Genomic DNA, 70,215 nt, shown 5'->3' on the forward strand with positions numbered 1-70,215 from the left:
ACATGGGATGAATTACCCCAAAGCTAAGTAAAAGCCTAGAAACTGTCCTGCAGATTTTGATTAGAATTCTGTCCAGTGAATAAACACCCGTTTGTTCAACAGTAAAAATGAAGATTTTTTTCCTGTGCAACAATGTTTCTGAGGAAGGATCTGGCTGGCTGTCTATATATCTAGCAACTGCTTCTCCAGCTCAGCAGCTAGGTGGTCAAGGTACAGAACGGGAATATTCGCAGAAGTCAGAGCAGCAGCGTTTCCATGCCGTGATCCGTGTAGGTATGTTCGGTTTCAGGATGGCAGACAGAAGTTACTTAGGAGAGGCTCTCTCTTTCCAGACATTCTTGGTTAGTTGGGATTTGAGTCCAGTTTTGGTGAATAAAGCAAACAAAGCTTGTTCAGCAAACCCAGTTATTTATTTATTTGTTTAAAGAAGCATATTTTACAGTCATGCCATGGAGAGAACACCACAACAGATTTTATTTGATGGGCTGAAAGAGAGCGTTCATGTGCATGTGAGTTGAGATGACATCAACCTGTCTAAGGAAATCTCCGGCTCGGACTGTTGAGCTGAGTGTGCAAATCATGTTGGTCAAAGGCAAAATGTTTCTAAATTCATAAATGAACCAGCTCTCTGGGAGTGGGAATTAGCATAATTCTGGAGCTGATTGAAAAAAGAAATTTGATTTATTTTTTAATACTTTCCTCCTAATTTTTCTAAGACAATTTAATTTTAAAATCACCCATACTGAAAAATCTTGGATTTTCTTAGTATGCATTTTAAACTTTCCTTTGCCTTTCTCCCTTTTTCTTCCCATTTTGCTATGAAAGAGGAAGAAAGAAGGGAAAAGGCCACAACAGAAAGAAGTTTGTCAGTTTTTCTAAAAAAACTGGAGAGTTCTATAAAATAGGTTGGTTGATTTGTTGCATGCGGTGTAGTTTTGAAAAAGTTGTGCTAATATTGCCATGAGTTACTGTAGGGAATCCAGTCAGTTAACAGAGCCTCTGTGTATAAAACCTTACTAATGCACTCTCTTTAATCCTTGTTGAGAACTGGATCGAGATGCTGCAGCAGGAGGGAGGAAGGAGTCGTTTATGAATTAGCAAGCTGAGGTTCACGAAAGGGTTACTGATTATTGCTGCTAAAAAGTGGAAAGGAAAAATGGTTCTGCTTACATGCAATGCCATGGCACAAACAAAGTAACTTCTCTCACAGGCTAGCTGGGGCTAGAGAACAGTGAGATCCGATCTTTCAGCTGGGAGGCTTTCAGGAATCGTCTGAACATGATCCATAAACAACTCAAAGGATGACTTTTAAGAACCTCTTTCTCTCTCTGCTTGGTATGCTGGTCGTTTATCATTGTGCTGAAATGGAATCCCCTTTAAAAGATATAACGGCTCCTTGTTTACTTAAACGCAAAGTGGATGATGGGCTGAAAGGTTTTGCTGCCAGCAGAGCAGTCACAGTGAGCTTGGTACAGCTCAGGAGCTGAAACAACTGTGCAGCTCCCACGTTCTGCACTGAGCCAAAGCAGCCGCAAAGCGGATGGGGTGAAGGGAGAGTTTAGGTGTCCTCAGGCTGGAGTCGAGTCCTCAGCGGGTGCCACGAGCTGCCAGCTCTTTGTGGGAGAGGACCAGGACGGCCGGGCATGGGCAGGCGACCCGTGAGAGCGAGCGGGGAGCCCTCCCACAGGCATCCCTGCCGGCTCGCTCTGCCCTCCAGAACCAGAGCAGAGAGGGTGGTGCAGAAGCACACGCAGTGGAGATGGTATTTGCCAGGTTTAGCTTTGGGTGAGCTTTTTGCTGCTCATCTCCTTACCAGGGGAGCCAGGAGCTTTAGCAGTGCATCACTGATCTGCCCCGGGCACATCTCTGGGAGCCACCACACCTCCCCTGGCTCTGTCCCTCAGGACCAGAGGGCTTTTGCTGAAATCTAGAGGAATTAAATGTCTGCACATATTTATATCCAGGAAGCACATTTTAAAATACAAAGGAAACTGAGCAGTATGCCACCTCGTGAGGCTGCTAGAGGTAAAGCTCTCCACGCAGAGAAGGCAGCATTCACGTGCACCCTGCACGAGTCTCGCCAGGTCTCTGTCCCGCACAGTCCTCGTCCTGGTTCCTCTGCCCAGGTGTTGGCTCTTGCAGAGCAGGAGTGCTTTTGCTGAATCCAGGGAATTCCAGTCGGTGGCACACAGACCAGTAGTTTCTACCAAACTTTAAAAGTTTGCTTCTCTTCCACAGAGCCCGAACTCTGCCTTCCCCCTCCCGCCTGCCTTCCCTCCTGCTACGCGCCTGGGTGGTGTCCGGACGGATAGACGAGCGTGTCCCCAGCCTGGGATGGAGTCCCGCAGCTATGACTGTACAAGCGGAGACGCGATATTTCGGCAACCTGCGGTTTGTTGTAACCTCTCATTTTCTCAGTCTGCTGTATGTTAACTGGATCCTTCAGTGGGAAATTCCTTAGGGGCTCCGCGGAGCACAGCTGGGGTCCTGCAAATGCAGGATGGCTGATTTGCGGCTGCAGTGCAGCTGGCAGCATTTTCTGGGATTTTCTTAAAGCTTTGGTGAGTTTCCCTTCTACAAGTGAGTCTCTGTCCTGTGGGACACCAGCCTCCATAGGGGCCAAGGCATGAACCACACACTCAGGAAGCTGGTTGTCATTTTGTTTTTTGTTTTTGTTTTTTTAATTTGAAATAACTCTTTGAAGCAGATTCAGGGCAGATACCACTGACCTCTTACCACAAATGTTTAACATGTATTCGCAATGATAAAGTCATACAGCTTAAAACACAAAATAAAGGGTGGGGGGAAGAGAAAGAGGCCATGCCTTTGTGTGAGTCTGGGTCCCGGCTTGGGGAGAGCAGCTGTGTGGGGCCAGTCTCGTCCCTCTGGGTACGACCGTGCTGTGCTGAGGCCACGGGCCTGGTCTTGAGTTGAGGCCTTTGGTCATGAAGTCTCACATCTGGGTCCTTCGCTGGCTCATACTCCACCTTTCCTCCCTGCAGCATCCCCCGCGGAGCCCTGGGGAGGTGGGCTTCCCTCCACGTCCACTCCCACTCCTCGGCAGCTTCTTTCTGCAGTCCTGGGTGCTGTGTGTGTGTGCAGCCTCCCTAAGTATCATGTATGTGGTTTCTCTCGGGTCTGTGGGTCAGTCTGGGAGTATATGTCTGTCTTTTCTGGACATGTGTACGAGTTGTGTAGCAGTGCTCTGGTTCGATAAAGCTTTCATATACATAGCAGCAATGAAGTCTTGCCATCAGGTGACGTAAAGGGGCAGCTACTGGGCAGGGCTAGCGGACGTTGTGGGGACCGCGGCCCCTCTCTGTTTGCTCTTCCTCTTCTTGGTGCCAGACTTCGCGTCTTTGGTGTCTTTCCGATTTCTGTTCCCATTTGCATTATCTTGCTTGCCTTGTTCTTCCTTTTTCTTCCTTTTCCCTGCAGTAAAGCAAAGGGGCACTGTGAGGCTCTCCAGCTGCGCGAGCTGGCCTGCGGCCCACCGCCCCCCACGCGCAGAGGTGCCCGAGAGCCGCCCTCGCTATGCTTTGCATTGCGAGCTGTTGCCTAAACATCAACGGGGAAGAAGGATCAAATCTGGATTTAGCTTTGTAATTGTCAGTCTCCAGCAGAAGCGTTAACACTTGCACTTCTCTGCGGCCGCACACCAAGCCCCTTAGCTAACGCGCGCTGCTGTGTGCATCAGAGGAACAGATCGGCTGTGCCTGCCTCCCCCTGCCCGCTGTGTAACCCCTGTGGTGATAGCCACCCCTCCAAACCCGTTTCCTTCCAAACACTCGAACTCAGCTGCAATCCTTGTCCATCCCGTAAGAGGACAACCAAACGACCATTCATCCTGAAGACACTGTAATTCCTGGGGAAAACACAGACCTAAGCGTTCCGGTAGAGAGAACGACTGCCATCACCACAGCGCACAGGCATGCACTTTGGCTGCTCGGCTGCCTTGCTGCTGTCTGGCCACAGAAGAAGCTAAAATATCTGAAAGCCTGTGGGACATGTGGGAAGCCGTGCTGAGCATCACCCACCCAGGACTCTGTGCTGGTTCCACCCTGAGGTCTTTCTGGCTGCTGTCACGTTGTGTTCCCTGTACCGCAGAGCGGTAGTGAGATGTGCAGCACATTTATGATACTGGACCATTGGCTGAATACTTGTGCCTGACAAAGAAAGGGTGCCAGGGTGGGGTGGTGAAATATTCCGTATCAGCTCACCTTCGGGGCACTGGTTCTTCTGCACGGTGCATCGCCGCACCTCCGTGGTGGCAGGACACAGGGAGACGTCTCCAGAGGGAGCCTGCAGAATCCGCCGCGTTCGGTCTTCATTGCCCTTCTTGAAGCCACAGAGCTTCCTCTTCTTGGAGCAGGGCCCCCAGGGCCCCCACTCACTCATTTCACATTGTGCTGCCGGATAACAAGAGAGGCCAGAAGTAATTCTCATTATTCTCATTTCTCCATCACTGCCTCAGGACCTCCCGGAGCCCTTGTGCACCATCGCACCTCTCCCCCACTTTAGGTTTGAAGGGCACATGTGTTCCCCAGCAGCTTCCTAAGTTTTCAGGGCACCCCCCTCCTGCCGTACCACACAAACCATGAGTCACGCTTCACAGACATGCAGCAGCAATGCTGGGGTGCTGCTCCCCATCTAGGCTGGATTCCAGAGGCCTCTGCCCTCTGAAGGGCTGGGTCTAGCCTGTACTGTCACCCACTCAACACGGGTATGATGAGCCATCGTCTCTGAGGGGTTTGTTTCATCATATAAAGCAAACTGTAGCAATACATGCAACTGGACCAGACAAAAAGCTCAGTGAAAGGCCCTGAGCATCGCTTACCAGGACTGCTGCATTCCATGGTGCCGTTGGCAGCAGAGTAGCCTTCGGGGCATGTGACATAACATCTCCCTTTGTGCAAATACAAACCTTCCTTACATTTTGTGCAAAAGTTTCGACTGAAACAGGACTCACAGTTCTCAATTTTGCATTCTGGGGAAAAAAGACACAAAGCTGTCACGTAGTCTGATGTGAGGAAAGGACTCGGGAAGATCTTGACTGCTAACTGGAGTTCACTGCTGGCTCCAAGGGGTCTGCCAACAGCCAAGGCAAGTCTCTGAATGTCCTGCCAGGCCTGGTTGTGCTACTTAGAAGTCAGTTTTCTTTGCACTGTCCCCTGGTACAGGACAGAGCCACTGTGCTGCAGCTCTCTTAGCCAACAGCAGCTGCTGCCAGTTCGAAATCAAGCAGGGTGGAAAAGGCTTGGGCTGGTGTTCAGCTTAAGCATCAGTCAGCCAAAGTGGGACAGTGCAAAGAATAAAGTCTTGTGTCAATTGCTCCAGCTGCAGCTACAGTGTGGGCTGCAAAGAAACGGAGTTAGACGGAAATCTGGCCATGATGGCGGTTTGCATGAAACTGCCAGGGAAGTGATCACACTTTTCCATGCCGGCTTCTCTCTGGTGCTCTGGCTGAAAGATGCAGCCCCAGGCCAAGGATCTCATTCAGAGAGCTGCTTGGCCATGGTGAACAGGCAGAGGCAAGAAGAAAAGGTACTTGTGCGAGCAGTACATTAAAACCCGAGAGGATCTCCCTCCTCCTCCTTTCTCCCAAAGCAAAAGGGTGCCAGTCTGGCAGCCCAGGTAACAGAGCTTCCCAAATGTCCTGCAAGAAGCCACCTCCACAGCATATTATGCGGCGCTGAGCATGCTGTGACAGGGTAACACAGCCCTGAAGGCTTTACTGGTGGCCCTCTGCTCTAATGGACCATTGGTCCATCACTACCACCTGCCTGCAGCACGGAGAGACCCACGGAGGCTCTCAAAGACCAGGAAGGCCAAAACTCAAGTCAAAATCTGCATGGAAGGGCTGATGTGGGGGTGGGGGATGCCTACCTGCCTTCTAGGGGCACTATTCGGGCAGTATCTAGCGGCTGCGCAAAGGGAAGGAGCATAGCCTGGCTGCACGCTGACCCAGCTGCAGGGGGGAAGCATCTAGGCACTTGAGGCCCATTAGCCATCATCAGCATAAATTGCGGGGTTATTCCATGGGTAGATCGCTGCCCTGCTCAGCACAGCCTTCTCCCCTCTGATACAGCCCCAGCATCTTCTCTCACCTGACCAGAGGCAGCGTGATCCCCTGCAAAGCACTGCCACCCTCCCATGTCTTGCCCCTTCCCTCCCACCCCCATACTCACTGATGCACTTGTTCATGTCTGTATTGCGAAGGCCAAAGTATCCCAGTGGACAAGATGGTAGGCAAATCCCAATTTGCCGGATATCATTCCTCTCCAGAAGGATGAAGAGTTTGGGGGAACATCTCAGGCACCCATTGAACTCTGAGCACAGGTCGCAGCCTCTGGCACAGCCCTGACTCAGCTCGGTGCTAACTGGAAGAGCAAGAGAGAAGCAGCGGTTAGTGCAGCCCGCAGGGCTGGGCTCTGCACGCTCCGGCTTCAGCCCCCAAATCCAGCACCAGCGGCAGGCAGGGCAGGGACCGGGGCAGACCGAGGGCTGGGCTCCTGCTGCACCCATGTCCTCGCCGTGGCTACCGGCACCGCTCTGGCCGGGTGTCACAGCCCCTTGCCCGATGCTCGCAGGTGCCAGTGCTGTGCCGAGCGCAGGCGCGAGGGTCGTGACAGTGGCAGCAGTGATGAGCAGGACCCAGAAGCAGATGCCAACTTATACAGAGTCCCAGTGCTGTCCCCCCACCATTCCCCTGCCTCCCAGCTCTGTCCATCAGCCCCGCTGCCAACGCTGGGCAGGCACCCATGAGGGACACGCGCCCGAGTGGGCCAGCACTTCCCCACCGAGTCCCCTCTCGGAGCTGGCAGTGCCACCCCGCAGAGCTTACAGGCACGCTGAAGATGAGCAGGAACCAGAGCCATGCGGTGCTGGAGTGAAACCGTCTGACTAATTCTGCACTGCACTTGGAGCCAGGCTGCGTCCCAGGCTAGATCTCGCTCTGACCCTGCTTATGTTAACTATAACTGGCAGTGCAGGAGATTTCACTGCCCCCAAAATAGAGATGTGTTCTCAGCTCCTAGATTCAGTCCAAGAAAAATACTCAATCCCATGTCTTGAGAGTTTTCTGCTTTTAATTATCGTATAAAATGATGCTTGTTTTGAAACCAATAGCATTCTTTGCAGGCTAGAATGCAGGTTATTTTTATTAGTTTATTATGCAAGCAGCATCCTTGTTTATAGAAAAGCTGTGTATTTTAAAAATGTATTCTTTTAAATGCTGTGTTTACTACACTTCAAAAGCAAGCGTGAAGGACCACAATGTTCACATGCCAGACCGAGAGGTAAGAAAACTTCCCTCTCCCCTCGCAGTGACCCCAGACCCCAGCAGCTCCCCTGCTGCCGGTCCCAGCCTCATCGCTGGGTCTGCGGGTGCGGAGGCTGCCGGAGTCTCGAGAAATGAAACAGAAGGCAGAGGGGGTCCCCAGCCCTGAGGACCCTCAGTGCCCGGCTGCCAGGAGGGTTTGCTGGGTCTGGACTGGGACCTCCCCTCAGCATTTTGGGCCCTGAAACCCCAAGCGCAGGGACCCCCAGGTGATCCAGCCCCATCTCTCCTGCAGCGCCGAGCCGCGGTGCCAAGGCCTGCCTCTATGGCAAAGGTATAAACCGGGCCCTCGCTGGAAATTGCACTTTATAGCATTAGCCATGACATCAGGTTTTCCTTGTTCTCACAGGGCTCAGCAGTCCCAGTTTTAATATAAAATCATTTTTATATAATTTAATTTAAAACAGTTTTAATGTAAAACAGTTCTAAAACTAGCTTACATAAATGAAGGCAAACCCCTGTGGCTGCTCTTGCACCAATTCAGCCGAGCTGCCCTGCCTGAGCCCCGCGCTGGGACCGGCCAAGGACCATCCAGGCTGGAGGGAGAATTAAACCCCTGTGCACCTCAGGTCGCCCCGCGGCCAGACATCCCTGCAGCAGCTGAGTGGGCACCCGTGCATGGTGCATGGCCAGGCAGAGCTGCCGGGGGCTCTGGGTGGGACAGGGCAGCCGGGGGGAAAGGCTGGGGTGGGGTGGGAGCCCGCCAGCACAGCAGGGCTGCGGACACGGATGGGGAGCGATGCGCGGCTCCTGCTCCCTTCCTTTCCTTCTGCTGCGCCTGTCTCCCAGGCGGGCACCTGACCATGAGGTGGTGGGGGACCCGGAGGCTGCCAGCCTTGGCAGGGTGCAGGGTGGGCTGCCCGCTGCTGCCTGCCCGCTCAGCACCTGCCACAGCAAAGGTGGGCTGTAGGAAGGGGGGAGGCTCACCCCATCCTGCTCTGCAGAGCAAATTCCTCCAGCCTTGAGTGCTCTGTGGGCACCAGTGTGCCTGAGGGCTGCAGCCCTGGGGAGCAGTGCTGGCAGTTCCCTGCCCCGAGCTGCAGGCTGTGGGGCTGCTCATCCCCGTCCCTGCCCGGCAATGCCTGCGGGGTTAGAGGGGGCTGCTGCCGCGGGCTCAGGGCTGCGGCAGGTCCAGTGGGATGGGGTAGCACATATCTCTGCATGGGACTGGGACCCGGGGAGCTCCCAGGGGCACCCCAGGCTCTGCCCAGCTCCCTGGGTTGGTAAACACATTCACCATCTACATGAACCATACAGCATCACAAGAAGAAGTAGAGAAGAAAAGCGTTTCATACATACTTCGTCTTTGTCTCTTGCCCTTCACCACTTTGCTGCTGCCTGTTAGATCCATCGAGCTTAGAAAAACCACCACCACAAACAGTCCAAGCTGCATAGTAACACTCCAGCGCTGCAGCCCCTCCGTTGCAGGGTGATCGGAGGAGCCTGCTCCACAGCTGGGGATCTCTCTGCTGCTGCTAAAACGTCTCAGGCGGGATCAGAGCTGAGAGTCTGTGCACGAAGCCTGGTACAGGACCATATCCACAAACTACACCAGCAACAGCGAGCTTAGGTAGCAGGTAACATGGCTCTACCTTCATCCCCGTAAGGAGCGCAGGCGCTTGGCTCTAGTCCCATCTGGGGGCTCTGGCAGTGAGCATTAGCTGCTTGCAGTTTCCCAGTGCGCTCGCAGGAACTGCAAAGGAAGAGGAGGACAGATTAACTCAGCAGCCAGCATTGCTTCAAATGACGGCTGGGCTCGGCACTGAGGTGGGAGAGCGTGGAAGCCGTGGGGCAAACTGGGGGAGCGATGCACAAGGGGTGCGGGCAGTGGGGCAAACTGGGGGAGCAGTGCACAAGGGGTGCGGGCAGATGGTGGCACCCGGAGTGGTGTGGGGTAAATCACCCTCCAACCTCATCCACAAGTCAGTGTTGCTTAATAAGTTAGCACACAGAGAAACGCCTAACCCAGCTTTGCCATCTGCCGATGCTGCATACAGTTATAGCTGTAACTTGTTTAAAATAGTGCCAGTCCCCCTCGGCCGCCCCTCCTCGAGTAGCAGATGGCCTCTGCGGACTGCCAAGCGCACAAGATGTTTCCCATCAAGTGGGCACCTCTGGGGCTGGTAGTCGAGCCGAGCAGAAAGCGAGCCTGCAGTCCCAAGCCAGAGACAGGGCTGTCTGGGGACGGGGTGGGATCGTCCCACGAGCTGCCTGAAGTGCCGCGTTTCTGCTTGGAGGGAATTTCCAAACCTCCCAGCTCCCATTCCCCCGGAGCGGCAGGGAAGGGTCAGCACTGCCTGCGCAGGCAGAGGCAGGGCCGAGCACAGGAGCTGCTCTGCCCAGGGCTCACTGGCTCTCGCACGGCCGTGCCAGCGGAGGAAGCCCAGTGTTTGGCAGCGAGCGTGGCTCTAAGTGCTTGTGCTGCCCTCGCCAAGCGGCAGCAATGAGTTGCCCGACATGCGTGGCAGGACGGGGTGATGAGACAGCAATGCCGGGAGGACAGGCTGGGCAACAAACCAATTGCTCTGCATGAACTTCTTGGAGAGCAAAGGGAAGCCCGGTGCAGCAGGAGATTGCCGGGTGGCAGCCAGGCGCAGCCAGTCCGGGAGCTGCTGTGTGGCCTGTCCTCACCCTGGAGCATCTGAGACCTTGCTCCTGCTGGCTGCCTGCCTGACTCTGGGGGACAGACAGCGCAGGCAGGGCTGCTGCAGAGCAGCGTGCTGCTCCTCCGAGAAATGACCTGGGAGGTGGTTTTCTGTGTGCCCTGTGGCTGGTGTGCAGGAAAGGCAACCTCTGAGCTGCACCAAGAGCTCTGGCACTGCCAGGCAGAGCCACGCTCCTCTCTGCAGCTGGCAAAGCCCTGCCAACGGCTGCCATTGTGTGGGAATAAAGGCGACAACATTCACTCTGTGAAGTCAAATGAAACAGAAAATGGTTTTAATCCTTTTATAATAACTGCGCAATCACCGATGCCCCAAATGGCCAGTGGTGATGGTGCTGGAATGAAGCCTGGCTGCACCCTGCACGCTGCCTGCAGGACGGACATGGGCCCCAGGGTGCCAGCCCCCTCCCGTGCCCACCATGGGGTGGGGGACCTGCCAAGGGGCCACCAGCTGGTGCAGCTCCCCCACTCCAGCCCAGCTATAGTGTAGTTATGACTACAGCAGCAAAATACCTGAATGGAGAGGGCTGCCCACAGCAGCGGTAGCGGGCTGGCAGCATCTTCAGTCAGCTGCTGCCTGGAGATGTGACTCGGGCACCGCCAGGTCTTGTAGCAGCACATGACTCAACACCGAGAGGTGCCCCGGGAGCAGGCACCTCGTGGTGGCTTTGGCTCACATGTGCTGGCAAGGCATGGAGGCCATCGGGTGCTGCAGAGCACTACTGCCATCCTCCCACCCCGATGGCTTTGAACTTTTCACCATGTCCCTGCTGCGACTCTGCGGAGCACTGCTGGGGCAGGAGCACAGGGCTCCCTCCCCATGTGCTTGTCGTTACAGCCCACAGCTCATCCACAGGATTTTCAAATAAATAATTAGTCACTTGTGTAAACACCAACTTGTTCTGCACTTCCAAGTCTGTTTGCTGCAAGCTGCTTTATAAACACTGTCAAGTGCTTAAGCTGGGCTGTTGGGAGTGTTTACCCGAGTGGAGAGCCCTACAGAGGGGGGATCCCACCCCAGCCCCACAGCCTCCCTCCGCACTGCACTCATGTGCAGGGACCTGGGCACGGTGCAGGGCTCCCATGTGCAGGGGTGAGGCAGCATGGGCAGCCGGGTGAGGAAGGACCCTCCGGCCAGATGGCATGGCACACTATGGCAATGCCTGGCAGGGCACAGGCAGAGGACCCCGGGGATGCTAGCTGGTGTGAGCAGGGCAGCGTCAGAACAGCAAGCCCAAACTCTCCCCAAATTAGTGCTGAGCGCCAGCTGCTCTGGAGGGAGCATGGTGTCGCCACCCCGATCCAGCTGCCCCTTGTTTTTAATTACAGCAGCTTTGCAGGTGAAGCGCATTTGCAGGAAGTACACACTGAACCCGCTCCGCGTCCTGCAGTGTTTACACAACACTCACAGTTTAGGCAAAGTCTCCTCAGTGTGGGGACAGCAGGGATATTCTCAGGGAGCAAATACAGCCCCGGCGTGCCAAGAGCCAGCGTGAAGCTCATGCTGCCGCCGCATACCCCATCTCTCAGGGTTTGTTCAGTACAAGGGCAGGGAAGTGCCATGGGAAACCTTGAGGGCACAATGCAAACCGGACAAGCACATGCTTTTTCTCCTTGTATCCTTGTTTTCTAGCCCAAAGGGAGCTTGGGCCTCTGGCCAGAGCTGCCCACTCAGCACAGAAAAGCTACTGGCATCCTGGATGCTGAAAAGCCAGTGCCAAGGTGGTCACTACCTTGGCGTCACTACCACCATCTCCATGTTTCAAAAGCTCCCTGCGAGCCCACAGTGCCTGTGGTGTGCCCGCCGGCGGAGGCTGCAGCAGAAGGGCTGGGCTCCCAGCTCTTCCCACCCTCATCTCAGGACACAAATTATGATTCTTTCTGCTATTGCAGCCATCGGTCAAGCTCAGGTTGCTGCAAACAATTTCCAGTCTAAACTTTAGCAGGATTTATGCCATTATCCCATCGACAGGAAGAATTTGGGGTAACCTGAATCGTTCTGAATTCATTTGTGGAGAGACCTGGCCCCTGCATCTGAGATGACAGTAAGCCTTGTTTGCAATTCAATCAGGATAAATTGGTCCTTGGGAGCTCCGATACAAACCAGAAAATGTAAACCATCCAGATAACTTACCATTAGTCCTCCTACACACAAGGTGAGAAAGACCAACATTATATCCCTGGGATATTTGAGACCTAATCCAGAATAACTAAATTGCTGATATATTGCCTCTTGCTGAATGTATCAGGCTATCTGTAATGTAAACGGGCTCTCCAAAGGTTTACTGAGCCTGGGAGAGAAGGACCAGATGCTTGTTTGAGGGCTGGAGGCAGGACAAAGTCCGACTACAGCAGCAGCATTAATGCACCCCCAGGAACTGCCAGGTCAGCTGCCAACAGCCAGCTGGACATCAGCGATGGATGCAGGGGAACTTGGGTTTCCAGGTCCTGGAGCCAGCTAGAGAACTCAAATTTCACCTTGGCAGCCTGTTTAGGGGGTGCAAATACACGAGAACAGGTTTCAGAAGCATCTTTGCCTGCAGGAGGAGTCACAGTTTTGCAGGGTTTCACCCAGGTTCCTTTGGTCCCAACCGTCTCCCAGCCCTGCACTCGGCAGGCTCGAGCCTGGGCGATGGCCGGCACCCAGGGCAAATTGCCTCAAGCCCTTCGCAGCCCCGGGGCAGGCAGAGTCTGGCTCCAGGGAGGTTGTTTGTGGCAGCAGCCAGCTCCACGCTGCCGGCAGATTCCCCAACCTGCCTTTACGTAAACTTTCAACAAGCCCATCCAATAACGATAATGGCACCCAGATATCAGATGTACTGGGAGGAGAGCAGGAGGAGGAAGAGGAGGAGGAAATGAGGGCAGGCTGCTAAGGAGAGCAGGGCCACATGCGAGGATGGGGTCTGTGGGGCACGTGGCGGTCCTCGCTACCAGCACGATGAGCTGCTGCCTGGCATCGGAGCCAGCCAGAGCAGGGCTGCAGGGAGACAAATGCCAGCGGGTACCAGAGGGGAGATAAAGGAGGCTACACAGGGGCAGGAGGTGCCTCTGCAGACCGGCACCAGGACCGGCCATCCCATCCAAGGGTGGCACAGCTCCCCAGTGCCCACCAAAACCCCTAGGCCGGCGTCAAGCAGCAGTAGGATGGAGCGATGGTGGTGCAGCACCCTGCACCCTGCGTCAGGAGACACTGCTGCCACCATGAGCTCCCCGCAGCCTCCCCAGTCCGGCCCGGCCCTGCCCTGGAGAGCGGCCGAGCTGCTTTTGCAGCACGGCTGAACCTCAGCAGGTGGGATATAGCCAGCGGGAGAGGAGGCGTCTTTCCAACGAGCAGAAGCCCACACACGCGTTTATCTCACTGCGTGCCTTGCCCTCCCCTGGCAAAAGTCTCCGGCAGGCAAAGCTTCCCCAAGACATCTAAAGCTCGCAGCCCCAGGTGTGGCGGTGCAGCTCCCCAGCCCGGCGAGGGAGCTGAGCCAGCAGGCTCCGCAGCACACACCTTCCCTTGCTCCCCTGCGCCTGCCAGGAGACGCGGGTGTCAGGAGCCAGCCCCGGGGAGGTGAGTGCCGGCTGCCTCGGCACAGAGCCCCTTGGGGCAGGAGGCAGCAGCAGTGGGTGAAGGCTGCACAGGCGCTGCAAGCTGGCGTGCTGCAGGACCAGCGGCAGCAACACCCATCTGCCTGGGTGCCCCAGGCAGCTCCTTCAGCCCTGTGGCACCATTACTCCTATTTTACAGGCACACAGAGATGTGTCCACGGTGCCGGTGCTCCCCAAATCCCATGTCTCTGCTCTGCCTGCACCATCCTGCCTGCGTGGGGTGACCCTGCATGGCTGGAGCTCCCGGTCTGCTCTGGCAGCCCTGGAGCAGCAGGAAGGCAGTGGCTGCTGCAGGTAGCAGGCTTGGGGACCCTCATTCTCTTTGGGAAAGTCTCTCTCCCCCACTGCCTTTCCGAGGGGTGTTTCCCTGTCAGCAAAGCAGAGATGGTGCTGAGGCTACAGGAGCAGCACTGTGAAACCCTCCACGGAAGAAGGTCCCACACACACACGGCTCAGTCATCGCGACTGCCACAGGGTGTCTCACACGCCTTCAGACGGCAAACATCTCTGCACATGCACATGCAGAGCCACTTTGTTCTGCTTAATCCTTGAAGCAATAAAAGAAGGCTGCATTAAGTCAAATTTCCGAACCAGAAGGTCTTCATTTGATATTATATCTGAGTGCCAAGTTCTGCAAAATCCCTAACCCATAAACTTCACTGAAAAAAATAAAATAATAAAACCAATCTGGCAGCAGAGTTCTCCACAGCATTGTTGAGGTCTGACTCCTTCCACCAGCTTCTGCACTGCATTCCCCAGATCTGCGGAGCCATGCTGTGACCCACTAATGGGGAATACGTCGAGGAGAGGCTCCTGCCCGCGGCTGCCCCCCTGTCCCAGCCTGGCGGCGGGGAGTCGCTCCAGGGCTCTGCCGCAGCAGCCCCCCAGCCTCCCCACCGGCTCCAGCCCCCCGCTCAGCACCAGCTCCTCACCCGCCTTGTGCAGCACCCGGCACAGTAGCTGCTCCAAGTAATGCTGCGATTAATAGTGCCACAGGCCTCTCTCTGGGAGCGCTTGCGCTTCAGCATTGTAAAACATCAGGAAATTTTTTACTGGGGGATTTCCATTACCCTCTTGCTAGCACAAGAGAGGCAGCATATTGGTCTGGAGGAGAAGGAAGCAGCAAAGCCTCGAAGCAGGCTGCAGGCTCAGTGTGTGCTGGTTCACAAAAACAGAGCAACGTCTGAAAAAGCACTGGCGTTGTCCTGGCAGGCACAGCTGTGTATTGCAGACGGGGAAGCTGCAGTCACCGAAAAAGCAAACCTATTTCTAGTAGGTACAACTTCAGGTAGGTTCAAGCCTCCTACAATTCAATTAATCACCAGATGCCAACCAGGGACAAAATGCACTACGACAGCAGCAATCAAAACAAATTTCAGACCGGGAACTGCAAAACAGTCCATTTCAGAGCAATGCAGACCAGGGCACTGAAAATCTCGCTCTTCCATCAAAAGGGCTCTTCAACAACCCTAAAGGCCCTATCCCCATGCAAGTACATGCTCAGCAGATTCCCCGGGAGGTGCAGAGTGGACACACACCATGTTAGCCCACAGCCCCAGCTCATGGAGACCCTGAGTGTGGGGGGAGCAGGGGAGTCTAATGCAAAACAGGAAGCATAGCCAGGGCTGCTGTGCACACATCCAGCTCAATACCCAATTCCCCTCTTATTTCACTGCTAATGTGTCTAAAAAAAGGGCTTACAGCAGCTTCCCACATCTTACTCTAAATGCAGGCTGTTTAAAAGCAAATTTCCAGGGCTTGCAGGAGCCCAGTGAGTCACAAGCCGCTGTGCTAATCAGACGAAGCCTGGGGCAAAGACCCTAAATGGCACCTGGGGCTTTCTGCTTGGCCATGTGCAAAGGAAGCATCTGCCAAGTGTGAGCTTCCTGCAGGGATTCCCAGTGCACTGGCTCTCCCACCGAAACGTCACTGCTTGGGAAACCTGAGCCCTGCAGAGCCAGGAGCAGCACCGATTTCAGCAGCAGAAGAAAACACAATTGGGAAAAATAACAGGAACCTCAGCTGTGGGCACTGGGAGGACAGGGCATTCGGCTGGTAGGAGCGAGTGAGCAGAGCAGCCTCAGCTTTTTCCAGACCAGCCATTGCTGCAAGGCTGGCTCAAGCACGTGTGAGTTCTGCCCTTCAGAGGGGTGAAAGCAACCTGCACCACCAGGACAGGGGGAACGGGCATTGCTCGGGGTGGTTTGCAACAAAAGACATCCTGCAGTTGGCCCCCATCAGTTGGCCCCCAAGCGTGTGGGGAAGCTGAAATCCCAGAGGACCATCCTGGGAGGCAGGTTGGTGGTGGGCACAGCTGGAAGGGTGTCTCCATGTTTGCCAGGTTCTCAGGCAGAGACAGGCACTTCTGTCCTCAAGGACATGACTGGTTGCCCTCACGCAGCCCTGGGGAAGGTGTCTGCTGGCCGGTCCCCACCTCTCTTGGCTGCGTGGTCCCCACTGTCCCACTCTGGGGCCATCCACACAGGCCAGGGAAGGCTGACCTGGCCCCCAGCTCTGGCGCTCACTGCAGTGTCACGGCCCCGTAATGCAGGCAGGGAGCTACTCTGCCAGCTCACATCTAGCTCAGGTGATGGAAAAGTGGGGTTTATGCACCGTTCTGCTGCTGCCTGTGCACGCCAGTGTGGGCAACTTGTTTCAGCTGTGCTCAGTGGGTCACATCCGTGGCCCCGCACCCCTGGCTCACTCCCTGCTGTGTCCCTCAGGGTGGTGCTGCTGCTCTCGCAGCGGCCATGCTGGGGCCAGGGAGCTGATCCAGCTGAAACGAGCCTTTTTTCCAGGGTGGTTTCCAGGCATGTCGCCGCACCGGCGTTCCCAGGCCTGTGGTGCTGCCACCATCCACCCACCCAGCCTCCACAGCCCTGGCCCTGGAGCGCAGATGGGGTGATCGGCAGTCAGCAGCTCACCTGCTCCAGGGTCACGGGTGGACTTCAGACAAAATCGTTCAAACTGGAGAACACTCCAGGCAGGTGTTTCAGTGCAAGTGCTGGGTCCCTGTGGGATCTCAACATAAACCCAGCCATCACAAAAAGCACCATAAGCACTGCCCCAACTTCACGGACCTTCAGGTACCAGGATTTTTTGCACCGATACACACTGACCACTGTGCAGGAGAGTGAAGGCTCCATGCCTGCCATGCCATGCAACACTTGCTTCCGCCAGCATTACCTTATTCTTTTGCCTTTCAGCATAAGACACCGCTTCAAACCCAAACCGCATCACCTGAACCGCCCCTCATCCATCTCCAGGGCCATTCAAGGAAACGCACACGCCTGAGCCTACGAGAAACGCCAGAAGTCCAGGGACGATCATTCCCTAGTCACCCACACCCACGTCTCGCAGCGCCCGGGCTCAGTCGGTGCGGAAGACCAGGAGGAAGGAGGCTGAAACGTCACCTTGACCCGAGCCCTTGTTGGGGAGCCACGTCCCCGCCTGGCTGCAGGAGCATGCTGCAGTGAGCCCCAAGCCCTCACTAACCCACGGGCTCGGCAGCCCAGCACCGAGATCCAGCAGCGCTTCCCCTGCACATCAGCATGGGGTGTTAACATGGACGTCTAATTATTACCATGATCGCTGTTAACCATTTCCCCACTGATCCCCCATCCAAACACCCAGGGAGTACGTACTTACCCCGCACTCTCCGGGTGCCTGCCGCGCCCCCATGGGTGCTGTCCTCTGCAGGAGGCTGAATTAGGTGCAGCCACAACAATACTGAGACAGCAACTGCTTAACTGCCTTGTCCCCTCATTGCTCAGCTCGGACACGCTCCTGTCTCTGGAAGTCAGTGGGAAAGCAGGCAGGGCACTGCAGCCTGCTGCGTAGCACTCAGCCTCTGCACTGCGGCCGGCGGGACCCTGGGCTGATCCAGTATCAGCAACGAACTCCAGCGAACTTATCAATATTGCGACCAGCTCTCCGTGTCCCCTTCCCCGGTCTGGGAAGGTAAGAGTGGCAGGGGACAGCGCACAGCAGCCCAGCTTCCCTGCAAAGCCCCACGCACCTTGGGGGTGGGGGAGACGGGGATCCCAACAGATCGTGCTGTGATTTCTCACAGCTTTCATTGTCTGAACTCATTATCCACATTGCACAAGGCAAACCCGCAAGTCGGATGCTGACAAGGCTTGCGTTCCTCATTAGCAGCCCACATTGCAAAAGCTTCATCTAAACAAACATGCATTCTGAAACCCTTACCTCTGACTTGTCACTCCCTCATCACTGCTGAAAAGACTCTACTGGTTTCTCAGTTTTAAAACACTACAAGACCAACTACAAAAATCCTCGGTTCCTCCAGAGAAAGTTACATGCACGTTTCTGTCAAAAAAAATGAAAAATATATTCATGGCGAATTCATGGAGAAGTCTGGTGCGTTTGGGTCTGGGTACTTTGTTCACTTGTTTTTTAGAGCAGGTTTCAAACAGCTTCCCAGGTTTTGCGCAGAGAAACAAACCCTTCTGTGATGTGCAGGATTTCAGCTCGTAAAGATCGCCCAGGCTAGTTCATACTCCATCAGCCCACGCTGCTCCCTGCGTATGCAAAGCAGAAAGTATGTGATCATATCAGAGCAATTTGCACATTAATAAATCCTGGTCTCAATGCCGTAGACTCCATCCCCATCCACCGGGTAGGGGCTTTTTATTATTATTATTATTACCAGAGTATCCAGCTTTGTAAAGGCATCTAGTGCAAACTCCTGCATGAGGGAATTCCACCCCACTAGTACCACCTCCTAAGACAATATCCAGCCAAAATATTGTGACTGTTGCAAAACCCGGACTGGAGCTCCACAAAGGACCTTCCCAGCGTTGCAATCCAGAGCCAACGGGGTCTCAGTAAATTACTGCAGAGTGACACACCATCTAGTTGTCTTTGTAGTCTTTTTTATTTATGACAGTTAATTCGGAGTTATTACTAACATTTCAGTGGTAACTGGCATATGAAGTCATCAGCTGTCACAACTGCATCTGTTAATAAACATGTCAAATATTAAAAGCAGCTTATTATCCTCTGGAGGGGGGAAGGCGCTAAGGCAAAGAGCTTGAAAGCCTGCTTGTTTTTCAATCTCTGGCTGTGCAGCAGGAGGAAACGCTCACGCTCAGGAAGGCAGCGTGACTGCAGTGAGGCTGTGCTGGATACGTGCCCTCCATCACACCTGAGCAGCCCAGGAGCTGTGCTCCCTGTGCCATCACCAGCTCCCCTTCCCTTCCCTGCCTTAACTGGGGTGCCCAGGAGAGACACAGGACAGATCCCTGCTTCGTGTGGGTGCACTGGGGAACATCAAGGCTTGGGCACGCTCCCTGAGATGCACTGCACCTGGCAAGCTGAGCAGGATCAGGCCTCGGCAGCATCTGGCAACTTGCCCTTGCAATGCCCTTGCGACTCCCCTATGGAGGAGGCAGAAGTGCCCCAGCCCCGGGGAGCCCGGGGGGAGGTGCAGGGAGCCCCTATCCCTGCGCATGCCCCTGGCAGCAGGAGCTCAGGTGGGGAGTCGGTGCTCCCGGGGCACACGGCCATGGAGCCATGCTGGGATCTGCATGGCATCTCTCTTTCCGAGCGGCCAGCAGTGCCGTGTGGCCAGCAGCAGCAGGTGCCTGTGCTTGACTGACCCTCATCCCTGGCTCTCGTGGCACTGATGCTCGGTGCCCCAGCCGGTGGTCCCAAGGGCATGGCTGTGTGGCAAACCCCTTGGCACACTGTGTCCTGCAGACCGTGGCAGTCTCCTGAGGAGGGTTGATGCTTCTCTTTGGTGTCTCTGAGAACTGGGGGAGCGCGGACAGTCCTCATGTTCCTGCTTTGCAGGGTCACGGCCCACCCCCACTCCAGGGTGGGCTTAGGAGGACACAAGGGTGTGGTGGGAGGGATGGCAAGGTCTGCTCCATCCTCCCTTATCATTTAAGGCCATCACCCTCAGTACATGAGGATGTAGTACGTCTTCTCCCTGCTTTGCTAAGCTACCCATGCTCTCGGCCTCTGCAGCTGGGGAGGGGGCTGCTGCTTCTTCACGTTCACCTTCCCTCTCTTGGGAATCTCACACAGAAAGCTTGCCCTTCTCTAACTCTTTCCTTGTCCAATTGCCTCTGGCTTTCTCTGGCTGAAGGTAATTTGCAGGCTGTGCTTTTTGAGGAGTGATGCAAAAACCAGTGCCAATATCTTCTAAACTCTCTACATGAAAGTTATTTGCTCATAACACAAGGTACTTTCCTTAAAGCCCAAACCAATGACCTTTACCTTCCCCCTGTTGTGGGTCCACTTCTTTAACCGTCTGGACATGTTTCAGCATTTATTTTAGGTGGAAGATCCACTCAAGGAGATACCATTCTGTAATGGGTAAAATTCTGTCCTAGCTTCTGAGAGTTCCTAGGGACATTGCAGGACAACGTGCTGGTGGGTGAGAGACCTGTGCAAGCAGGGTGACTCACCCTGCAGTGCTTACAAAAGTCTTGAAGCAATGAGAAGCATTATCTTCACTTGATACTCCCCAAGCTTGCAGGGCTCCTAGCTGGAGGCCGGAGGGCACAGGCTCTTTCAAAGGCTGTGAGGGGCCCTACAGTGGCTCCTGAATCCCCTCAGGTCCTTCGCTGGGGGACAGAGCAGGTCCCTTTTGATACTCCGCTGCCCATGGGCCCCTCCTGAAGATGTCTGTGAGCATCCCCAGCAGTCACTGGCATGACCCCTGGAGCACGTTGTGGGGCTCGGTATGGAACTGGCAGCCCCGAGGAAAAGGAGGGATGGGGGATGGGACATGGCATAGAGCAGCCCCCCAGACACACTGGGGCTTGGAGAGTCTCATGGATCTGTGTTCTTCACACACTTGCAATCATCTCTGCTTTGCACAGCACTTATGTGGGGGCAGGTATGAACACAAAGATGCAAAATAACCCAAAACAGGCAAGAAGGAAGATTCACCCCTTACACAGCTTTTCCTTTGCATTGCATTCGGGTTAATGCATGTGTGTATGGAAGTTTTATTCATCCTGAATTTTCTCTGGCACCTCGTTAAATATCCCTAGTTTCCTACTTGTAAACAATATCTTCTGAGATCATTGCTATCTCACAGGAGCATTTGTGAATGTGTTTTGAATATTGGGCAGATGCTAAGCCGTCACTGTTGCAAGTCTCCTTATTAAAGACCTTTTCTATTTATATTTGGAGCTTTTTTACTTTCTATTTTAGGAAATTCTGAAGTACCATCAAATGTTGCGCTGAGACAAAATCACCTAGCTGACTGTAAGAGTAAAAAAATCCAATGAACCGAAGATCTTGTATTTTATGCTTGCATTGAATAGCCAAACTTTTTTCTTCCTAATCTCCCTCAGAGCACTGGAACTCCAGTTGACAGCTGTAGATCAAGTTTCAGTCTGGAGCAAATGTTTATAACTAAGCAATAAACCCTGAAGACAGAGCTCTGTAATGGACATGCTGACAAACCCAGCTGCAAGAACAGGGCTACCGGACACGTCAATAATTAGCGAACAGAGCAGTATATCTGACTGAAGGCAAAGGAGACGTGCTTGCCAGCTTCCTGGTGTTAGAAGGTATCATTGCAGAGGACAGTAAATCACACTAAATCCTGCCTTAACACCCTCCACAATAAATCCAGCATCAAGTCCCACATTTCTTCCCCTTCTGACAGGCAGCTAATTTACCGTTTGGGTTTTCTTTAGCTAATGGCTGTGGAGGCTGATCCTAAATTAATCCTAAACAGGTTGTTTCTTTCTTGTACAAAAGGACATGAAATTCCACATTTTAGCGGGGTAAAAACGCTGAGCGGCTCCAGATTGAAAGCAGAGCTGCTGAGCTGGGAGGTTTTCCCTGTCACCCACAGAAGTCCTGGCCGAGCAGGTGCCCAGCAGCCAGGGCTCCTCCGGCCGGGCCATGCGGGTGCAGCACCACGGCAGGCGGTGGTGGCAGTCCCAGCTTCCAGTGCTGGAGAGCAGCACCCACAGCCTGCAGCATGCCCATGGGTATGCCCTGTGCGGAAAAACGGGCAGACAAAGCAGGCAAAGACCACCTGAATTCACCAGTTTCAGTTGCATTAGGTGGAAAAGCAAGAGACAGGTCTAATCCTGCGCTACAGGTATCACCCAGCTTGGGCGACCCTGCCCATTTGGTTCCAGCCTTTCCCTGGCCGGGCTCCATGACCTGCTGTGCACGAAGCCAAGGGGAGAGCCTCACTCACCCATTTCAGCAGCGTGAGTGCTGACTCCCCCCACATCCCCCAGTCTGCTGTTCAAGCACGTGGTTCCCCTCCCCATTAAAAACCTGCCATTTTCTTGTCTTAGCTCATCCCTCTCCGGTTCCTGCCCTGCGTCTCCCTCTGCTTCTCTCAGCCAGGGAAAAGCCTCTTCTCCATGGAAAGCCCACCCTGTCCGGGAACCGTGGGGACTTCCAGGCTGGGGCTGAGCTGAGTCCTATCAGGAGCCATGTCCCTCAGCCTCTGGGTGCTGCTGAAGGGCCCTGGGGTGCAGGCAGCGGGTCTGCACCCAGCAGATCCGGCACTGAGCACCACAGCTTCTGTCAGACCCAGGGCTCTGTGCCCTTGACATTAACCCTGTGTGCAGAGGCAGGTACCAGTGCCTACAAGTTCTCAGCTGGCACAGAGGGTGCATTACTCATCCTTGGTGCCTCATCAGCCTTTGATAATATCTCAGCATAAGCAAAAAGCAAAAAAGACGCTCGCCGAGAAAGCAGAAGGAAAGCAAGAACGTCCTGAAGTTGTCTGTGGTGCTCCTAGACTCAGCCTACGGTGTGCTGCTTCTCTGCACCCTGCTTCGACACAGAGGGCTGCTTCTCAGAAGGCTTATCTCCTGCAGAATGATTGATAGCCTGGGCAATTGTTTTTAATAATATCTGAACACCTGTGGTCCTCAGTCCCCGGTAATACAGTTATCCCAATTGCCTAACTTACTGCATAAACAACTGCTCTGGTTGCAAAGACGACTATCAGGTTCCTGACACAGGCTGCACAAGCCGCACTGGGGGGTCAGGCATGGGGGCACGCAGGATCATGCCTTCCACGGGGCGATGTGGGAGCGAGAGGAAAGGGAGCTGACTTTCTGATAGGATCACCCAGGCATGCCTCTTCTTCCCGGGCAGAGCAAGCAAGCCTGGGCTTTCAGCCGGGCAGCACTGCTCGCTGGCCTTGCTTGACGGAGGCGGTGCTGGCAGCCTAGCAGAGCCAGTGCCAAGAAGTGTGTCTGCACCCGGGAGTGTCCCCGGAGAGGTCACCCCAGTTTTGTGATGAGCAGCCATGAGCTGCAGAGCCATGACAATGACTTCTGCATAAAACTCTTTGTGGGCAAAGGAAGAGCAAGATCTGCATGCCCCATCCCACCCCAGGTGTGGTGTGGGCAGCGTGCCAGGTGCCTGCCTGCACCCCCCATGCCCCTGTGGACAGGTCAAGAGGCATCTGGCAGGACTGGCTCTCTTTGTGCTCACCAGGCACAGGGCAGGGAGGCAGAGTTCGCGTGCGCGCCCCGGCGAGCTACCCTGCTTTTCAGGATCTCTCTTTCATGCCTGCCAGGTTTTCTGACACTGTGCCCCATGCAGGCTGGACATTTTGCCTCTTTCCAAGGAGCGACGCTATGTGCATGTTGGGAAATGCTCCTTTCTCATTTGCTTCGAAGGCCCTTTTCCCCTGTTGTTTGAGGAATGCTGTTTGAATTAGCTCCATGGATTGCAAACAGACCCTGTTGTTTTCCTTTCCCAATGCAGGGAGGCTTCTGTTCTCTTTGGCCTGCTGGATTAACCAGGGGGCCTTACACACTGACCCCTCTGCAGCTCAGGGAAGCTAATTTAATCCCAATATTGTTACAGATCACAGCAGGACGGATCTCACAGATTCCTTGAGGCAAACCAGCACGGAGCTCTGGCAGGGACAGCAGCACACTGTGTTTGTAGAGGCAGGAGCTGCTACAATTTTTTCTATAAAAAAAGTTTCTACAAAACTTCTGTGGCTGGGGAGGAGGGCAGTGCTGGTGGTATGGTGGGGGCACCCTGGGCATGGGGTCCCACAAAGAAGCTGCTCCACCTGCATCCCCCAGCATCCTTCAGCATCCCCTAGCTTTCCCCCGCATCCCCTGGCATGCAGGAGGGTGGAGGGCCACTCCAGATCCTGGCAGAAGAGAAGGAGATACAGACTGTCATCCCCTGGCAATTTCTTTCTCATTATTTTTTTCCCTTGGTACCTGCTCCTGGGGTTGGATTTTTGAGATGTGTTGTCATTAGGCACATACAACAGCCACAATCAAACCCTGCCTGCTCCCACCAGCTAGCACCTGCTCCATCCCTGTGTCAGTCCCTGGACGGGTCACCTTACTTCACATCTGCAAGGTGGAGCCGTCCCCACTGTGCTGGATCACAAGTGCCTTGCTGCTCATCCCCAGCGTTGCTATCAGCGTGGAAATGGCAGGGTTATGGCAAAAGGTCCACAGCTCCATCCCCAGCCCTGGCCCGGCTGGGGCTGCCGTGCTTGTTGCACCAAGTGCTGGGCAGGCTGGAGGTCCCTCTGCACTGCCTGCACATGGCCCCACACATGGCCCTGTGCACTGCCCTGCTCGTTGCCCCACACATTGCCCCATGCATGGCCCTGGGCACTGCTCTCTGCTGTCTCTCTCTCTCAGTTCATCAGTCCCCTACTATGTAAGAGCCCAAACAGGCAGGTGGGTTTGGAAGCACCTTTCTTGGACAACTTGACTCTTCAGTAGCTCAGCTCCCCACCACCCTCCCTTCCCCACATGTAAGCCAGAGCGCTCTGAGGTCAATCATAGCCAAACCATTGGTGAAGGTGGACACTCATGCCTGCAGCCTTTTCTGCTCCTTAATGAGTCCCGTGGAAGCGGTCTGTGATGTGGTGCCGAGCTTGGAAAAAGGCATCCAGCACCTTTACAGTGGGGCAATCAATATAAACCTCACTTGTATTTTCATGGGGAAGATATGCCTTCTCATCCTGCATGCAATGCCTCAGCTCTTCCTCCCCTTGCTCTCCCAGCCCCACATGAGACACATCACTCCCCCCAGGGTGAAAGTCCGGCTGTTCAACAAACCCAGCCCAAGCCTTGCTCCATCACGCAGTGCTGATCCATCTCCAAAGCACATCACACCTTTCACTCGGGCCACAGCAGGGGCTGCTCTATGGGCCAGCATGGGAGGGGACAACCAGCCCAGTCTGCCAGCCACAGCCAAGGGGGACATCCAGCCCCAGCGAGCGGGGCAGGGCAGGGGGAGCAGGAGCCACTGGGATTCATGAGGGAAGCCCTGCCTCTCCCAGCATCTCTCCTGGGGGCTTTGATTTTCGGGAAAAGTAAATTGCTTTGGGACACTATTGAAGGACAAGTTTAAATGATGACACACCACAGGGCTGGGACTTCCAGCATTTCTTGTGACTCTGACCAGAGCTGGAAGTGGAAGAGGCTACTGGCACAGCCAGGAGGACACAGAACCAAGAACCTCTGCAGCAGAAGCAGCTCCATTGAACACCTTGTTCCTCTCCAGGCTTCTGCCCCCTCCCTTCTGCCTCCACTGCTGTTGTGCCCAGCAGCAGCAGGCCAGGGGCTGGTGCTGCCATGGGCTGGGCTGGCCCCACTTTCCTGGGAGTGCAGGGCAGCATCTGGGGAGATGGGACGGGGCACCAAAGGGAGCCACAGTCCAAAGGGCTGGTCCTAGGAGGCTGGGCACAGGGACGGGAGCTGGGCATGAGGGCCCCTGCCTGAGCCCATCCCCCCTTCGGCCATGAGCAGCTCTTGGGAACATTCCTGCTGCATGACATTTCCCAAGGCATTGAGAAAAGAAAAAAAAAAGGCACTTTTTTCCCAATATAAATTCTTGCAACATTAAAAAAACCCACACAATAGCTGTAAGCCCTGAAACGGCTGGGGGTAAAAAAGCTACAGCTTGACATGGAAATAGCACTACCATCCCCACCAACCGGTCGAATCCCAGATGTGAGACATCATGTGTGACAAAACCCCAGAGGCAGGACACGCAGGAAGCTTGTAATTGTTGTGGGCTCCCATTGCTGCATGGGGACACAGGCTGGTGACCTCGGGAGTCCTGAGTCCCCCTGTCAGTAACCTGCAGCAGCGAGAGCAGAAAGTTATGGCTGCGCTGGCTCTGCGACCGACGTGGGGCCAGGGAGAGCCCCTGGCATGGCTCCCTGGAGGGACCCAGGCGGGTTCAGGTCCCTGGGGCGATATGGGGACCTGCAGACATGAGTTAGAGCTACCCGCTGACCCACAAAGGGCCGCAGCACCAGTGTTGCTGCTGGGGGTTGTAGGGAAGTGGCACGGAGGGGTGCACAGGGCCTGTCTCCAGTGTCCCCAGTGATGGCGGGCATGCGTATGGCGGGAGGGAGCCTTGCAGGTTAGCCCAGGCCCGTGCCAGCAGACTGGAATATCACTGTACTGAAACCAGCCTAAATAAACCAGCTTAAAACATATGTTGAGGGGATCCTTGTGAGGCCAAAGCCATAGAAATGCACTTGCTCTGCTGTGTTCTCTGAGATATTTGCAGTACACCTATAATTATTTTAATTACAATTAAAGATTCACACCGAAGGAGCATGGCGAGGCCTGCGCGCACGGCCTGCCTTCTGCTGCCATGGCTTCCCAGGGATTTCCAGTGGAGCCAAAAGCTTTGCTGGTGTGGATGGGCTATGTCTGCGTATTGTGTTTTAAACTATATAATTAATTGAATGCAGTGCTCTGCGAGGAGCTAATTCTGCTGAGGGATTTTGGTAATTGTACAGACATTGAGAGGAGCAAGGCCCAGCCCCGCGCTCGGTGGGGAGCCACGGGGAGGAGGCCGGGTGGCGCGGGGGGCCAGGCCCTGCTTTTGGGGATGGCAGAGGCAGGGCAGCGAGCGGGGATGCACGTTCCTGTGGCTGGGCAAGGGGAAGGGGGAGGCTGAGACGAGAAGGACGAGGGGGAGATGAGGAAGCCAAGAACTGGACGGTCCGCCATGATGGGGCAAGCCTAGCTCTAGTCACCAGGCCCACGGCTCAGTGGGAGGGATGAGCAGAAGAGTGGTGGCAGCTCTTCCCTCTTCCTCCTTCTGCCTTTTTTCCCCCCTTTCTCTCAGTTCTTGAAGTGTTTGTCGGTGAGGCTGGCCCAGCCTGTGCCCCACATCACCCTGCATCGCCCTGTACTGTGGTACTTATTGCACACACCGTCCTCTTTAAATATCTGTGTCTGCACGGGAATCATTTGCATGTATTTTAAATATCTTCAAGATGACAGTGTGGAGAAGAGAATGGATTAAGCCTGGCTTTAAGAGATGACAGAGCACAAAACAATGATCCCGGACAAAGGCGAGAACGCCCCAGCCAGGCCTTCGCTGAGTGGGCTGGGCGGTGGAGCGGCACTGCCGGAGCCGGCTGTGGGGCTCTGCAGTGCACGGAGCACACGGAACCACAGTACTCCTCCTTGCCTTGCACCTTTTCTTCCTGAGGAAAAGCTTAGGTCGTGCTGGACAAAACTGTCTGTGGCCAGCAGCTTCCAGTTCAAGCAAATGCATATTAGACACTATTTCTTGGAGATGCCTTTTCATTTACAAGGCGGGGAAGAATAATACTGTAATGTCAGCAAGAGAGCTACCACAGCCGTGACAGCCTCTCGTAGTGCTTCTGCCCTGGGAGCTTTGGGGTTTCTTTTCCAATCAAGTTTTTCATATGGTAACATTCAGAATTTTGATGGTAGATGAGGCTACTTTTGTTCTAAGAGAGAACATACTTTCACTGTTGCATGGCCCAGGAATGAGTTCTCCACTATTAAAATGTAATTTAATTTATCTCCATGGATTTTGTGATGACTAGGATTTGTTCTAAGGAGACCTTTAAAGGAGAACTTTTGCATTATTAAATGTATGTGCTAGGAAGTTGAGTTCTGGCATCCTCTGATAACCAAATTTCTTTTCTATCCTCCACTATATCCATCATGATAAAAGCCCCTGCCAAAGCCCTAACTCAAGCCATGCTTCTGGCATATTGTGAAACGAATCAGGAGGGAAAAAAAAAAGAAAAAAAAGAAACCCACAAGATGATCTAGTCCAGTATTTTTTTTAATCAAAGTTTCAAGGATATTGATGGTTTACCTCATAAGGTAAACATTTGTAGCCCAGTTGCTTTCCCAGGGTTAAACCAGAAACAAGTGGCTAGCTGAAACTGCAACTAATTTGCTCTGACAGACTCCAGTCAGACTCAAGATGAGTTTTCTTGAAAATCACAGGCCCTTTACACGCGGAGCAATGGCACTGGTACCTTCCCACAGTGGGCCACAGGATGATCCTGTTTTCCAGGGACAAGCCCGATGGATGCCCAGCTCCTGCAGTTCCCCAGGGGACCCTGCTGTGCTGCAGGACAGCTCTGTGTCCTTGGGGAAATGGGTGAGGGATCCTTGTCCCTTTGCCCCTGCCTCACCTTCCCATGGTGGGGAGACACTGCCTGTTCTTGTGAAGGGCAAACCCCAGCCATGCACTGGTCCCGGCCAGCAGCAGATTGCCCACCCTGGCGTGTGACCATGCCCCCACAGCACATACCCAGGAGCAGGGGGACAACTGGGGCAAGTCAGATCTCTGCTTGGCCGCTGGCATCTGGGATGACCTGGGGCAGGTTCCCTTGTGCCACAGAGCTCATTCCTCAGCTACATGTGCCCCCAGGCCCCCACCATTCCCAGATACAGCCCAAGAGGCTATGGAGGGGGTAGCTCTTGTTCCAGATACACCTTGGGGTCATGGACACGGCCCCAGGACCTCAATCCCAAACGCAGGATGGGGGCACTCCAGTGATGGGCACGGCATACACGGCTCTGCCAGTAGGTTTCTCCTGCCAGCTTCCACACAGTACGCTGGAGGGGACAGCCCGAGATGGGCAGTGCAGCCCAGGGTGTCCCAACAGAGTGGGACTTAGGCAAAGAGACACTGAATATTTTTGGGTGCCCCACAATTTCTCCAACGGCATCACTTGTGCCCTCCTCCCATGTTACCCGTGTCAGCTAACCCCAAACTGAGCCATAGCAGCATGGGCTGGGATTGGGAGCAAGTGGCACAGGCAAAGCGGGGTCAGGCTGGAGCGACCCAGCCCGGCTGTGGGGACACTGGTGTCTGTTTGGGCAGCCAGTGATTAACAGCAGCATTCTGCTGTTCTGCCTCCTCAAAACTGCATGCAGCAGCCTGGGGCACAGCTCTCAGGGCTGTATTTATTCTTCACTGACAGCTGCTTGATGAGGAAGTCACTGTGAAGCCTTTCTCCTTGGAAGACCCAGAATTAGTGCACACTGGTTCCAGCTCCATGTTCACTACCTGCTAACCCAGGAGAAAGATCCGGGATTTGACGCCAACCAGCACTTATTTAAGCACCAACTCCTGGCCCCAGCAAAATCTCAGCACCCTGGAAATCCACATCCTCCCTGTTCTCCCAAAATCGCCTCAAGCAAGGCAGCGCATGTGTCTCCCCATTCCTAGTGGTCTACCCAGTGCTTGTCCAGCACGACCGCAGTCTGCTGCTCACCGAGCCAGCATGCTGGGGCTCAACAGAGGAGACAGCACAAATGATCTTTCCTTGGTTCAAGACTCATGGTGCTACTGTGCTCTCTGTTAAAGGCACGTGCAGTATATGGGGTTTCCTGCGTACAAAGAGGAAGGTACTTTTTTTCAGTGTTTAATTTTATTACTTCCCCGATGCATTAGCTCATGGATCGGAGCCACAGCAAACCATGCCATGAAAAGAGCTCCCTTCCCTAAGAGCGTCTCCAGGGCATAACAACGGCTCTTAAGCCAGGAGAGAGCCGAGATGATTTCACCACCAAAGCTGGCATCACCCCCAGGACTCAGCATGCCACGCAGCACCTTATTGGCATAGCTGGCACAGCTGGCACGCCCGCCCAGCAGGTCACCATGCTGGTGCAGGAGGACAACATGCCTGTGCAGTCCCGGCTGCCGGCTGCAGAAAGCTGCTGCTCTGCTTTGCGTATAAGTCAAAACCTGTAAGCTACTGGTTACAGAGACACTCACTGTTTTAGCAGACTGAAGCAGGAGAAGGGAGAGAGCTGCCAGATCCCAGCTGGTCTCTGCTCCAGGAGCTGATGGAGGATTAGCCCAGTAGCATGTCTTTACAAATTGTCAGTTCACAGAGTACACAAAACAAAGCTCTGAGGACTGAGTGTCTCAGCACAGAGGCAAAGGCAAATGCTCTGGGAACCTGACAGCTCTTTCCACCCGGACACACAGATACGGGGACCCTGGCTTCCTGCAGTCTCCGCAGAGTGCTGCCTGTCCCACAGCCGCTCAGTCTCGGCTGGGGCTGGTGGCTCAGAGGAAATCCCTCCTGCCTCACAGCCTCATGGCTCCTGGCTGAGCCTCTCCCTTCCTGGGCTGATGCCCCACAGACCAGAGAGGGTTTGCAAAATGCCTACGGGTCCCTCCTGGCCCATCCTGGCACGAGGAAGCCATCTGCCCTGGAGCGTGGGGAGGCTGCTGGAGTCGCTTCTCTGCCCCACACAGCCTCGACCTTCTCTGGAAGGCGTCAGCCCTGGGGGCTTGGGGTGGACTGACAGCACTGTGGAGAGCTAGCAGACAGGCCCAGAACTGCACCGACCAAGTACGGCACTGGGGGAAGCTGTCATGACCTAACATCTACAGCCCTCCCAGCCCGGCATCGTGTCCTGCCCCAGATAGGGAGAGAGATGCAGGGCTGTGCCTGCTGCACGGACTTATGGCAGAGCTGCCTGTCCCCATTGCCATCAGCTGATACTGCAGCACATCCTGCTCCCTGTCCCAGCTCCTTGCCTGGATGATGCTGGGAGGCTGTGGCATGTGCCGGGTCCGAGCCGATCCCTCTGCCTGCTGCTGCCCACGGGCACCGGGACATGCCAGGCGCTCTCCCCATGCCCTTCCATCAGCCATCCCTCCCATTAAATCCCTGCCCTAAATGCACGGCTGCAGTCCTGCTGCTGGAAAGCAAACGCATGCCAGGCTGCAGCAAGGCATGGAGAGAGGCGTGCTGCCCGCTGCATGCTGCCTGCTGCCCGCTGCCCGTTCCCTGCCTGCTCCTGCTGCTGCCCTCCCGCGCGGGGCCCGGGCCTCCCCACCGGCCACCCTGTCACACGCGGTGGTGGAGCTGGAAGCTCTCGCTACTTGTTTCACGGGAACTTCCGACATTTCAAAAATTGTTTTCATTCTGGCTTGGAATGAAGACAAATATTTCAGAAATTTCCTGGATAACATAAAGTTTAAAATATCCTCCAAACTAAAATAGAAGTAGTAGGCTATCTTGCATTATGTCATATCATGCCAGCTCATGGTACACTGAGCAGAATTACAGATGACTTGTCATGAGATGTAAACAAAAATACAAATAATGTCAACAAGAGAGGAGAAATGAAATGATGAAATGAGAAATTCTCTAAAACTATTCCCCCCCCCCCCCCCCCTTGTGCAAATTGATTCTCCATGGGATATTGCTTGGATTTTATAAAAGGGCACGATCTGGCCAAAGCAGCTCTTCTGTTCTCTGGAGAAGAAGGAACACCCTGCCGGTGCTCCCCACCAGCCCCTTCCAGCCCCACAGCCCCGCAGCAGTGCTGCTGCAGCCGGGCTGGGTCCAGGATGTCCCCTCGACCCCTGCCCCCTGCTCCCTGGCCACGCTCAGTCCTTTATCTTGTTTCTTGCAAGCCAAGGGCATGCGTGCTCCATGGTCAGCCCAGCACACCCCGGGCCCCTGCTGTCTGCCAGCAGAGATAACGCCAAGATGGATAAAGCTGGGCGCTGGGGTTAACGGCGCGAAGCGACTGTAGGAGGAGAGGAGGAGGAGGAGGTTGTGTGGTCCCGCTCTGCCCGGTGCCGGCCGCAGCGGGGCCACGGCTGGGGACAGCGCTTACCTTGGCTCAGCTCTGCCCGGCTGGGGCTGGCTCCTGCCCTCCCTGCGCCCGGTGCATCGCCTGGGCGGCCGCTCAGCACCGGCGCGGCTGCCCCACGCCGGGGCTCTGCGCCGGGCAGACCTCCGGGCGCCGGCTGGCACCCATCCCCCTGTCTGCCCCGTGCCTCTCCAGAAAGGCACTGCTGGGAAGGAGCGCCGAAGCTCATGTCTCAGGCGCTGTATCCACCCCTTCCCACCCTCTTGGGGTTCGGTCCTGCCAGTTCCACTTGTGGGCTGTCCTCACCACTTTGGGCCTTTCTACCGCTCCCCTTCTTGTGGCTCTGGATGTCACCACAGACACGCTTTTATGAGAGTGGGCTTGTGCAAGGCTTGTATAAAGTGTTCTCAGAAATACGAGGTCCTGTCATTTGTAAAACTAATAAAAATGTCCAATAATTTTTACAAGGGAAAAATGAGTCATTGGATGGCACATTTCTCATTACTGGCATTTTACAATTAAAATGAGCATCTATTGAATCAATCCAAAGCTCTTATTGTTAGCAGACACTAATAACTTCCTGAGCTATTGAAGATACTTTTTTTCTGAAGAAACATGACCCCTCACCACGGCATTTCTCGTCGAGAGTGGTATCCAGCTGAGACCAGCTCTGCTCAGCTCCTGCTGGAGTGGTTTCAAACACATCCTGATGAGACTGGTGGCTATAACTGGGTGGGAAATTGTTTTTAAGCCCTCAAAAATGTTCAAGATTTCAAAATTTTTCCCGCTCCACATGGGGATGAATCCAGAATTGTTCAACGTTTTTACCAAAAAGAAAAAAAAAAAAAAAAGTCTTCATGGAAACCAGCTCCGGAATAGCCAATAACCATCAGTCATGCTGAGCCGGGCAAAGCGGGGACTCCTGCCCGCCCCAGCCCGCTGGCGGCTGGGACCGCCATGCTGGTGGCTGCGCTGGCATGAGCTGACTTCTCCTCCCAGGGTGGGACACCCATCCCAGACCTCATGACCTTCTCTGGTGAAAAATGAATCCAGTGAAACTTTCCCAATTTCACTGCAACAGTTGCGCGTGCATGGCCAAGCTCTGGTCTGTGCTGTGTTCTGCCCCATGCAGGAGGCAGACCAGCAAAACAGGGTCATCACCACCTATTGCCTTTGGAAGATGGAAATTTTTGCAGCTGCTTCTGTTTTCAAAACCCACTAGAAACTTCAGGACGATATAGGAATCCTTAATTTTCAATAGGCACTAAAACCATCTGCTGCTATCTCCTGAAAATCAGCCTCCCTCCAGATGTCTCAGGATGGATCCTGGCAACCACAATCACCACCTGCTTTTGAAAGTGGACACCCTGATAGAAAATGAGGGATGGTCTGAGAAAGGTTCAATGAGAAAAAGTCCTGCAGTGGCACAGGGTGCAGCCAGTGCTCAGAGGCTCCCAGTGCCCCCAGCCAGTTCTCCTCTGCCTACGAGGGCTCAGTGCAGCCTCATGAGATTAGTCTGAGAAGAGCCAGCTTGGCTGTGGGACTCATTTCTCAAAGTGCCTTTAGATGAAGCAAAACACATTAAAAGACAGAGCCCACATATCGCCTCCAGCAGAGGTGTCCAGGGAAAGCTCCTGCTGCAGAGTTTAGCTGGGGGAGCTCCTGGCTGCCGTATGGCCAACCACCAGCCAAACCCTCAGCATGTGCCCTGAGGTGCACCTGCCGGGAGATGGTGCTGAGGACAGTTGTCACTGGTGCAGCCCCGGGGGGGCTCCCACGGCCACCCACACCGTTTGCCAGGACACTTACTCCCACCTGCTGGCAAAGCCCAATGAAAAGAAATTCACTTGGGCTTTGGGTGACCTTCTTCCTCTCTTTATGTTCATGCTGGCATCAAGTTTGTTCTGAACCTTCTTGTAGAAGGCATGTTTTAGGAGTGCTGTTTTCCCATGCGCAGCCACCTGCACATCCCCAAGGCAGAGGGAGAAGCCTTTTCCTTGCCATGATGCCAGAAAAGAGAAGCCAAATTCTCCCCACGTGCACAGAGAATACAGTCAGTTTCTGGATGAGAACGGACATCTTTCCTCCAAAACCCCAATGGACCCTGGGCAGCCAGGCTGCTGTCACTTGTGGGGAGGTTCAGTCCCTATTTGTATGATCAAACACGTGCAAAGCTGATGAAAAACTACCATGAAATCCCACTGCACAGTAGTAACAATGAGCAAGTGCTGGCTTCCAAATACTGAGTGCCCTGCCAAAGAGCTGGCAAGTACAGATCCTGCTGGGCTGCGGGGGTCCAGATGCTGCTTTTGCCACTGCAGATCATCTTTGTGCAGGTCTGCAAGAGACAAGCCCCAACCCAGCCACCTCTCTAAGAGCCTGCTCGCCAGAAATGAATGGCCAAAACACTAACACTCATCCATGGTGGAGACTTCACTCTGTCCTTGCTAGAAGAGTCCTCATCTGTGCTGAGTAGAGGACTGGAGCAGGCACTTGGTGCTTGCTGGCTGAGCAGTCCAAACTGGGCACATCAGAAGGATGCTGGGCTCTGCTCCCTGTGCACCACGCTGTCTCTGGACTCTCCCGTCTCTCCATGCTCTCCATTTCTCTCTGGAGGGGACAGTTCTTTCTCTTGGGAAAGTGCAATGGCAGTGGGGATGCTGATGCAGGGCCCAGATGTTGGGGAGAAGCAGATGAGGTTGTTTTCCATTCTGTGTTATTGTGCAATGGCTCCAGAGCTGGAGACGCTTCCCACTTCTTTTCCTTTGCTACTGAAACACGGGGGTTGGGACGACAATATGTATTGTCATTTATAAGCACTGTAAGACTCTCCTGGGACCTACGTGCATAAATCTTGTGTTTGCTTTAGCATTCTTTTTCTCTCTTACATCCTTGCAACAGAGCTTCTGCCTGTGCTGTATGTGTGTGAGACTGAGCTCTGCAGAAAATGAAGTCCTGCTCCCAAGAGCATCAGTCTGTGCTGCTGCCATACTCCTCTCGTCCTGCTCCAAAGGAAGGGCCGTGGGAACTAGCTGCTAATCCAGCCTGTCCCAGCCAAGGTCCCGCTGCGGCTGCCAGGTGCCTGAGCGCAGCGCACACAGCGGGCATTGCCGACAGCTGGCAAGAAATGCCAAGAGCTTCCCTTTATGGCTCCGTATTTCCTGTTAAATTTTTATGGGATTTCCTCAGTGTTCAGATTTATGAACATGCTTGCCTGGCTTTGGAGGCCCAGGATCCTGGTGTGGGCAGACTGGCAGAGATGAATGGGGAAACCTGCTGCCAGGCGGGGGCAGGGCTGGGGGTCTGCCTGGCTCCCCGCTGCCCAAGGCAGCAGTTGCCGTGCTGGGAGGGCAGCCCCGAGTACGGGTGCCATGGGTGCCCCTGGCCCAGCCGCGGTCCCCACCACCCACCCGCCACAGGGCCAGCTCCCAGGTGCCATCGCAGGCATTCGGCCCCGGCTCCCGCAGGGCTGCCTTGTGCCTGGCCCTGCAGGGAATTTGGCGTCCCCGCCACAGGGACTTATCGGCTGATGTCGCAGGATTTCCTCACCCCGCCGGGAGCGCACAATAGCGAGGACAGGCTGCTCCACAGACACCCTAATCCCTTGGCGATTGTGCTGCGTTTCGGGGGGTGACAACAGTTCAATGAAGGTTTGCAAGGTTAGCAGGAACGTTAATCCTTACAGAAGAAAAATGTGACAATTATTTAATGCCATGGCTGGAAGCTTTTGTGCTGCCCTTAGTACAATGTGTTTGTACTGGGCAATGTCCTATCTAAAGCATTGCTGAGGACAAATGCTACACAGGCTACCTGGGCACTGGCTGCACGGCTGCCAGGGCTGCAGGGCGCAGGGTACAGGAGGGGATGGGCATCTGTGCCAGGAGGCTGCAGCTGGTGCTGCCAGATGTCTGTGCAGCCTGGCTCTGCTTCTGCTCCGTCCCTTTGAATTTTCATATGAGCAAGGGAGTTTCTGCCATCATCCAATGAAAGCACAAACATGTACATGGCCAGAGCACACACGGACAGCTCTTGGGAGTAGCAGAGTTCTTTATTGTCTGAATTCAATTTCCAGAAAATCGGGTGTCTTTTACAATTCAGAGATGCTGCAGAAGAAATGCAGCTGATGAGCTCCTGCTCTCCGAGTTTACACTGTGGTGAACTGCCGGAGGAGAGCGTGGAGGCACACGCCTGCTGAACTGCTCCAGGATGCAGGGTGGGGAGTGTGCTCCAAAATGGGTCCAGAGACCTGCAGAGGAGGGGGCAGGTGGCACGGGGACAGAGGGAGATAGAGGACCCTCGGTTACTGGACAATGATTCCCAGGGCACATGATGAGACTATTGCAGCAGTTGCCCCTTCCCTACAGAGTAGACGTGCTCTGTGGTCCCAGCACCCCAGGGGCAGCTCAGCAGGGTGGGGAGCACCCTCCGTGAGAGCCTGCCACAGCTGCTGGGGGCTGGAGGAGATGTGTGAGCGCAACTCTATCTGTGTGAAGCCTTGGCCGCTTCCCGAAGGACAGCTCTTCTGGCATTAGTGAGTTGCTGGGAGGTGGAGGAATGAAACACCCTCGGCGCTGCCAGCCAGCTTGTGTGCAGAGAGCTGTGACAGCCATCCGGGGATTTCTCTGGCTGCAGGGACTGAGGGAAGGGAAGGAAGGGATAAAGCACTGAGATCACAGGCGGGATCCCGCCTGCTCGCCCAGAGGCAGGCTCAGCACCACAACACGCCCCTCCAACCTGCTCCCAGCAGCGCTGGTGAAAGTGCCGACGTGCTGTCCCTGCCTGACCCCACACACATCCCCGCAGCACACCGACAGCCAAAGGCAGCAGGAACAGCCAGGTCTGGCGGCGCTGCAATGACTCGTGCACGGCCAGCAAGATGGGGGAACCCCGCAGTGGTGCTTGGTGCTCCAGCCAGGCTGGGGCAGCATCTCAGCCTGGCCAGAGGCAAAGGCCTCACCAGATGTCCCCTGTGTAAGACCAGCAGCCTTCATCCTGTCCCAGCTCCCTTTTCCTGCCTGCATGGCTGGGGCATCAAACTAACTTCTCTGGAGAGAGAGGAGCTGCCAGAGGGCAGCCCCCAAAGCACATGGCAGGCTCCCAAGAGGCTTGGGTCAGCCTCCCCCTCACCTGCCCCTTCCCTCTCAGCATCTCCTGGCCACGACTGTCCCCTTGGGCATGCCAGGCAGGGCGAGAGGCCACTGACCGTGGGGCAGCAGGTGCTGGCTGTCACTTGGTGCTGGTGGCGGGCACTGTCCTCGGTGGACAAGCATGTTCACATGGTGGTGTGCATGTGTGTGTGCTCGTATGTGCGTGTCTAAGTCATTGCGGCTCCATGGATTTTAGGCACTGCAGGCAGAAAGTACAAATCTGCATCTGATTAAAACGGCCCTTTGTAATATAACCTATATGAGCCTGCACTTAACACCCATCATCCTGAGGAAAGCCCAGGCTCTCTTCCAGCCAGTTGGACTCCGTGCCTCCGGGGCAGATCTCCCAGGGACATGAGACTGCCGGGGCAGGAACTTGGATACGTTTCTGTGTGGATTCTTCCCCCTTCTAGAGAGGCACAATGGGGCTTTGCATGAGTGATACAAACATGCCAGTTGTACTTAAGGTTGACAAATAATGTAAACCACACAATCTGGTTTGAGGGAAACGACTTCACCACAATTTATTTTAGTGCTTTAAACATCACGCCAAACTCTGTAGTGAATTGCTAAATTAATGCCGGGCTGCCATCTAAATAGACATCTTCAGATCACAAGCATGTTATAGGGGGAATGGTTTCCTTTGAAATGGTTCCCACAGCTTAAAGGCTGTGCAAAGAAAAAATGTGCCCAGGATTCAATTGCTGCCAACATGTGGTGGCCACATTTCTCTGCCGCTATTGGCCAAGTTGCACAGTAAAGCTGAGGAAGTATCATTTGAGGTGGATAGATAAACCAGTGATTGCAGAGAGACAGGGAATGTCATAAGCAGCTCACTCCGAGGAAAGGGATAAAGCAAAATAGCCTCAGTTCCAAGCTCTTAGCCTGCAAAAATGTGCCCTGCCCAGGAAGGCAGCTGGTCGTCCCCATCACACAGTTTCTCGGCTGCTCCTGATGCAGCAGAGAAGCTCAGCGAAAGCACAGTTGGATGTTTCTTCCACTCTTGGTTTTCCATTGGCGTCTTGGCTGATGTAATCAGCATTGCTGCACTCCTCTGCTCCCCTGGCTGCAGGCGGCCAATGGCAATTTCCACCCGCTCACAGCGGTGTCCCAGATCTCTAGAGAGAAAAGCCCATCAGATCCACTTGATGGGGGAAGCCAGGCTCCTGGGGCCAGAGCTCGCTCACTGGAGCCAGGAGACTGCACATGAGAATCGCAGGGAATGAGAAGCTGGTTGAACACCTTCCTCATCTACAGGTCCACTTATGGTGCAGTTTGGAAAGCTGCAAAGTGCATGCAGATGTGTTTGAGCAGGGGCTGCAGAGGATGCCCTGCAGCAGTGTGGAGGGAAAGAAATCAGAAGAGACCCTGCCCCTCTCAAGGCAGCACAGCTGGGCGAGGGCAGAGGAAAGAGCTGGGTGCGGGAGGAGGGCTGTGCCGGGGGAGGTGCAGGCAGCATGTCCCTGCCTGTGTCCTTGCTAGCTGTTCTTTCAGTGGCTCCATCTGCGGGATGCTGGGAGCTCATGGGACCAAACACTCACCCCAAAGCACAACATGGTACTGCCCATGCTGTGTGCTGCTGAAGGTGGGGGGACAATGGGACCACGACAGCTGCCCCCTCCAGCATGGAGGAGCTGGGGAGGCTCATGGTGGGCACTCACGCCACATGTGTGCTTTACATATAGACTTCAAACACTGGAGATACCCTGGCATCCAGCAGCCAGGCTGTAGCAAGCACCCTGTAGACAAAGGATGAGAAGACAAAGGAGAGGGAAGGGAGCTGTCACTTGGCCACTGTTCCCACCCAGGCAAGTTGGGTTTTGTTTCCCCATCACCAGCCCGAAATCCATCTTCCATGCTTTCGTGGCTCAGTCGCTCTTTCCCCTTATGGTTTCCTTCAGCTGAGCTGGAGGAAGAATAAAGAAATGTCTCTCTGGGCCCCAGCCTCTTACAAGGCTCATAAATATGTCTCTGCTTAAAAACTCAAGGATTAATTAACTCATGAGTTTCTCCTAACCAAAGTTCTGGGAAAGAGCACCCTCCTGCGTGGGATTCAGCACGTCTGCAGGAGATTTCTCTGGGGCCTCTTCCCTGCCCACAGATGCCTGACCAGGATAGACCTGGGGCTGGGCATCACCCAGCAAACAGGACCCTGGCCCCACAGCACTACTGCACGCCAGCTGTGCTGTGCTGGGACTCCGGTGCCATGGGGCACCTGGGTGGCCATCAGCATTGGGCTCCCAGGACGTGTTGCCATGTTGCCTTTACAGTGTTTTCAATTAGGTGCTTGACAATGCCCAGGCTCGGTGGTCCGTTGTAAATTTTGAGGGTTGACAGTGCCATGGGAAAGTTTGGACCAAGGGGGCTGGTGCCTCAGGGTGCATCTTGGGGCCTGGCTTTCAGGATGCACCAGCTGCTGGCCCTCCCATGCAACCCATCCCCAACCCCACACCACTTTCAAGCGCCTCACCAGAGCGGCTGCCCCAGCATGGTGGGGATGCTCCATGCTGGGCACCTGGGCACTGCCAGCCCCCATGTGGACCCTGTCAGCGGCTCCCATCTCATCATGCGCCCCATCCTGCTTTGGGAGGTGCAGGCTGCTCCCAAGGTGGCTGCCCCTTCTCCCAAGAGGTGCAGGGCAGGAGGGCAGGCGCAGTCCCTGTGTTGCCCTGCCCTGGGCCCAGCCCGGAGGGGTGCCGAGCCCTGCAACAGGCACAGGACAAAGTGGTCTGAGGGGGCTGCTGGAGTGTGTGCAGGATCACACCCTTTGCTCGCAAGGTCCCTCCACCTCCACCGCTCACTCGGGCTCCCTCTGCAGCCTGGGTCCTCTCTGCAGCCCCTATGCCTCTGCACGGCAGCGGGTCTGCAGCCCGGCCAGCCTTGAGACCCCCCATGGGCGCTGGCACCCTTGCCGAGGAGATGGCTCACTCTGCGGCTCGGCCGTGCCCAGCACAGCCCCTGGGGAGGGAGGGTGTCTCCAGCAGCCGTCTGGTCCTTGGCACAGCGTGTCGGCTCAGTAATCCCTGGTCTCCAAAGAGCAGGAGCTGCCAGGAGCCACTCCTTCCTCAGTGGGTCTAAGCAGAGCTGGTACGAAACAAACAACTTTTGCAACATGTTTTGTTTTCCATCATTACATTTAAAAAGTAAATGGATTAAATCCATTTTGCTGCCACTTCACTATGTCAAGTGTAACCTGAGCACTGCTCGCAGGGGAGGCAGTGCACTGCGCGAGGCCTCCCCCAGCTCGTGGCACAGCTGCCTGGCTCTGCTGGCACCTGGGAGCAGCACAGGGATGGGCTTGGACAAGCCGTGTCGGTCCTGTGCCCATCACCCCCGCTGCCCTGCTCGCTCCCAGGAGGGGTGTCCCCATCCTGCATGTCAGGCACGCAGGGCTGGAAGGGCTGGTGCTGAAGCAGAGAGGTGTGCAGGAAGCTGAAATGCCAAAGCTGAGCAGGGACCATCCCTGGCACACAATGCCACTGAGGAGGACTGCAGTGTCCCCCAGGGCTGGCGCCGAGTCTCTCCTTCCTCCACTCCTGCAATACTTCCCACCTTCTTCCCAACGTCTGCTGCCCAGCTCAGCATGGGAAGGAGCGAGCTGCACGCATCCATCCCAGGCTGCTGCATGTCACATGGGGCTGCACGCACAGAGTGTCACCCAGCGAAGCACCAGCACCAGCAGGAGGTACCCCCAGGAGCTGTTTACTGTAATGACATGGTCTCTCTCAGTGAGGTTTTTGTCCTGTCCTCAGCCCGGGTGGATGAGAGGCCCTGGGGACAGCTCTCTGCCAGTCCCCATCCCCAGTCCTGGAGCTGAAAGCATCTCACATGGCCATGCACCCAAGGGCAAAGGGGCTCTGCATATTCAGTTGCCCACAGCTCCCCCAGGCAGCCCCCACCACCTTCCCCAGCCCCTTGGAGATGCCACCCCTGGCCAGCACACAGAAGAGGCAGGGGAACAAACACCCTGTCCCGAACTGGCTGTTCCCCACCAGGGCATGCCGGCCGATTGGGCTGCAAAGGCAGCTCCGCTGTCCCAGCGAGTGGCTCGGGAGCGCCGTGTGTGTGCCAAGGGCAGAGCCTGTCTGAACTGCAGCGCAGGGTGATGCACTCCAAATCCCCTCACAAATGCAGAGCAGGGCTGGGAGCACCATTCAGAGGTCTGGATTTTCTCCTCTCCATGAAGGCAGCTGTCTGCACCCGGGACAGACCTTGATTACATTGGCACCACAGTCAAAGCACCCACTGATGTCATGTGAAGTGGAACTTGGCCCTTGGTGTGAGAGGACTCAACCCTGCTTCCAGCTGGCCTCCTCGCTGCTTCTCGCACTGTCTTTGGAACATAATTAATTTGCTCTGTTGGAAGGGTGGTTTCCAGCTAAGCAGGGATCCTCTGGGTTTACCAGTTGGTGAAAGTGGTTTCCAAAGCACGGGCCACCCTTTCTTCTCAAGAACTGGTTTGGAGAGGCAGTGGCAGCCCCCGTGGGCTCCTGCCCATCACAATGCCATACTTCTTTTTTGGATAAGCCCAACAGTTTAGCTTTATCAGACACCTCTAGATACAACATGGTTTCTCTGAAGCGCTATGGCAGCTTTTTTGCTCCCTGTGAGGGCTGGCTAGCATCAGAGAAGGCCATGGACTGGCTGCTGCAGGGACCCAGCTGCCCCGGGATCTGATGTGATCTCCCCAGTGCCGCCCTTAGCCACAGCAGCCACTGCGAGCACGGATGGGCTGAGCTTGGCCCTGCCCTGTGGGAGCAGCCATGCCGGCCGTGTGGCACCGTGATACCCAGGCGGGTGGCCCATCCCCGATGGCGCCCTGAGCAGTGGGAGCGGCTGTGGGCCGAGCCAGCTGCTTGGGCTTCTCCTTCTTCCACAGAATTTCTTCCCTCTGCCTCTGCACTGCCTGCAGCAAGGCTGCTCAGTGCTGGAAACCCAGATGTATTTCAGTGTCCCAGATGGGCCCTGCCCTTTGCAAGCTCCAGCCCCAGCTTTGGGAGCTGGAAGGTCAGGAACCCTGGGGCCACCCAGCCTGGACAGCACCTTGATGCCCGGGACGCTTGGGTGGCCCCTGGCCCTCTCCCACCTCCACCCCAATTACTTGCAGAGGCATTTTCTGAGCTGACTGCACCTCCATCCATCCCATCTCGCCCCTTGCCCGTGTGTGCACAGTCAGGCCCTGTGTGTGCTCCCATCAGGCTCTGGTCTGAGCTGGAGGAGAAGAGGAAACATTTGAGCAAACTGTTTTACCAGAAAACATGCAAGTGACTTTTTTAATAATAACATCCAAATGAAAACAATGTGGGCTTCAAAGTCCATCCTCAGGATGCTTTGTGGCTCACGGGCTTTCTGACAGCAACACTCCTTTCCATCCCAGGGAACGCACCCAGGAACACCAGCCCCTTCCCACGGTGCCTGTGCTGCCTCTCGCCGTTCGGCCACCCTGCATGGCTGAGGTCTGGGGAGAGGGTGCCAGCAGGGCTATGCTGGGATGCTGGGGATTCTGTCACTTTATCTGTCACAATTCTGTCAAATTGGCCCTTCAGTGGCTTCTTCTGTCCTGCCTTTTGCCAGGATTGCAGGCAAGAGCCCTGGAGATCAGCGTGGCCACGGCTGTGCCTGCTCTAGAGGCAGTTTCTTGTTACCCAAACATAAATGTTGATGTTTGAGGAGGAGAGATGCTGATGGAAATGGAGCTGGCCCTGTTTGTTTGTTAAAGCAGCTATTTTAAACAAGTTCTGTTCACACAGCTTGCAGTTCGGAAGGAAGTTTTCCCAGCCATAATATCCTAGCTCAGCGCTGGGCAGACAATGGTTCAGCAGTTGCCTGGGATTAGCATGGTGAAGTCACCCTGCACAGCCTGGGAAGGGCGTCTGGGAAAGGGCAGCGGTGGATTTTGTGCTGGGGAGGCCGGGGGGGCAGGAGCCCCCTGGGGAGCTGCGGTGCGGGCATGGGGGTGGCAGCTGGGCTTGGAGCAGGGCACTGTGCAGCTGCCCAGGCTGGCAGGGTCCTGGGCGAGCGCTTCAGGACAGCCCTCCGCGGGCACTCAGCATCTCTGTGCCCTGCTTTTTTTCTCAAGAAAAATGGTTCCATGCAAAATATGTTTTTGTTAAAATACTTCCCACAGCAGTAAGCCTGAAAATGAGGCACCTTGTCACCAGCCACGCTGGCAGCGGCTTTGCCATCTGGCAGTGCTGCGGCGGTGAGCAGAGCCAGGCTGTGCAGGGTGACGGGGAGAGGTGCCCCCAGCCCCGCTCCCTGAGCCCAGGAGGGCATGAGATCCTCTCGGAGCTGTCCCTGCCCGTGCCCTGAGCACGGCCGTGCCATGAGCCCCGCGCCGCGGCCGCCCGGGCGCCGAGGGCCTGGCGTCACGGCTGCTGCTCCCTGGTGCGTTTACTTCGGGAAAGCAGACAGGGCTCTTGGAGGGTGGCGGAGGCGGCAATGCCAATTCCTTTATTCATTACAGCCTCATATACAAATAAAATCTTTACAAGCTTGCCTTAAGCTTTTAAAAATGCCGTTTAGGACGTGTCATTTGTATTGTCTGACTTCAGCTCCCTTGCACCATGGCTGATCTCAGAGGCAGTAAAACATTGCTTCCACGTAAAACCCAAATGATTTTATTTTATTTGCTGGGGCAGGGCAAGGGAAGCACTTACCAAGCAGCTTCCTTGGCTCAGAAGTGACACCCTGCTGCCCTGGGCAGGTCACCCTTCCCGCTGGGACATCTCTCCTCGAGTCCCCGTGTGAAAGCCCTGGGGGTCTCATGGTCTGGGGGGCACGAGGCCCTGGCAGAGCCTCTGTGGATGCTGCTCCCACCAACATGGGCACCAGCCACACTCTGGCTCACTTCTCCCCACAGCAGGATTTCCCAGACATCTCTGGCTGATGCCTTGTCAGCACCCCATTTCTGGGGGCCCCAGCCCCCTGAGGTGTCCCTGCCACTTGCAGCCCCCTGCCCGGTGACTTGCAGGGTGTTTTTGCAGAGGGCCATGGGCAGAACCTCCTCCACCACGTTTCCACTTGGGATGTCCCAGAGAGTGGCTGTGGCAATGTCTGCACTGCTACAAACATCAGAAGAAGATGCAGAAGATTAAAACAAATAAATCTCTGCCATCCCTTTGGTTGCTCTACGAATGCCAAGGCGTGAAAGCTCTGACTCCGGAGGTGCACATGGAAACTCTCCACCAAGGGGAATTAATTGCAGGAGCACTGGCCCGTAGCATGAAGATTTTTTCATTAAGGGCTCAGATGAAGCTTTCTTTTTCTTCCTCCTCTTAGTGAATCTTATTGTGATTAAATTAAAGGAATTCTCGTTAAAATGTTAATATCCTTCTAAGACTGTTTGTTGTTTTTCTCAGCTGCCTCTGGTCTCTTTAGAGCCTCTGCTGCCTTTTCCTAACATTTTCCAGCTCTTCCTCCCTCTTTATGCTGCCCTCCCCCCTTTTTCCGAGGCAAACTGGAAAGTTATAGTTGTGGTTGACTCGTGGCTGCAGGCAGTGAGTCACGCCGAGGATCCCCACTCGCAGCTCGTAAACAGGAGGGATAAACACACACTCCTGCCTGGGGCCTGGGGCTGCACCCAGGGGCCTTGCAATGGGATGGGATGGGGACAGGGATAGGGACAGGGATGGGGCTGCCTCCTCACAGCCTCCTGGGCCTTTCCCCAGTACATGGGGCAAAACGAAGTCAAAGCCTGTTTTCTCGTGGCTGTCACCAAGCCGTGGGCCAGAGGAGAGCCCAGGAGAGTAGCTGGTGACCCTGCCTGCCCCAGTCCCTGCCTGCCCCTCCAGCAGGAACCATGCACACAGGGTCCAGCAGCAACCCCACCGTGCTTGTTGTTCCCACCACCAGGCACGTGGCCATCCCTGATGCATCCCCTGCTCCCATGTCCCCAGGCCAGCAGCCACCGGGTGGGGTGAATGCATAGGCGGCTTCCAGTGACTCGGCAGCAGCGCCTAAAAACATACTAAAAAGTTACTGAAAAGTAGAGGAATGATAGGGGTTTTTTCCACAGCTAAGGAAAAAATGCTTATTTGTGGGCATTTTCCATTCAGGAGCATCCAATGCAAATACATTGTTCCTCTTTGAATTCCTAAGCATATGGTATTTGGGGCTGTTAGAGTTTAATATTCTTTTCATTACTGATATCTAATACAGACAAGTCTTGAGGGTTACACAAAACATATGCGAACCTAATTTGTTTTTACTGTGCCACATGTTTTTACTCCCTGCATCACTCAGCTTTTTTTTTTAATCATGTGATCAGCAAAAACTTAATGCTATTTTTAAGCATGGTAAGAAAGTGAAAAACACATTTACTGTGACTGCAGAGTAAGAAGGGTGTAGATTTCCAGCTCTGCAAAAATAGCTGGTAGGGTGTGATAGCAAAATGTGATACTGCTGCTGTAAAAATGGCATTTCTTTAGCAGTGCAACTTGTCAAAATACTGCACTGCTTGTAAGGCAAATTCTAAGAATTCTGAGTTTGGAGTAATTTATCCAATGATTGAAAGAGATGAGAATGTGCTTCACAAATACATAGATCTGTGGCCAGCAAGTCACCACCTTCCCACGTGCCACAGGGAGCTCACCTTCTGCCTGCCCTTCCTCCTGCTTGGGAGCCTTCTCCATCTTTTCTTTTTCTGACATCTCTCTGGAGAGAACATTAATTTATTGACTATATAATCTTTAATGCTCTTTTTTTTTTTCTTTTTTTTTTTCATTAGATTAGCCAGGTGTTCACATGGGATCCATATTCGTACAGGGGATACAGAAGGATAAGTAACTCAGAGCTGTGGTCACCATGCCAGCACTGATGAATTGGTGCTTCAGTCTGTGCTCTGCAGTTGCGTCCCCAGTCAGCTGCTCAAGTTGGGATTGAGTTTATTTGGGAATTCCGGAGCCTGGAAATGAGGAGAACAGGGAAACAGGAGAGTCTGGGTGGCTGTGTGCAGGGCAGCTCTCTGCAGCTGGAACAGAAAGCCTATGTAGATGTCAGCTGTGTAGGCAGGCTCGAGAGATGCTCGTTGCCCAAGCAAGGCAGGTTCCTGGGCACAGGTCTCTGTAATGCAAGTGACCAGTATTAAATCACAACCAGCCTTAGGTGTAGATGGATCTTTAATCAAATCTCAGCCTTCTGACCCTCGGTTGTTGGGATCAGCAGGAAAGAGGAGGACGTGTGCTGACCTGCTGGTGGGCTGGAGGGAGGGAAGCATTGCCCACCCACGTGAGTCCGTTTCGGATGCTTGTGGCTGTACAAGCCTCCTCCACGACAGAATTGGTGTTCATTGCTCAGCTCCTTGCAGGTGGCCAAGGAGAAGTGTGGCACTCGGGACGGCAGTGCTGTCCTGCTGCCGGCTGAGCACCATGTGCCAGGAGCCTGCCCCGGCAGGTCAGGCAAACGTGAACCCTGGCAGCCCGTCATGCCGGAGAGCTTCAGACAACCCCAGACGCAGGAAATCCTGGTGCTGCCACATGCTGGATTCTCCATTCACACACATGTGCCTTATTAGCAGTGTCAGAAGCCTCCAGCTTGTGGGTGACTGCTAACCACAACCACCAGCATTAACCTCCTGCTTGGGGGTCATTTGCAACAACCCACAGAAATGCCTCAGAACTGGGCCATGTTGAAAGAAACTGGTGGGTTCCTAAAGAAAAAAAAAAAAAAAAAGCACTTTATTATTTATTTATTTGGGCCTTTGAGAATTCTAGAATACAGTAATAAAAATGTTGTGGACATCTGGAGCCTTCCAGGCCGGGAATCCCAGGGTGGCCATGGTGTAGGACAGCTCCATTCATGGGCTGCGATCATGGTCGCCAGGCTCTGCCTGCTTTGTCGCAGCATCATAGAAGTATGTGGGGCCTCGCTCACCCTCTGACGACCAAGCGATCTGGTGTCAAAACCATCCAGCCACCCTGGGATGAGCCTGGCCACAAGTCATGGTAAACCCAGTCACTACAGAGCACGCTGAGCAGGTTGGTCGTTGGCCCGAGGCGTTCAGGGGAGTATTGACATTTGCAGTGGGATGGTGGAACCGTGGGAGATGTCAGCTGCACAGACCAGAGAGGGACAGTGGTGAGGCCAGGACATAGCGCTTGGTGGGTCTGCAGAGCTTCTGGCTGCTAACGCAGAACTCCTGAAGGTGGAAACAACTGCTCCTTGGACAGTGCTGCTTCTGTGGGAAACCACAGTGCAGAGCTCAGTGAGGGACATGCTTGTTTCCCTGCAAGTCTGCAGCGATGCTCAGGGACAGCAGCACGGCCAGCAGTCCCAGGGGACAGAGAGCCGCAGACTCACCACGTCCTGGGTCGTGGGTTTGCATGCTGTTCTTGAGAACATTCACCATGCTGCAATGCTTTGCCTGCCCATCCAGAGAGACCCCTGCCGTGTGTGGGAGCCGTGCTGTGAGAAATGCACAGAAGAGTGCTCCCCCCACGATGCACTGGAGCAATATAGCAGGAGCAGCTTGCCTAAGCCAAGGAGAAATTAAATCTTACATTACATAACACTGCAGCACATGATGGAAGGGGAAAACAGGACACCCCAGCAGCTTTCCCAACACAAACGTATCTGTTCTCTCCAGCAGGAAAACTCTAGAAACTCCATTCAGGTGTCACTGCGGGAGCCCCAGCTTGCACAGCAAAGCAGAGGCCAGGTTTGCTGCATGCCGAGCAAAGAGGTTGGATGCCATGTGAACCATGGGGTGATGCACCATACATCTGCATCAGATACTCCCAGCATAAATAATCCATTGTGCTCGGGAGCCTGAGTCAGCCATGCAGCTGGGTTCTCCCGCAGGTCATGACTCATTTGGCCAAGATGCTGGATTTGTGTCAAGGAGCACATTGAACCTGAGCCTCTTTGTTACAAACAGGCCCTGGTCTTCAAAGGGTTAAGGGTAATTTGAATGATTCCTTTTGTTTAGATTCATTTCAGGTTTCGTGATTTCTGTTATTACTGCATAAAATCACTTGCAGGCACTCGAGGTGGGGGCTGGAGGGAAGGATAGCTGTAACAGATGTGAGCTAATTGGAAGCACAGCAGCAGCAACAGCAAGTGCTGCACGGTTCTTTGGGGGCCGAGTGCCGCTCAAAGGCTTCGTCACACCCCGTTTGCGAACTGCGCTGGCCATGGGGAGAGACTGGGAACAGGAAGATGTGCCGGGGTGGGATGGAGGATGCTAAAGAGCAAGTCTCTCCACTTCAGTGAATGTTGAAGTTCTCCTAATCCCAGGCCACCACCAGCCAGGGCCAGAGCACCAGGTGGTGCCCAGCTCCCAGCACCTCGGCACAGCTTTGAAGTCAGTGCCTGCAAATACCTCCAGGGTGAGTGTCAGGAGAATGGGGCCAGGCGCTTCTTGGTGGTACCCAGCCAGAGGATGAGGGGCAATGGGCACAAACTGAAACACAGGAAGTTTCAACTGAACACGAGGAAGAACTTCGTTACTGTGGGGGTGACCGAGCACCAGAACAGGCTGCACAGAGAGGCCGTGGGGTCTCCTTCTCTGGAGACATTCAAAACCCACCTGGACATGGTTCTGTGCAGCCTGCTCTAGGAGAGCCTGCTTTAGCAGGGGGTAGGACTGGATGATCTCCAGAGGTCCCTTCCCACCCTGACCATGCTGTGATTCTGTGAATCTGTGAAGTTGAATGATTCAGATTTCCGTTTAGTTTACAAATAAAGTTGGCTGGGTAAAGGCAAATATGATAATTACTGCAAAAAGCGGGCTGCTCTGATTGCAGCAGCTGCCTGGGATGTGGATAAGAAATGGACCTGAAGGGCTCCTCACCAGTGCTTCAGTGGATGGGCTGTGTGCTGCTGGATAGGGATGGCCCCAGTGTGGCCAGGATGGGATGGGATGGGATGGGATGGGATGGGATGAGATGGGATGGGATGGGATGGGACAGCAGGCATGCCCACCTGGGAACCTGCCTCCAGCATGAGTCATTGCTGCTAACATGGCAGACCACAAAAGGATTTTACAGAAAGAACCAGGAATAGGCACAAACCCTCTCTTCCCTCACTCCTGCAAAGCTGGCATCTGCAAGGGCAGCCCCTCTCCATCCCATCACCCTCCTCACAGTGTGCAGCTGCCTGGTCTGCAGCCCCTTTGGGCCATTGCACACCAGTTCACCAGCGTGTCCCTCCAGCTCCCCAGGACTGGTCCTGTGTGGCATGTTCAGCCTGTGAGGCAGCCGATTTGCTTTTCACTGAGAGACGACCCAGCCTCGCCCATCCCTTCCAAAGGCAGGTGTGAGATGCCTCGCTGTCTGTTGGCAGCTGTTCGCTGGCTGAGGGCAGGATTTGCTCCTTCTTGCCATCCACAGAGAGATGCTGGGTTAACAGATGTACCTCATCCATGCCAGGCACAAGCTCTCTAGAACCTGCCTTGTTTCCAAAAAGCAGAGCAGAAGCTGCTGTTTTGCTAATACCCACAGAAAGGGTCCCATCACGCTGAGAGACGTGCCGGTGCCGATTAGAGCTGGGATGCTTGTGACTTGCCACAAACCTGCGTCTCACACCGCGAGAGGGGTGAGAACCTAAGAAGGTCATACAATAAAAATTCAAAGCATCCCGATCCAATAACCAGATGGAGCTGCAGGTGCTAATGAGATTGTGCGTTGTCTGTTGTTCCCCAGCTTGCATCTGTCAAGAGCTTTCTATGCCCCACCATGGCAACATTTGCTTTAATTAAAGAATCTCTGCGCGGCACCAGAGGGCAGATTCACCCAGCCGGGATTTGCTGCATTCACTGAGTCGCTAGACAGTCTGTCTCTCACCGGGGATTAGGCTGCGGGAAGCTCTTGGGCTGCTTGGCATAGAAAAACAGGAGAGCTTCTGTGTGAATCTGAGGAACGTGGTTCAATTAACTTTTCTCACTCTCCCTTTGGGACAGACACAGAGTGTGTCTGGGGGTTCACACCCCAGGCAGGTGACAAGGCTCAGGATTAATTAAGTAGCTGACATTCCCGGGGCCCTGCTCTCCTGGGAAAGCAGCGTGGTGCTGGGAGCCAGTGGTTCACTGAGCTGCCAGCGCTGCCCAGGGGGTCCCCAGCCCCCCCGCCTGCTTCAAGGGGGGCGGCAGGCAGCACCTTGCTCCTCGCTCTTTGTGGCTGTATAGAAAAGTCACATCCATCACCAAATCCATAGATTTGGTGGTGTGACTGGAGAAACCAGACACGGTCCAGGTCAAACAGAGCCTGCTTGCCCCAGGCCTCCGTCGCCAGATGGATACAACTGCCCGCCGGGACCCTCGGGATGGGGGACAGGGGCACCCCACATAGGGATGCCCTGGCTCCCCCAAAACCTACGGCTTAGCCATTAGACAGGCATCCAAAAGCTGTTGCCTGCTTGCAGCTGAGGGACTGCCCTACCAGGCATTGTCCTCTCTGTCCAGACCTGGCAGTCCCTGGGGACTGCGGGAACCTCATTAAATGTCAACAACTGCCAGGACCTCATTAAATGCTGAGGGGATGGGCTGTAGCCCAGGGGGAGCCTGGGTCTGGGGCCTCAGCCACCCTTGCTCTGGCCCAGCCTTCCCGTGCAAGCTGCGTCTGGTTGCAATTGACTGCAAGGCTGCGGGTGATGGACCCATCCTCATGTACCTTCAGAGCATCTCGCCTTCTCTTTGGCCAGAGCATGAGAAGCTTTCTCCGCACCATCAGGACAAAATTCCTGCAGTTCATCATTTTCAGTTGTTCCTGCACTAATTGGCCTTGTACCAATAAGACACAGCTTTTACTGTGTGTTGGAAACATGCCCTCAGCTCATCCATCATACCTCCTCGGCAGGTGTGCTCGGTGAGCGTGTCTGCGGCAAAAGGCATCTGCAGCAATGACTGCGCCCCGGTGCTGCCCGGCACAGCCATTCATCAGCATGGCAAAGGGCTCTTAACGATGCTCTCGGGGTAGCCCTGTGTGGGGCTGGGGGCTCTGCTCGCCCCCCGGCATGGTGATAGCGTGGGGGAGCCTGCAGTGGGTCTGGTCCTGTTGTGCACGGTGGAGCCTGGGGGGAGCAGAAAGGCCGGCAGATAACGGAGGGAAAAGAAGAGCCTCAACCACCCGGGAGTTGCTGGGGTTTGTGGGGGGGTGTCCGTTTGTGTGTGCATCTCTCTTGGATTTGAGGGGTTTATTTTTCCGAAGCACAAACAGCGTCTGCCTTCAACTTGGCCTCATGACTCAACTCATGGGATGGGAGCTGTTGGGATTCATTACAGTCACAGCCTCTTAGCGGCCAGTATTAATGAGTGCTGGAAGAAAATTTTGGACCAGCGGTAGGGGAAGGAGATGTGTCTGCCCGTGTCCTGTCAGAGCTTGTGGTTCTTCTTCCGAAATCACAGCACTTCCTGCAACCTGGTGTACTTAACCAAAATATCTTTCGAAAGAAATCTGGAAATAGACTGCTGACACTATCAAAACATCCTGTTTTGACATTTTCTGAATGAATCATTTAGATTTTTTACTTGGAATGACCTCACTGCCTTTTTTGGTAGAGTGAAATAGATTACATTTATTGAAAAGTTGTAATCAAAACAAAGCGATTGATTTTTGCCTCGATGAAATATTTCAGTCCCCCTCCCTCAAAATTTGCTTTGAGGTTTTATATTTTCTGCAGTGAAGTATTTCTCCATATTATAGCTCTGTTCCGACTTAAAGCTAGATTTTGCAATCCCAGGATTGCAAAATTGGTCCGGCTGTGCAGCCCCACACACATCCCACCTGGACCAGCCCCTCGTAGGGTGGCACTGGGGAGTCTCTCCCCTGCGGCCCCGGTGGGTGCATGGCCCCAGGGGCAGCCCCATGCAGGGGGGATGTCACCGAGCCCCCAGAGCCGAGCAGCTGCTGCAGGCTCCTACCTGGCGGCCGGGGAGTGACAGGGGCCGCGGGTGACCTGGCTATTAGTGCTATTTGACAACTTGTTAGGATTAGAAAGCTCATCATAAAAATCTCCAAAATGAGCGCTTTTTGTGTGTGTGTGCAAGTTAAGCTTTTCTGCCCCAACCAGGAACAGATGTCTGGACTGGTTGATGAATTGGAAACATCTGAAACAACTTTCCAAGCTGAAGTACAATAAATATACCTTTCATCACGATCCCTGCAAGAGGGTTTTAGAGGCAAAAATCACTGAAGTGTTTAATATGGCCCACGGTGAAGAATCATTATAACAAATGAACCAAATTAAATGAGAATTTTTCCCCATTTTAGTGACTTTGCAGGGACTCCAGGTGTCACCTTTTGAGCATGCGGCTGGCGCTGCCCTGCCAGCCGTCCCCAATGGCTCTTCACTGGTTTAATACCAGCAACCCCAGTAGGCAAAGGGAGGATGGGGAAGCGGCACCTCCCCCTGAGCACGGAGCCCCCAGGGCCTGCCCTGACTGCGTGGGCAGGAACCAGGCACTTCGCACCAGGGTGGGTGGCTGTCACCTCCTGGCACATCAGGAGCTACAGTCACGCAGCGCACAAAGGGAGGCAGGTCCCCCGGTGCCTCTGGAGCCCTTCACAATGCTTCAACATCTTCTGAAGCTGCTGGTGAAGCCTGAGCTCTTCCCCGCTGCCCACGACGCCTGCCTTAACCCCTGAGCTGCCAGTGCTGCCATAGTCTGCCACTTCCGCACTGGGATGGGATGCAGGGGTAAGGCTGTGGGGGTCTCTAGTGTTGTGTGTGCCCCCCCCCCGCTCAGCACCCAGCACCAGGCTCTTCACGAGGGCATTGCCTGCCAAAGCCAGACAGTGGTCCCAGGGCTGCACCTTCCCAGCGTGGCACACAGGCTGGCTCTGCGGCTGCCCAGGAGCCAGCCTTGTCTGGACCAGAAGCAATCCACAGAGCATCCTCGTGCTTTAGTGCCAGGAACATCTGTCAAAGCCACGGAGGGCTGCCTGCCAGAGTTCAAGTGGCTGCCATTCTTGCTGTTGATCCTATGACCTGGATAGATGAGAATCTTTCAGCAGGAGTTGTCAGAAAGAGTTTATTTTTCCATGTCTCCACTTGGCTTATTCCACTGAGCAAAGTCATGTTCTATTGATTTATTCTGAAATCACATTTATTTTCCTTTAAGAAATAAAACCCAATATTTCTTCCTTCAAAATTCATGTGCGTTGCACAGGATTTGAGGGTCAAATTTTCAAGCGTGAGTACATCCATAAAAATCTCGTGCACTGGCAGGTAGCATCATTTACACTTGGAAAGCTGATACTAGAACACGTGCTGGCGCTCACCAAGCAAAGTGAGTTGCAGCAGTTCTGCTGCTTCGGTGGAAATTCGCTCCCGCTCCCATTCTGCAGCAGCCTGGGGCTCCCCACTGGTGTCCTTGCCAAAGGACAAGCATCACAACCTAACACACAGGAAGGATTTTGGATTCTGCACTGGTGAGTGCTGTAAAACAGTGTGAATAGGTGAAAAGAGAACAGAGAGCGGCTCCACATTTTGGTGTCTTTGGCCCTGGCTGCATTCGGGGTCCTGCAGTGACCCCCTTGTGTGGATGGAGCGGCTGTTGTCCCCCAGCCCTGCAGCCCTGGCTGCCACTGCCGTGCCACCGTCCTGCCGGGGAGAGGTGGAAATAGTCCTGTGGAACTTGCTGGGGACACACAGAGGTGTGGGTACACACCGACCCCCTGCCGGCACCTTGCCAGGGATCCTCTTGCCTTGGAGAGTGCGGCAGGCTGCGGCATCCCCCCGGTGATGCGTCCCCATCCCTGTGAGACCGGGGAAGCGTGCCGTGTTATATAACAGCTGGGTACTACTTTTATACAAAATACATTATGAAAATGGCCAAAACATCCCCAACACATGCTTTGACCAGAATGAGTCACTAGAACATGAGTCATAAATAAAGTGGACACCTTTGATGTCTCCATTTTCAAACACTCAGCGAGCCGGCCGTGGCAAGGGCTGGGGAGCGCTCGGGCTATCGCACAGATGTCTGTAATGGGATACTTATGCTCACACATCGCTTCCACGCCATAAAGTGATGGTGCCCCTCCTGAAAAGGAAGCATGTGCAGGATTCATTTCCTCCAACTTGCCTGGCTAAAACTTCCGCAGGGACTGTTCGCTAATCCCCACCCGAGCTAATGGAGCAGCTTTTGCTAATGGTGTGGATTAGAGAGCACGTCCCTGCTGGGGGACAGGGACGTGAGACCCACATGTGCACCCACGGGCTTGCAGGTGTTGCCTCTGGCTTCACCCCCCGCATCCCCTCTGCGCTACACGTGTCCCAGCAGCACTTTCTGAACAAATCCCTTGGGACAAGTGACCAGGAGCCCAGAGGGTCTGAGAGAGGGATGCTGCTGTTCTGGAGTCTGCTTGGAGCATCCAGTCATCCCTGGGAGTCACAAGCCCCGAGGAAGCCCCAGTGGGCAGGGGAGCTGACCCCAGCCACGCTCCTTGTGGTTCGTGTGCTGTGAGATTCCCTGCGTGGGGCTCCTCTTCACAGCTGGCTGCACCGGGAAAGGCAATGGGAAAAACACTGCCCCAGCTGCGGCCAGATGCAAGCAGAGATCCCAAGGCATCGTGCAGACACAGGGAGAGAAGCTGCTTTGCTGTCTTTTTGATTTCAAGAGATAATAGCCAGACGTGGAGTAGTGGCAGAAGAGCTTTTGCTGGGGTGTGCACTGGCCTGGCAGCCCCAGACCCCCCTTCACGCCCACCCCGGCAGCCCCACACACCCCTCAGAACCCAAATGTCTATCCAGTGACCAAGCGCCAGCACCGCTGAGGACCTGCCAGCTCCCAGCTGCCACCTTCTGTAGTTTTCACCTAACGAACTGCGCATCCCTCCCATCCAGCTGGTGCAAACTGGCACCTTCTGTGCCAGGAGCTCTGTGCTGGGGATGGGACAGTGACAATACAGACTCCGTTGTGGTGCTGACTGAAAACTAGATTTATTTCTTTTTAATTTTTCTCCTATTCATATTTTTTTTTTTTAATTCTATTTCTACAAGCAGGAAATCCAAAACCCCTCCCTGGCCCTTACAGCAGAAAGCCTCCTGCAGATAGGCCATTGCTGAGGCTGCCTCGTATTATGAGCACCTACATGCAGTTGCTATTAAATATGCAAAACGCAAGTCAACTGGGTTGACATTTTCTCACTTGTGTGCCTTCCTTGGGATGCATTTTATTTCACTGCATTTTGTTTTGATTTCCAGGAAGTTTCACCTTAAATGGTCCAGTTGCATCTGAGAATGAAACCAAGGGAACAATCCTTACAATGTCTAAAAAAATATTCTGGCAAACCCCTTCTTTGAGAATCCCTCATATTTTCATGCCCTGAACCAGAGGACTGAAATGTGTCGGAGAGCAGCAGGCGTCACGTGAGGGATGCAGGTTTCGCTGTCCTTTTGAGAGAAAACAACCCACTCGTATCTGACCAGGCTGCTCAAATATGCTGAAAATACCCACTTGCACCCTCACCCAGGTGATGTGACCTGCTGCACCCCAAAGCTCTGCAAGCTCTGCCTCTGCCGCACAGGGCACTGAAAGCATCTCACATCTCCTTTTGGGGGGCAGGGGCAGCCCCTGCCCCGCCAGCATCTGCAAAGTCCCCAAGCAGCAGAGGCTGGGCAGCGAGCCCGCACCCAGCACCCTGCACCCCGCACCCTGCACCCAGCCCGCAGCCCCCCCACACCCTGCACGCTGCACCCAGCCCCCTGCAACCCACACCCTGCACCCTGCACCCCACACCCAGCCCCCAGCACCCTGCACGCTGCACCCAGCCCCCAGCAACCCACACCCTGCACCCAGCCCCCTGTACCCCACACCCTGCACCCAGCCCACAGCAACCCACACCCTGCACCCAGCACCCCGCATCTTGCACCCATCCCCCAGCACTCTGCACCCAACCAGCACCCTGTACCCTGCACCCCGCACCCCGCACGCAGCCCCCAGCGCTCCGTACCCAGCACCCTGCACCCCGATCCCCCATCCCACCCCAACCCCAGTGGGCTGCAGCAAGCCCAGTGGAGGGAAGCGAGGCCTCTGCGGTGGCAATAATTAGATCAAGGTGCAGCCAGGGTTTGTTTTCCGGCGGCTGCCTGGGTTCAGGCACGGGGGCTCCGTCTTGTCCAAGCGCCCGCATAAGAACCGGCTCGATCTGAAGCAACTTTCTCATTTAAGAAAAAATATTTTGGAAGCCACCACCTCCCTTCCCTCGCCAGCAAGTTTAGGGTTTCATAAAGCCTGCCTGGTAATGGGTTACAAATGTACCTATCAGTTTTACATTTGTTTTCATTCAGGCTCAGTGAACTCTCCACCGAACCTGGTGGTGGGCAGGGAAAGGCCCCCCCACCCCCCGCCCTGCACCCGCTCCCCTCTCAGCACACCCACAAGTGAATTGTTCTTCCATAATCTAAACCAACACTCCTCTCTGGCAAATTGGATTTCGGTTAAACCCTGTGACTTATGTGCAAATCCTCACAGCAGATCGCCTTGCGCAAAGCTCCCCGCGGGGCGCGGAGCCACCACGGACACGCGGAGCTGGAGCCTCCACAGCTGGTGTCAATCGGCTCAGCCCAGCGGCAGCAGCTGGGCAGCAACATTGCACCCCCAGATCCTGGGCGTTGCACCCCTGGGTCCTGGGCATTGCACCCCCAGATCCTGGGCATTACACCTCTAGATCCTGGGCATTGCACCCCCAGATCCTGGGCACTGCACCCCCAGATCCTGGGCACTGCACCCCCAGTCCCTGGGCGTTGCACCCCTGGGTCCTGGGCACTGCACCTCCAATTAAGCAGCAGAAAAAACAATCCCAGCTATGAGAAAAACAGCACAGTCTGAGTTCAAAGAGCCTCATTTTGATGTCAGAAATTCAGAATATAAAAGTTATCACGGTAAAATAGGCATGGCAGGCACTAGCTACGTATCATAAAATATATATTCTTTTCTGAACATTATTGAACTTTTGAAGACGTAATAAAGTACAGTTCCCAGATGAGTCAACCAAACAGGTCTTGTCTGGATCATGTGAAACTGAAACTAAGCAAAGTCACCCATTTCTAATTTAGTTACATGGTGATTACATGGGTTCTCAGCTGAAAAGCAACAAGGATTTTTATTTTCTATGATGAATGAACATTTTTAGTGTCTGGAGTAGCAGCTGTCACACAGCTTGTATTTTTGCCAAGAAAGTAACTCAGAGGGGAAAGCTAAATTTTAGCTCAATGTTTTTCTGATTTTGAGATTTAGGACCAAAACGTGACCGAAAAGCCCGCACATCCTTGGGAGCCAGCTGGGCTGGGTGCAGAGCAGGCAGCAGGTGTTGCCACAACGGCAAGACTGCCTCAGGACTGGTGGCACGGGACAGGACCAAAGAGCTATTTTGCCTTCCAGCCTGCTCTGCACTGCCGCACAGTCAGGGCACCTCCCCAGCAGCTTCCGTTTGTTCACCCGTCCTGCATGTGGGAACAGCGGCTGGAGAATAATTAACCATCTTCGAGCAGCATCTTTGAGCAGTTCGGACGTGACCAAGGTAACACAGCCCCCACGCCTCCAGCCCCCCGAGGTGGGGTGGAGCTGTCCCAGCCCTTGCCCAGAAGCGTTTCAAAATGTGATACCCATAGGGGAAGGTGACAGAGCACCATACGCGACACGCCGACGGACACACCGACGTCAGAGCATCGGACACACCACAGCTCCATCAGACACAGCACAGCTCCGGGGCTTTTGTTTGCTTAAGCTCCCCCATGTCTGAGCAAAAGCTGCAGACATTAGTAAGATCCACTTCCCAGGCAATTATTCAGAGATATTACTGGGTTCTTCATGATCAACTCTGCTGCGAAGAATTCTCAGATGGAAAAAATCTATTTAATTTTGTGGTCTGTTAGCAATTTAAGTTGAAGAAGTGGTGTTCAGTTCTATTGTTTTCAGACCGTGATGGTCGTGTGAAAGATTTCTTTGATTCAGGATGCTGCAATATATGAAGGAACTGCAGACACTATACAATAATAGCACAGTTGTGGAAACATAGATAGTTGATCATGACCTGATTGCTAGCAAGATACCGATGTTGTTGTTTATTTAAGGGGATGTCATCAACTTAAAATTCATGTTTAATTTATAAGTTAATTTATATGCTAATCTAGATCTTACACTGACTCCAAATTAATGAGATCAGGAATGGGTGTTTTTCTCTGTTTCACCCGTCTTCTTTACTTTGTGCTCTTTGCCGCACCTTGGCCGAACCCTGCCTTCCCTTAGTGCATGTATCCCGGTGAAAATACTTGCTGCAGTAAAACCAAACACATGTCGACATCCTTGCCAGCGCCAGCCAGGGGCCTGGGTGCACGGTCTGTGTTCACAGCTTCCCCAGCACCGGGTGCGTTGCCCTCACCGTGTGCTGCAGCCGGCACTGGGGGCAGGAATGCTCCGTGGGGGGAGGCCATGCTGTGTGGCTCTCCGGCTTCACAGGCAGTGCAGGGGGACGAGTGCTTTTCATCCTCCCCCTCCTCTTTCTGAATTTCATATCTGGTTTGCATTAATCAGCTTCATTGTTCTAATCAGAATATCCAGAAGACTAGCAGCAATGACCACATTTGCGTCCCTGGAACTGGTTCCTGGGTGTGGGAGAGTGGGTGACGAGCTGGTGCATGGCTGCAGACCCCATCCCTTGTATCCAGCCATGCCCCTGCCCCGCTGCGCAGGAGCAGCAACCCACATGCCTATGCTGCAGCAGGGCTGGCATAGGGCTGGTGGGACAGCACAACCAGCGTCATGCTCTTGGCAGAAACGTCGCAACTTGTGGCATGTCCATGAAGAAATATCCATGCTGGAGATCTGGGGGCAAATGAGCCCCTGGGAGACAGGGGAAAGCAGGCAAGAAAACTGGGCTTCAGCACTGCCTGTGCTGCCCTCGCCTCAGTCCTGGGGAGCTGGGGAAAGGTTGGGTTTGTTGGCACCATCCCAGTGCGCTTGGGGACTGTCCCCAGCTGCTGTGAACCAGCACTACTTTGTGACCGTGTGGGGAGGCACTGACTGCGCCACTCAGAGCCTGGCCCCCATCACCCACCAAAGGGTCTTGATCTTTTATTAGTCAGGGCCTGACTGAGCCACATGTTTCAGCCTATAGGCTTTTCTTTAAGCTTTGTGGCACTTCTCACATCACACAGGCTCAGCAAGCGCAGTATGTTGGTGCGGACTGAAACGCCTGGTGCAGAGCAGCCCAGCGCCCTGATTGCCTATGGAGAAATAAGGAATTTATCCCCATCCTTGCAGCCCCCTGACTGGGGGGGTTTGCTGGCAGGACCCGCGGATGCTCAGCCCATTTCCGCAGGCGCGGGTGCTGCTGGAGGCAGCAGGACGGTCCCTGCCGCAGCACCAGCTCTTGGGAGCTCTGCCGTATGGGGCCCCGTGCTCACCGGGTCGCACCATGGGTGGAGAAGAGCCCGTGGGAGGCCGGAGGGTGCCCGTCACAGCCCAGGGCACTGCAGCACTGCACAGCGGCTCTGAGCAGCCCCGGGCTGCCAGCGATGGGCTTTCCCCCTGAGCCCCACAGCCGCCCTGGGGCTGAAGCTGTGGCGAGGTCCTCCTGTCTAGTCCGGGTCACCACCATGCAGTTGGACACCCATCACTGCCCAACCTGTCCCCCAGGGACCCATAGAACAGGTTGTTTCCATACTCTTTGTGATAATCTTGCTTATTTGAGGACTACAGTCACATCTCCGTCGGTCCTCATGCCCCCAGGCTAAACAAATCCAGCCCTGGCCATCCTTTCCCACGGACCATGGTTTCCAGACCTCAGGCTGTCCTCCCTCTCCTCCGGAGCTCCCCACCACAGTCTGTACCCTCCCTCAGCAGGATGCAGCTCTCCAGCCGAGGCCCCCCAGCAGCAGGGGGGAGATGTGCCCCAGGAACCCGCAGCTGGAGCAGACAGAATGGGGTTGTGCAAGGCGATGGGCGGCTGAGGCAGGCTGAGCACCGCCGCCAGCCAGGGCTGCAGGCGCAGCAGCGCGCAGTGCAACGCTCTCCTTTTTTGTGTGACTGCAGTTCGGCAGAGAAAGGTCTCACTTCATTCACCCCTGACTGAATTACTCGCAGCCAGCCTGGGGCTCCGCTTTCGTAAATGAAATACATGCTGTGATGACTGCTCCATTTGCCAAGAGACTGTTAATGGGTGACCCAGCGCAGTGCTCATAATTAGTTTCTCTGATTCCACCAACCTCCTCCAGTAGTCTACTGATACCAACCAGTACCAAAGCAGCCCAGAGGAGGGGATTAGCCTTGTTGCTGGCACATGTTAAACACAAAGAGGCTTTTCTGTGTACAGGCAAGCTTTCGCGTGCTGCACATTGCCCCGTTTAGTTGCTTACAGATCATCTTGTTGAAATGCAATGAAACGTGTACCCGCTTCTGAGATACAGATGCCATCTGCCAGGGAGCGATGGGCTCCTGCACCACTTGGGTTGGAGACCTCAGGGGAGAAGGATGCTCCTACAGCATCGTGTCCACCACACACAGTGGCTATCATTATTTATCATGCTTGAAGTATTAGCATAGACATTGATGTAGTGCTTAACAAGTCAAAGTGAACTTGGCCCGCTAACTCCACAGTGACATTAAGCAAATCTGCTTCTTATTATTATTTATTTTATCTGTTTAATGAAGCAGCAGGGACAGCTCCATAATTAAGGTCAAGCTGAGTGTTGCACTCAAAGTAAAATTGTCGTTGCAAACTCTCCCTAAAATGCCATCATTTTCAAAGGAATACTTCTGAAATTTTACAAGAAAACCTCTTATTTAGGTTAGTACTTTCAATGGGAATTCCCCCGAAGGGGAAGATTTTATATCCCTGGATCAAACAAAATAAATCCTCTCAAGTTATGAAAAATAATGACTAAAAATGTCTATTAATCCTGAATAAAAATTGCTAGTTTTCTAACTAGCTGTCCTGCTAGTTCTGGGAAGGCAGAGCAGGGGGTGGGGGTTGGGGGGGGCAGAGATGAGGGGCATGTGTGCGTGGGGACACGTGGAAGCAGAAAGGAGCCGCTGGTGTGGGCAGAGCTGGGGTGCAGGGCTGCGGACCCGAGTGGGCTGGACGCTGGGAGGTGGCCCTGCAGCGGTGAGATGGGGCTCGGGACAGAGGGGCGAGAGGAGCACCAGGATCCTGCCCTGGCCACTGCCACCGGTGGGAGTGACCCCGCCTGGCCACCCACCTCCTCTGCCCTCTTGAGCACTGTGACAGTGCAGACTGCTCAGTGCCACAGGCTGCTTGGTGCCACGGGCTGCCCTGTGCCATGGGCTGCTACGGTGCCACAGGCTACTCTGTGCCATGGGTTGCCCAGTGCCATGGGCTGCCACGGTGACCCTGGACTGCTCTGTGCCACAGGCTGCCCGGTGCCATGGGCTGCCCTGTGCCATGGGCTGCTACGGTGCCACAGGCTACTCTGTGCCACAGGCTGCCCGGTGCCATGGGCTGCCCAGTGCCAGGGGCTGCCACGGTGCCCATGGACTGCCCGGTGCCATGTGCTGCCCTGTGCCACGGGGTGCTGTGGTACCATGAGCTTTGCCAGTGCCCAGCTCCACCCCAGCTCCTCGTGTCCCAGCCTGGCTGCGGGCTCCGCTCTGTCTCCCTCACCTCCACGAATGCTCCTTCTTGCAGCTTCGTCTGGAACCAGCTGCAGTAGGAAACAAAACCAAACTGGCCTCCTGCCAGGCTGGTGCTGGCTGGGCGCTGGTGGCACTGCCAGCCCAGGGGGAGGGAAGGGACACCACTCTTGGGCTGCAGCCTGGTGCCAGGAGGTGCCAGTGCTGTCCCGGGGAGCTGGGCTGACAGCACCCCTGCCTAAGGACGGGTGGGTGCAGACACCCTCCATCGGGGCTTCCTGGGGTGAGGGCTCTGCTGCGGTGTCTCACCTGGGCAGGTCAGGGCTCATTTCACCTCAACACTTAGGAAAGGTCCGAAGGGGAGGGCTGCGGCACACCGGGCTGGGGTCTCCAGCAGGACGCCCATGGTCATGACGGGGCAGCAGTGGGGAACAGCAGCACAAACGCGCATCTATACATCTTGAAGTGGTTCCTAGCCAGAGGCAGCAGCGCAGGCAGCGGCGTGGCAGCCACATGACAGGGCTCCCTCTTGCCGAGCAGCACGAGTGTCCCACGCACCCGGGACTGTGGGGTTTCCCTGGATGGGAGTGACATGATTAATAGTCTCATTACTGCAGCTTTCACTGCGCTGCCTGACACACGCTCTCTTGCTTCTACACAACTGTTGAGTCCTTGCTCTCAGTGCCAGCTCTGATTCATATGTCAATAAACACAGTGAAAGAAAAGTGGATTTCCTTGCCAAACGAAACAAACAGTATCTTTTTGGTTAGGGCTACAGCATCCCTGTGAAATCGGCGCCAAGGGGCATCGTGCTGCCGTTATTCCCTGCTCTCTCGATGCTCCCTGTGCCCTGCTGATGGGCCAGCAGCCCTCAGCAGGTACGGGGCACCCTGGAGCGAAACGTCCTGGCTCCCTAAGGAAGCAGCGTGCTCCTCTGCCCATCTGCTGCCAGGCACCTTACAGCAAAAATTGGAAAAGGATGGGGGAATGCAACGTTTAATGGCACTTTTATCAATAAAAAGGAGAGTTATATTGGCCTGTAGCCCTCCTGAAACTTTAATAAAAGTCAAATGATGGTTTTTCTTCTCTCCTTTTCCATTTATTTCTAATACAGACCTGCACTGGGACCAGATCAAGAATGCTTTTAACCTGTCAAAGAGGCCTGGTGGAGGCGTGCCCGGCGCAGGGTGTGCAGGAGGAGGCTCTCCGTCTCCGGACGGGTGCCTGGGCTCCCCTGGCACCAGCAGCCGGCATGGGCTACGTGTGCAGACGCCTTGCCACGAGCTGCCTTTGCCACCCTCACACAGTGATGTCCCCGGGGCTGCCACAGGCAGCTGCTGGCCATGTGCTGGGCAGTGATGTCCCACCAGCCCTGGGAGGTCCCCATTCTACCCCTTTCAGCATGCAGGGATGTGGTAATCATGACATCCCTGTGAAAACGTTTTTGGTTTTTTTTTCCTTCCTGGAATTTAGAATAGCTGTACTTGGTAAAGATGATGAGATTTAACACAATGTAGTTTTGTAATTTTAATGAAGTATGAAGATCTACCGGAACTCTGGAAATAGATAGCAAGAAACGAGCTCAGTGACTTTCAACGAGCTTAAGGAGCAGGACGTACACCCCTGATGCTCACACAGCACTGCCTGAGGTCTAGTGCTAATTCTCCTGGCTTTCATCAGACCCTTTTGCAACACCAAGATATTTTCCCTGCCTCGTTCCCCATGTGGAGCCAGCAGGCTCACTCCCTGCTAATGCGATGTCCCAGCCCGCGCAGCGCTGCCCTGCTCCCGAGCAGGCAGAGCACTGCCAGGAAACAATTGCATTGCAGCTTCAGCCGGGATTAATCGGGATCTGTTTGCATTGGCCTGACACCGTCTGGAGGAGCTTCAGCCTGAAACCAAAGCAGGCAGGGGCTGCATGGCAGGGGACAGCCGCATGGCAGGGAGAGCTCAGCGGTCAGCCTGGCTTTGGGGGGACCTCACTCACCAGGATGCCGGCACGGGGAGAAGGCAGAAGGAAAGGCGTGCTTCGAGTTTGAAATGACCTGCAAATCTTTGTGACTTAGTTTCTTAAAATTCAAGCATGCAGCTGAACATTCAGCCGTCTCTCTTGGACCTTGGGAAATTCCTCACCCCTTTTTGCCTGTCTCGTAGTGCTCCTGCCTCTGGCTCGCTGGTATATCTGACAGGAGAAATTTTTGAGCTGTTGTGTTAAGATGAAGACTTACTATATCAATATAAACAAATATATAAAAAAAATTATAAATATATATACTAAAGACCAAATATTAAGATTTATTTGTCCCTCATATTGCTCAACCCTCTGCTGTTTTTCTCTCTTTGGGAGGATTTATTTCTCCCCCTGCCTGCAGTGTGCTAAGTCTCCTCCCGTACTCGGGTCCACACTCTGCACAGCCACCGGCGCCAGAGCTGGAGCCGGCACAGTTATGTCCTACAATCTGGAATCACCAAAACTTCTGCTTTCCACAGTGTGTGAACTAAGAGCGGGGGATAGCATTGCTGGCTGAGCTGGCATCACATTTAAATCCAGCCTTCAAAGCAGTATTATTTTCATATTAAAATGTAAATAATACAGGACAGTAATTATTCAGCAGCATATAAACACAGTCTAGTTTTGCTTTTTACATTCTTCTCATCCATCTTACAGTGATATACTGAAATTGCCAAAATGAGGTGTGATTTGCAACCATAATTCCGTTGCCAGTTTAAGCAGCCCTTCAGCTGGAGTTACAGGTGCTGCTCTCCTAAGACTGAGAGCTAGATATTGACTCACATCAGCTGATAAAATGGCTCAAAATTTAGGTCCTTGCACCTTGCAAAAATCTGACAGCACTCATCATGAGAGCGGAGGGATGGGCATCGGGGAAGCAAGGGGATGCTGGACCAGCCTGGGACCGGCGCACTCGGTGCTCTGTTCTTTTTAACACTTCATGCCCTCAAAGCCTGGCCATGCGGAGTATTCCAGATCAAATTGCACACTTCCTTGGTAGAAACAGCTGGATTTGCCAAAGGATAAAGGAAAATGTTTTCCATTAACACATCTAACACCCCCATTAGTGCATTGTCGGTTGTACGAGAGTGCTAATGAGATTTCACCCTGACACCATAGGAGGAGAGGCAATAATTGGGGCATGTTTCATTTTCATGGCTGGAGTGGCTGAACAGCAGCTATCTTATGTGGAAGCAAGGAAGAAATTAGTTAATACTTGAGTGACTATTAGATGGCTGCTGACAGATGCCAAAGGAGGTGAAAATGAGCAGTTCTGTGGCAGCAGCGCTGCTTTGGGTGTCCAAAATTGGACACAGGCACGGAGGTGGGCACAGGCACAGAGAATGAAGGTATGTCTGGGTGTGCTAAAGCAATCTTAGCTCATTCCTTAATTCCCTAAAGATTTTGCTGTGCTGTGCCCTTACCCAGGGGGTACCCAGCTGGCTGAAGGTAGCTCTGAGGAGATGTTCCCTTCCAGGGTAGGTCCCCGAGGGGGCTGAGGTGCCACTTGCCCTTTGCGCTGCCGCTGTGGTGCAGGCGCTTTGTGCCTCAGACGTGGCAGCACAGGGCGCGTCCTGGCCTCAGCCAGCCCAGGTCACCCTGCTGGTGTCTCGGCACGAGTCATGGGTGCTCCTCATCCTGCTGCTGGGACCCCTGATGCCGGGTGAGGGAGATGGGCTCTGCAGCTGTGGCTCCCCCCAGCCGCCCTGCGCTCCCCTGCGAGAGCTGCCCAGGGATGTGCTGGGAAGCCTTCCTGGTGGAAGGCAGCGATGGAGGGAAATATTTCTCATCTTAGCTAATGAGAAAAGGGAAAAATAAGGTGAGTGAATGTTTTATTTAATGGACGATTTAATTGCTGACATCTGTGATAAAAGCTGTTTTTTTCCAAACTGGAATTTGTGTCTATCTCAGGATGAAGCAGGGATGTGGGGGCAAATTCTTTGGAGAGTCCTTTTGAGTCCCATCCAAGGAGGATAGGGAATGAAATGTGGCACATGTTAAACATGTAAATGAGGTACTGATTTACTGATTTATCTGTTTCTCGCATGAGATCTTCTTTGGCTGCATCAAAATTACTGTATTATTTATAAGCCTTAAACATTTAAAATTAGATGTGTGGTTTTAAAACAAAACATCAAAACCTTCATGCAAACCACATTGTTTCAATAAGAAATTAGATTAAAAAAAGCGAATTCAAAATGTTTCTGTGCTGGATCAAACCTGCACCTCATGTGGTTCACATCCACATTGGATCCATTCTGTAGGACTGGGTTCTCTTTGCAATGATTTGCAACAGCGAACTCAAAATAAACAGATCTGGTTTCATTCATGGAATATTTCCTTGTTATTGAAAAGCATCATTTTCTGCACTGTCCCTTGACATTTCTTGGGGAAATCCTGGAGACTCACAGCTCATCTGAGGCACCAGGACATCGTGCTGGAGCCAGCAGTGCACGATGCACAGAGGCAGCTGCTCTCCCCACCACGCTGCTGACGGCTCGGGAGCTGCCGCTTCGCTCTCTGCGGGCTGTGGCCATCTCCCGGGTGGCAAAGCACGTTCCCCAAGGTAGCTGGCCCTCGCCGAGCCATGCGATAAAGGATTGGAGGAATCTGTGGAGCAGGGCTCACTGCCGCTCCCATTTCATCCCAGGGAGATAGCGTTGACTAGCATGGCAGTGCTCTGCCACCCTCTCCAAAGACATTGCTCTGGGCTAACGGAGAGCCTGTCTCATCCTCCGTGTTGTGCAGTCACCGTGACACGCTATGGCTGAAGTCATTCATGAGAAATGCAGTAAATCTGCCCTGGAAGGATAAACCAGCAAATAGCATGCTGCAGCTCGAACACCAGCAACCTCTCGGCCCCTCTGCAAACCCCTGCATCTGGAGAAGACGTGCAGATGTTTGCAGTCCACAGACCCCAACATCACCTTCTCCCTTTCCAAAAGCAAGACAAAGTGTAAGAACAGCTGCAGGCAGCACCCTGCCGATTTGCTCGCTTGCAGGGCATTGGCCTGCCTTTCCAACTCCAGGCTAGAGCTGCAACCTGGTGATGCGAATTAAAGGTCTGGGGCTGCCATGGTCGCTACTTTTGTGAAGCAGTGCGAATCATGCCTCGGAGCATTATGGAATCCTGGATTTAGTTGTACCACAACTTCCAGCTTCTGGCTATTTGTGCAACTAGTGTGTTCTTCAAACAGGGGAAAAAATGCTGATGTCTCTCACTTACCCACAGGGGCCGTTGCCCCAGCATCATCACCCCATAAACATGTCAACAGCGAAATGCAAACCAAATTGCAGTAGAGAAGCGCAACCATAGTCAGAATCACATCAGCCAGTTTGCCACTTAATCTGTAATTACACTTGCAACAAGAAGTTGAGAGAGGATGAAGGACACCAAGGCTCTACATCATGGGACCAGGCTTGACACAGCGAGGAGGTGTGTTGTGAGCCGTGCTGCATCTGCTCTGAGTCACGCTGCGGCAGTTAACGTGCCCCAAACCAGTAACTTCCTCCCCGTGAGGTTGGGAAGGACCAACACCCCATCTGACGGAGTGGTCACGGGGCTTGCCCGGTGCCAGGCACGGGGCTGGCATCACCCACACTGGTTGGGCAGTCCCACAGCCTGGTGTGAGATGGAGACAAGAGGAGCGGCAACGGCACTGAGCCATCCCGCTGTGGTGGTGCAAACAGCAAGATGAAGTATCAACCCATAAAACATCGAGAGGAGCAAAGACGGAGCCGCCACTCTCCAAGCCACTGGACTGCCATCGCTGTACATCTTGTGTGCGGGTGGGTCACAGATGTCACTGCCTATTGTCATTGTGGGGGTCTCCTGTCATCCTCTTCCCACTGATCCTGATGTTTGTTTTTTTTTCACTCCCAGCTTTGTGGTGTCTATGAATCAGCGTTACCCTCTACAGCTCTTCCCCTCCATCCTTCTCAGCACCCACTCCACACTGGGAAAGCCAGGAACCTTACTGGAGGACAGGAAGCATTTGCTAACACCCTATTTAATGCACATTTTTCTAAAAGCAATGGAGGAGTTGAGGGGAAAAAGCAAGAATTGCAGGAATTGCTCATTTCATTTCCTGTGGTTTCATAATTCTGTTGCTTACCAATTTTGAATTTCACAAAGCCTGTGGTTTCCCAACAGCCTTCGTCTGTGGGGAGGATACATTTCAGTAGCATACTGAACTGACATGAAATCCCAAACAAAAATAATATGACAGCAATTGGCGTTCTAAGCTATGTGAGAAAGAAATATAAATACCCCGCTGGCTGCGTTTGGCCCAGACAAGGAAGCAAAGCAAAACAACCCAGTGTCAGCAGGTAACCTCTGAGGGCGAGAACCAGAGATCACCTGAAACCCTGGGTCTCCATCCCTACACAAAATGAACCCAAGCGCGGGCCAGAGCCTCACAGCCCCACCGGCCCGTAACTGATCGCTGGTTTTTGGGAGTGGAAAACACCCAATTGCACGTTTGAAAACCACCGTGTGTTTCCACTGCCTTTGGGTCCTGGCGAGGAGTGTGCTGTGGCGGGTGGCAGGACGGGAGCAGTGGGGGCTCTGGTGGGTTTTCATCCACAGGGTTTATCATCCAGGTTTGGCACTGGGACCCCCTTGCTGGGTTCCTCTGCCTCCTGATCCCCTCCAGCTGGCCCAGTCCAGCCTGGAGCATCACTCCACTCCCCCAGCAGCATGTGGCACGTCACTTCACCAGGGCACCCCCCTCACTGCCACGCATCCCCAGCAATCACAGGGATAAAGAGCAGGAGAGAAGGAGACTGGAAAAGAGGAAAATGTCTTCCTGAATAAACAGATGAGCAGGGTGCCTCTGGCATCAGCTGCACGCAGATGATGTTTTACCGCCTGTGCTCACGTGGATGCAACGTCCAGACAAGGAGAAGGCTCCTGGCAGGGCAGGGTTCAAGTGCGTTCCCAAATCGCCCGAGGCACAAGTGGTTGCTCTCTGCAGGGGGTGCTCCACGCCTGGGGTGGGGGCAAGCAGCCCACCGCTGCCAAAGGTGGCCGCAGCAGAGTGACAGCGTGGGAGGGGAAGGGAGCAGGGGGTGCGTCACCCTTCCCTCTTCGAGCAGCCCTCCCTGGCGTGGGAGCTGGGGCCCGTGCTGCTGGTGCTGCTGGAGCTCGGGATGGGCGAAGGCTCCACTCACAGCCTGGGCTGGCCCATTCCCATGGACTCGGAGCTTGACCCTTGTCAGAGGAGTTAAGTGGGTGCACCAGAGAGAGATTTGTCCTGTTGCAGCTTAACGGAAAGCTCAGGGATGTCAGCAGAGCGAGCCCTGCTGCTGCGGTGGCCTCGGATCAGGTCAGGGATGGATGAGCCCGTAGCGATGCTCCCCTGACCCCGGCAGCTGGAGGGGAAGCTTGTGCAACAGCACAGTGCTGGGACGGCACGAAAACATGTCTCTAAGTGGCTCGCTGGAACGATCCACGGATCACGGTTGATTAGATACAGTAATAGCTGCTAACATCCTCCTCTGGAAACTATCGGAGGGTTAGCTTGTGTTTATTGAAAATAAACTTTCAGAGGTGAAGAGAAGCCTATTGGTGAAGAAAATATGTCTGTGCACTCAGAATTTATAGCCTGCCTCTATAAAGCTGTCCAGAATCCGCGGATCTTTCCTTCAGATACTCATGTTAAAATAATTTTCATTCTGTTAAATGAAAAGTGCTTTAAGTTTGGCAGGGCTGTGCTGCTCATGCTCTCACCACTTCATAAATAATACTTTATAATAACAGCTCAGAATAAAACAAAAAAAAAAAAAAGGGGGGGGGGGGGGGGGAGGGGGGCCAAGGTCCGCGCTGAGCTCTCCTTGTCGGCTGTAAATACCTCTCGCCATGATGTCAGCTGCTTTGACAGAGGATCTGCCCAAATCACTACCACATGTGTAGCCAGGGGATGGGCTTTACCTGGACTTTCCACTTACTGAGTAATGTGGCTCGCAGTCCTGGCAGCGCTCTCGCATGGCTCATGGTTGCAGACTCCTCTATATTTTCCTGTTAATCAGTTACTAATATTGGACAGCGCCGTTTCACCAAATCATCTTCTATTTCCCCCACGCTTTTTCATCCTCTAAATAAAAATTACTTCACACTTTCCTGAATGTCTCCAATATGACTTAATTCAAAACACGCAGTCACGGGAAGAGGATGAGTGCTCCTCGTTCGGACGGAAACCAGGACCCACGTAAGGATGGAGCGAGACGGTCCCACCTCTGGACAGTGAAGTAAGTGTCAAGAAACAAACTCCTCACTGCAGAAGATGCATCCAACTGAGGCTTTACTGCAACATTGCAAAACCAGATCTGTGGCCTGAGACGCCCTGCTCGTGTCCTCTGCTCTGCCGGCAGGCACCCGGCGCGGTGTGCGAGGGCTGGGGACGCTGGCTCCTTCGGTCAGTGGCATGGGCAGCGTCCTCGTGTTCGCAGGTGTGGAGGAGCTGGGCGGCTCCTGAGGGATAAACCAAGGGGCAGCCGTGCCCTCCCACTGTCCCTGCCGTGGCTGTCCCGCTCTGCCGCGGGCTGCGCGGGTCCTAACAGCAACACGGGGCTCTTAGGACCAATAATACTTCTAATGACCCTTGAAAATTGTTTACCAGCCCTTGAAGGAGCTGAATTAATGAAATCTGCCCAGACTTGGCCTGGGTGTGACTGAGCCCAGGGAGGGATCTGCCCCTCACCCTGCAGAGCAGCCCGGGGGCTGAACGTGACCCCCCCACTCTCTGGATGGCTTAAAGAGAACTTTTTCTCCCCGCATGGCTTTGTACCCCTGATTTTAATTAGTCTGCTCTGTGAAGTGGTTTGGGGATGCAGCTCATATGAAAGGCACAGTAAAAAAGAGCACAGCCGAGTACTCAATAGCAGAGGGACGTGTCCACATGTGGCAGATGTTAGTCACATTGCCGAGCCCTTTGTCTGGAAGGACTCGGCCACATACACCCGGCTCTGCCATGAGGAAAGCACAGGGAGCGGCTCAGGAGCTGAGCAGGCGCTAGAAAATGGTGTATTTTGGCCAAAACTTTGAGAAATGCGTGTGTAATAACCT

The 70,215-nt window shown here is 54.2% G+C and overlaps 1 protein-coding gene and 1 long non-coding RNA gene across 3 annotated transcripts; one reads left to right on the forward strand and one right to left on the reverse strand.

Moving 5' to 3' along the window:
* Nucleotides 1-397: 397 nt before the first annotated feature.
* Nucleotides 398-31,631, reverse strand: RSPO1 (R-spondin 1). 2 transcript variants are annotated; one of them, XM_027783047.2, is made up of 6 exons: nt 31,484-31,631; nt 8,639-9,032; nt 6,189-6,380; nt 4,838-4,987; nt 4,221-4,409; nt 398-3,432 (listed from the first exon to the last, which is right to left on the reverse strand). In XM_027783047.2, exons 2-6 carry the CDS (start codon nt 8,730-8,732, stop codon nt 3,275-3,277), a joined length of 783 nt encoding a protein of 260 aa, XP_027638848.1. In that variant the 5' UTR covers nt 8,733-9,032; nt 31,484-31,631; the 3' UTR covers nt 398-3,274. The 2 variants fall into 2 exon arrangements, with proteins under 2 accessions (XP_027638848.1, XP_005234913.1); XM_005234856.3 differs by lacking the exon at nt 31,484-31,631 and adding an exon at nt 17,808-18,242.
* Nucleotides 31,632-66,443: 34,812 nt separating this feature from the next.
* On the forward strand, nt 66,444-67,840 carry LOC114011433 (uncharacterized). Its single transcript, XR_003553317.2, has 2 exons — nt 66,444-66,938; nt 67,033-67,840. It is a non-coding gene; the product is annotated as an uncharacterized LOC114011433 (long non-coding RNA).
* Nucleotides 67,841-70,215: the final 2,375 nt, after the last annotated feature.

This window comes from Falco peregrinus, chromosome 3 (assembly GCF_023634155.1).
Source record: "Falco peregrinus isolate bFalPer1 chromosome 3, bFalPer1.pri, whole genome shotgun sequence".
NCBI classification, from domain to species: domain Eukaryota; kingdom Metazoa; phylum Chordata; class Aves; order Falconiformes; family Falconidae; genus Falco; species Falco peregrinus.

Coding starts and splice junctions, on each gene's coding strand:
- RSPO1 (XM_027783047.2), bottom strand. CDS start 8,732: ATGCAGCTTGGACTGTTTGTGGTGGTGGTTTTTCTAAGCTCGATGGAT. Junction 4,988..6,188: donor AGACATGAACAAGTGCATCA/GTGAGTATGGGG, acceptor TTTTTTCCCCAG/AATGCAAAATTGAGAACTGT. Junction 4,410..4,837: donor CATGGAATGCAGCAGTCCTG/GTAAGCGATGCT, acceptor GTTATCCGGCAG/CACAATGTGAAATGAGTGAG.